At 42.7% G+C, this 57641-nt stretch overlaps 1 long non-coding RNA gene across 1 annotated transcript; it reads left to right on the top strand.

The window, feature by feature from the left end:
* The first annotated feature begins 30994 nt into the window (after positions 1-30994).
* On the top strand, positions 30995-45653 carry LOC142864336 (uncharacterized). Its single transcript, XR_012914862.1, has 2 exons — positions 30995-31235; positions 45191-45653. It is a non-coding gene; the product is annotated as an uncharacterized LOC142864336 (long non-coding RNA).
* The last annotated feature ends 11988 nt before the right edge of the window (positions 45654-57641 follow it).

Raw genomic sequence — 57641 nt, forward strand, 5'->3', positions numbered from 1 at the left:
ATGATAATGAAAATGATTTAACAGATCTTTATGCAACTTGAGTCTTTCTCTCATTTGACAATACACTACTTCTTATTGAAAACACTTTTTAATGAGCAAGGAAGTGATACCAATTAATTTAAATGTTGATTAGAAAAGAGAAACCATTTGTGCTTTTTATAAGCTTATAAATTTGACTAGAGAAATTACTTTATTTGGGTATATTCTTTATTAATTTAGTGTTAATAGCTCCATATCCTAATAGTTATGTATCCTAAACTGTAAGAAAAAGAAACAGAAAGGGTGTTATTAGGTCTTTAACCTTGAGTTTTCAAATGCCCAATAAGTGACACAATCAAGTGATTAAAGAAGGTTATTGAGTTAGAGAAGGGCTAAATAAGGAAATATTCAGAATTCATATGGAATTGTGACAATTAGTTTTTATGAGCGCTCAGATAGGCCAAATGTAAAGGATTGCTTCTAGGAGTGAGTTGAAGAATCAGAAAGCTGCCTAACAAAAATTTTTAGATCTTAATCACAGGCTTGTATTTCAGTCAATTAAACACCCTCCATGTAAAGAAAAGATGTACAGAAGTCATTATATAATTACACTAATTTGTCATATGCCTGAACTGAAAAATCCCACTGTGGAATTTATTTCCAACAACTAGGATTCCATGGTATTTTTTAAAAGTTTGACATGGTTGTTTAGTTTTGTTTTTGAGCAATGCATTCGGTCTTATAAGTTGGAGAATTCGCCTTCCCAAACTTACCAGAAATTGCCTTTCCAAGGAGGCTTTCTTGAAACAAACAAAATGAAATTAAAGCACCTGCGTATTAGAACCACATCACTTATCCTACTCGGTAACATCAAACATGAATAAGCAAGCGAGTCCTTTCTTTTTCTCCCTGTGGGCTTAGAAGTGAAATTCTGCATTTGTGCTCATACATGTCCTGTAAACACGGGACCAAAAGCACAGACCTACTCCACAGGTGCGCCGTGGAAGCCGCTAGTAAAAATGACTTTAAAGTATTTGTAGACTGCCAAGCTCTGAGAAAATACTTATTAAAGACCAATAAAGTTGGGGAAATTGAGGAGGAAACATACAGTAAACTTTCTCGTGCGTGCATTAAGGAAGTCGGTGTAGTCTCTGGCCACGTGGGCTTGGCTGCGGTAAACTCGGGCAAGAAAAACAAGCTTGGTCATTATCTCATAATGAAGTGCTGAGGAGAGGCTGGAACAGCAGTGCCATGTTCACGAAGTCACCCATGCAGGCTCGGTCGCCCATGCAGGCTCGGTCGCTCGTAGTCATTTTACCCTTGGCCTCGATAAGCCACGATTCCAGAAGTGATTTAAAATTCTGCAAACAAAACCCCCAGAGCGTGTCTGTATTCTTAATAATAAACTAAGCATGAGTACTAGTAGATGAAATTCCAGACGGTCATTGGGTCTATTTCTGCCAGACGTCTGGACCATGAGGCAAGTGACAAAGTGAATTTGGTCATTTTGACAACCTGTCTTGAGATTGTTCCATCAATAGCAACTCTAAGGAGAGTCAAAGTTGCATGGGGAAGGTATGGTTTTGCAAGACCAAAGGAAAGATGACTTTCCCCCCAGTGTTGTGGCATTTGTGTAGAATATTTAATTCTTTATCTAAAAAATTATTTTAGGCTAACTAAATTCATTGGTTAATTCTGCATTATTAGCTCATTTCCAAGAATGTCTCAGTAGCACTGTTTTCAAATCTATTCAATCCTAAGAATCCTCCTGAGTCTTGCCCTAGACTTAAGTGACCAAAATCTCTAAATAAGATCCTTAAAAAACAGACATTATTTAAGCATTCCATTTTTTTAGGTACCCCAAGTGGTATTTATGATCAAAAAAGTTTGGGAAATCCAGCTTAAGTTTGCAAATTCCAGTTTAATTTGAATAGATTCAATACCGAAAAAAACAAAGTGCCCCAGAAGAAAAGAGAGAGAAATCCTTATTATATAGCCCCCAAAAGCATGGTGATCTTTTTTCTCAAAGACTTTCTGAATTTTGTTTTATAGATTTAGAGATAACACAATAACCAGTAGTTGGTGTCCAATTTGAACACACACAAGCACACACACAAAATATTTTTAAAAGCTATTTCAAAAGTTTTAGGTAATTATTTAGGTCAAAAATTGTAACCAAAGAACCTCAAACATAGCAGTCAATAAATTATTAAATAATGCTGAATTAAAGAAAAAAATTATTCAATCACCTAATGATATCTCATTATCCAATAGCTACTTGGCATTTCATTAAAATCAATCCCAGGGTAGTAAATTTATATGTCATATAGATTTGAGCCTATGCAAAATGTATATCTGGGCAGAATAACCTTCCAAAGGATGTGACTTCCAAAGATAAAAGTTTATAACATAATATGTTGTTTTGAGTGAGATGGAGTAAAGTCACAAAATACAGTGCTTTGTTTCTGAAATTAGTACTTCTGTATGGAAAATAATATTCATCATAAATCTGGGAAATGTCAGTAAAAACAGCATATAAAAATTATTTTTGTTTTACCTTTTGATTAAGAAAACTGCACCCAACTATACCACACACCACTGGTAATTAATAACTCTGATTTTTTTTATAGAGACCATGAAGTCATCCGGTCCTCCCATGCACTAGTTTGCATAGCATCAGTTCAGGAAGGTCAGTCCATAAAATCTCTATGATTAAACCTTCTGTAGCCTAATCGGTCTTACTGGTCAAATGCCCCCTCGCATTCTCCCTCTCCACCAAATACCCATACATTGAAGTAGTAGGGTGGAGGTGAACAGGTTTTCATCTCAACATGGAATTAACACTCTGGATCTTTTGCCCATAGAACTCTTCTGAATAAATTATTACTGCCATTCACTGCAGTAACGCTGTTTTTATGAATCATAACGATAGTAGTATTTACTTTAATAAACCAATAGCTTCCTATCACCTTACTACAAACACAGAAACTGAGGCAGAGGGCACTGACCACAGTCACAGGAGCCAGAAGGTGTTTTTGGATGACTGTGTCTGGTCAATATCCCAGGAAGACCCAGTAACTATTATGGAGAGGACAGTAATTACCGTAATTATTAGTTTTATCTACAGATCCAATTAAATTCCCAAGGGAAAAAAAACCACTATGGATAATTTAATGCAGAAGTCACAAAATGAAATTTTTACCTCCAGAAATCTTAGTGACTTCGACTGGCAGTGGCAATCTGAGCAAGAGATCCTTGCTTGCCCTTTCACTTAGCTTCAGTGCCTCAGGGGGATCCTACTAGCTATGTGATATTTTACTTTGGAATCAGATCTATTAGCTTTGGAATCAGATACCTGGAACGGTTAGCACATGACCTGAGAATTCAGTGATAAATTCAACCTTGGCCGTTCGCTCATTTGTCACCTCCGTGTCATCTGAGATTGAACATTCCCGCTCAAATATTGGCTTTAAAATTAAAAGCAAGAGTCTAGAAAACTGTACAGATGATATTCGTAGGTTGACGTCAATGGTAGCATCTTAACTCTTCATCTCCAAATAAAGAATAGAAAAAAAGATGTAGCTGCCTCTCCATTTTTTCCCCTTTCCTAATAGATGGGGAAAATGTTTTTAGACCTCCAGAGAGCCTCACCTACCACCATAAAAATAAAAGTTTTACCCTCAAGCAATGTCTGCTTCTTTCTCATTTCCCTGCATTTGGCTGAAGGACAGTGGAAAGGGAGACCAGATAACAACCTAAGAAGCTTATTCTTTGTCCTCATCTATCATATCCTATCCTATCCTTGCCCCTACTGTGCCTCAGTGTGAACAAGCAGGGTTGCAAACCCAGTGAGAATGTGTAGGCGTGAGCGTGATTTCTCCCCGGCTCCCCCGTAAAACAAACCTGGAATTGCCCCAGATGGGAATGGCTTGGTAAATGGGACCCTGCATCTCCTCCTTTTGTTGACAGAAAAAAAAAGCCCAGTTACTGGCAGCCACGCAGCCCCTGCAAAAGAGCAACTCCCCTTCTGTTGCTGAGGACAAACCCAGGTGAGCAAAAGGCTCAAAACATACCATCCATCAGGCAACAAATACCTGTTGAGAACCTATTATTATATGTGGGAGACTGCCACGAGGAGAAATATCAGTGTAAGATACAGTCCAGCCTTCAAGGAGTTTATAATCTCCATGAGTAAATGAGATGTAAACATGAGAAAGCCTTTGCCCAAAAAGGAAAAAAAAACCTGACCCACGAGAGGTAAAAAAAACCTAAGTAATAACTATAGCAATAAATACACCGGACAGGATTTCTGCAAAAAGTAAGATCACAGGCTCATGAAAGGACTGGGATAGAAATAAATCATAGATGTTGAGTTCCAGATCTGAGGGAGTTTGGAGGCGAGTCAATTATTATTTCTGATGTCAGAATTTGCCCCGACATCTTATATTGTTCCTGACTCTCTTTCATTCATTTAAAATACTTTCTAAATGAAGAAAAACCAAGAGGTGAGGTCATCATGGTAGAGGAAGGGGCAACAGAAACAAACATTAAAAGATGCTGTTATTTTGTTTCCTTTGATTTATTCCTTCCCTGTCGGAATGTCTGGTGCTGAATTTGCTGACTTCTACAGGAAAAATGAGGCAGGACGTCTCAGAAATCTCTGAGCGAGGTGAATAATTAGGCTTTGTTTTTCTTTGTGTACCATTCTGATATTGCAGTCGTGGTAGTTCTAACAAGTCGGTGCAGATTCATAAAAACAAAGTTAATGAAGAAGTGAAGATTACATTCAACTTGTCATTTAAAAAAAAAGTTCCTTTGTTATGTGTAGCCATTTTAGCCCGAACATCCTCCACAATTCTCTGCCTGTTACTTACGTTGCTTTAATGAGTTCAGACAATTTATCCACCATATATTTTTTACAATTCAGCTCTGGCAGGAATGTCTCTTTAATCCCCGTGGCAGATGGAAACCTACACTCTTGTCACTGCCCACAGTGCATCATGGGTTACCAAGGTCGCTGCTGCAATCAGGCTATTAGAAAGGAAAAACTGATTTCCCAAAATAAGAAAAAGGAGTAGGGGGAAGGAAAAAGGGAAGATAAAAGGGAGGAAAAAAAGAGGGAAGGGAGAAGGTAGGTGAGGTGGGGAGGGAGGGAGAGAGGTAGAAATGAAAAGAGAGAGAAAGGAAGGAAGAAAGGGAGAGAAAGAGAGGGAGAGAGAGAAAGGAAAGAAAGAAAGAAAGAAAGAAAGAAAGAAAGAAAGAAAGAAAGAAAGAAAGAAAGAAAGAAAGAAAGAAAGAAAGAAAGAAAGAAAGAAAGAAAGAAAGAAAGAAAGAGAAAGAAAGAAAGAAAGAAGAAAGAAAGAAAGAAAGAAAGAAAGAAAGAAAGAAAGAAAGAAAGAAAGAAAGAAAGAAAGAGAGGAGGGAGAGAAGAAAGAAAGAGAAAGGAGGGAGGGAAGAAAGAAAGGAAGGAAGAGAGAGAGAGGGAGGAAGGAAGGAGGGGAGGGAGGGAGGAAGGAGGAAGGAAGGAAGGAAGGAAGGAAGGAAGGAAGGAAGGAAGGAAGGAAGGAAGGAAGGAAGGAAGGAAAGAAAGAAAGAAAGAAAGAAAGAAAGAAAGAAAGAAAGAAAGAAGAAAGAAAGAAAGAAAGAAAGAAAGAAAGAAAGGAAGGAGGGAGGGAGGGAGAGAGGGAAGGAGGGAGGGAGAGAGGGAGAGAGGAAGGAAGGGAGGAAGGGAGGGGGAGAGAGGGAAAGGAAGGAAGGAAGGAAGGAAGGAAGGAAGGAAGGAAGGAAGGAAGGAAGGAAGGAAGGAAGGAAGGAAGGAAGGAAGGAAGGAAGGAAGGAAAGAAGGAAAGAAGGAAAGAGTAGCCATGTATTGTTTCAGAGCTGTCTTGGCTTGTCATAGAATATTTCACTTGCCTGAAATGATAGTGCAATAAAGTTATAACATCATTTACCTCAACAACAAGCCTGCCACCCACACAACCTCGCCATTCAAATGTCTTGCTCGTTTTTCTCGTTACATTATTATGATCAGCCTCTTAGTCAAGTCTCAGTTTGACTAACCTATTGCCATAGGCTGTTAGTTGGTCAACTTTCATCCTATTTAGCAAAAGCAACAAAATGGCCCTGGCCACTCCTGTTGCTTCCACGATTCTCACAGCCTCTACCCGATAATCCAGCTAATCAGCTGTGTCTGGGATTAAGGGGGGCCCTTTAGGACCCCAAGCTCTTTTTCTTTAGTCTTTCCTTTTATAATGAAGAGGTATGTTCTCAATAGCGACTGAGCATTCAATCCAATGAGGCATGTATGAAAGATATTTTTTTTCCTTCTTCACATTTACATTTGGAAGAGGGACATCTGAGTAGCTTGTAAGGAAATGAGGAACTAAAAACTAGGAGTAGAAGTAAAAGTAATAACAACAGACCTAATGTGTTGCTTACCATATGCCAAGCAAAGTTCCGAGAATGCTGCCTGTGTTGACTCACTTAATCTTCATCACGGTCCAGTGAGGTGGGTGCTATACATAATTACCCATTTTATAGACTAGACCATGAAAGCACAGAAAAGGTCATTGATTTGCCAAAGGCCACAGAGCAGGTAAGTGGCGTGGTTAGAATTGAGATCTCGGCAGTTTGGCTCCAAATCTACACTCTTAGCCCCTGAGTTCCACGGCAAGCTACAAAGGGGACATTGCTTAGTAAAAGTTCTGTTGCAATCAGCATGTTTATAAAATCTAACCCAGAAAAACTCTAAATACAAAAGAGCTGTGGTAAAAAATGAGGTTGAGGGATGATTCTCCCAAATCCACATTAAATTCTAAGAATCTGAATTCCTGTTATCAAATTTTCTATGGCTAAAGCCTCATTTGAAAACATAAGTTTCATATCCAAGAAGGACTGGGTCCCGGTTTCCTCATCCACATAATGGAAGTAACACAGCCCTGCCTTATAGAGTTGTCGGGAGGATTTGGATGATGTATGCAAAGTCCAGGGCATGCAGTTTCATGTAGGGTAGATGATCAATAAACGGTAGCTACTATTTATAACCGTTATTGGATTTTCTCCATGTGTTTCTCACTATCAGATCTGTCTTGCACCTAGGTGTCTCCTCTCACTTCAGAAACGTTCCCACTCTCCCTTCAAAACAAACCACAATGCTGTGAAATGATATCTCGAACAGAACTCCAGTTGGGAAAGAGCAAATACATAAGCTCGTACTCCCTGGCCTTAATGATCAGGTTTCAAAGGAAGCCCTTGTGTGTGATGGTGAAAGTTATTTTAGAAAGATCTGTTAGAGCAGATATGGAGATGGAAACTTGGATAGACACACTGACTGAAAGAAGAAAGTTACGGCCATGTAGTTATAATTAGATAAGATGCATCCAAATACATTTATGAACCAGCAACTGTAACTCCGTATATTTGCAAACCATTGGAGCATATTTCTACTGAGGATTCTCCTCTGCCAGACCAATTTTCTCTCTCTCTCTGACCTCCCCTCTCCCTCCTTTAGAGAACTGGACAGCAGGTAGTCAGAGCATGTGAAGGAATGTGGTTCCTGGATTTGCAAAGGAAGAGGCCAGGTCTTCGTCCCATTGCCCCACAGTGACTTCCTGTTCTGCTTCTGAAACGGAGCTGGAGCCCCACTGTCAGTGGTCACAGAGCAGAGGCCTTGGGTTCCAGGGACAGTCGGAGAGGGTGTTCTACATTCTATTGATGATGCATAGAATATAAAATTAATTACAGTGCAAAAGGCGAACGGTTACACATAACCTAATTCACACATCCTGATTTCTGTCTACCACTACCATTTCCCACAACCGAGACAGAGAAAATTTTCATTTGAATAGTCAGTGACCAACACAGTGGGCACACACATGCCTGTGTGTCTTCTTCTTTATGTGTGTATTATTTGTGTGTGTGCCTGAATTTGCATGTGTCTGCATACATCTGTGTCCAAACGTATGTGCATCCATCTGTGTGTCTTTGTGTGTGTGCGCGTGTGTCTATTTACCAATATCTGTGTGTTTCTGCGTATCTCTGTGTAATTTGTGTCTGCGTGTGTTTGCGTCTGTCCAATGTGGATCTCTGTATATGCTGTAAGTTTGCATGCGCATTTACGTCTATGTGTTCATGCAGAAGAGCTATGAAGAAATAAATGCAAATACATTCTAGGGCAGTATGCTTCTGTTTAAGGGTTCGGCCCCTAAAGCACACCTGAACTGTGTATGGATGTAAATGTGCCCTGGGCAAGGTAGAAAAGGAGGGAAAAGGGGAAAGAGGCACGCATGATCCACAAGTGAAACAGCCAAGGACCTGTTCTCTATTGGGTTAGCTGCCATGCAGAAATCTATGCGAGAGCCAGCCATGGTGAAAGTGTGCACTGTCTTGCACACTTTTGAACTGATATATGAAAGCACATTGCTGGGAGCCACAGGAGTTCCTGCTTGACAAACACAGCACTCAAAGAGGACAGAAAAAAATCTGTCTCCCTCCCCTAGCACATAGTATATGAAAGCCCATACGCTCAAGAGAAGAACTCTATCCATTCCTTTATGAGGTGACTTAATCAGAGGTTTTACTAGCCTTCTTTACCCCAAAGCCAGTATCGTTTCTTTCATCAAGCTAGCATTTTCTGATATAAGCAATAATATTTTGGTGCACATCCTAAATGTGAACAAATAAACATTCTACTGGAAATCTTTGCAAAACTCTAACACGAGTCAATAATGGGCGAAGAAGTCTGCATGAGACAAATGCAAAATATTGACTGGACAAAATGAAACCTTGCAGAGCTGCAAACTTCAGTTGTAATTTTCACCAGAAAATTCTAAACAGCCCAAATCCCCATCCCAGCCCTACACCTGCTGGTATCAAAAAGTATTATAAGGTGATAGGAGAGAGAAGGGGAGGGAGGGGACGCTGCGGGATATAAAAACAAGTAATTTCAAAGACGACTTCAGAAAAGTTTGTAAGCCAGCATGACTCTGTGTGTGTGTGTGTGTGTGTGTGTGTGTGTGTGTGTGTGTGGTTACACTTGATTTAGATATCAGGACACAGTTGACAACAACACCTAGGCTGATAATCAGATGGCCTGAATTTGCATCTGTACCCTTCCCTGATTTCTGATTTCCCGGCTGGCCCCAGGCAAGTCCCTTCCAGTTGCCGAGGGCGGCTACAGGGACCGGACTCTGCCAGGCTGGGTTGATATGAACCCTTTCTCAACCACGCCACAGCCACGCAACTTTGGACGAGTCCTTTAACCTTCTTGGACCTCAGTTTTCTCGTCTGTAAAATGAGGATAATAACGGTGTCTGGTCCATAAAGCCGTGGGGAGGGGCGAATGAGACAACGTGCGTAAAGCATGGTTTGGGCGGTCGCAAGTGCTCAGGGACTGTCAGCCATTGTTATGAGCTGTGAGTCACCGTTTCCTCATCTGGGGGCACGAGAGGGTCAGACCGGTGACCTAATGAATTCTTCAGGTCAGTGTTCAGGAAAGCTCCATGACATGGAATGCAGCTGACAGCCCAACCTGCCCAGATCTCGGCCGCGCTCAGCCCTCGTCAGCTCTCATTTAGCGACCCTCACCCACCGCCCTGCGGGCTGCACGGGCTTTACTGATCCCCACTTCACATGCGGTTCTAACGACCGTGTTTAACCGATTTCTCAGACTGCGGCAAATTAGCCACCCACATTAGGAAGGAAAAAGAATGTGGGAAGAAAAACACCTTGTGAGCCAGAGTGATTGCAAACAGTCTGACATTAGGGAAAGAGAGAGGAAACCATTGCTGTCCCGGAATAACATACGTGTGCACAAACACGACTCTGGGTCATCAAAACCTTTGGAATTGCATTTAGTAAAACTACTTCTACCAAAAACTTATGAGCATTTCACAGGCGCAGGGATTATCGGTTTCTGATTATTTTTGTAAGGGGCAAAAGGGCAGTGGGTATGGTTGAGGTCTGTCCCCAGACGTCCCCTGGCCTGGCCTGTCTGGCCATGCTGAACAGGATAAGGCTGCCCAGGATGGTTCTTGTCTCCTGAGAGGGAGGCCAACACAGAGAGAGTTTCAAGCCAGGTGGCCAAGAGGGACTGCAGTGAAGTCGTCCTGTACAAACTTGACTTCAACATCTGGCCACACTCAAGACTACCCTCCAATAAAAGTGATTTCTTTCTTTGGCACTCACAGCACCTGCTTCTCGTCCACCCTAAAAGATAATCCGTTCAGAAATTCAGAATCAAGGAGACCTATGATAATCTTTGAATCCTGCCTCAGCCACGCTTGCAACGCTGGGCCAGGCATCTGAACATCTGCGCACGCCGTTTTCGCATCTCCACCGTGCGTGATAATGCCTTACTTCCCAGGGCTGTGGAGGGGAAGGAAGGAGACCGTGGGAGCAGAGCACAGTGCCGGGAGAGAGGAATGTTCGAGGTGCAGTAGCCATTCCTGGTGGCTGCCCTCATTGCATCCAGGAATTTGACAAGTCTTCCCGACCATAGCTCAACACACCACAAAGTTAATGGTAAATGATGCATACTGGGCAAAGAATAGGTTTGGAGTCAGAAGACCCAGATTGGAACTCCCTTTCTGTCATCTACCATCTGGGTGGTCTCAGGGGCCCATTATTTAGGCATTCTGAGGCTCACCTTCCTCCACCTGTTTATTGAGAGTACAACAACTTGCCTATAAGATTTCCCATGAGGGTTTAGTTAAGACACATATTTAAAGATAATGCCTTGGCCGGGCGCGGTGGCTCACACCTGTCATCCTAGCACTCTGGGAGGCCGAGGCGGGAGGATCACTCGAGGTCAGGAGTTTGAAACCAGCCTGAGCAAGAAAGAGCCAGACCCTGTCTCTACTATAAATAGAAAGAAATTAATTGGCCAACTAATATATATAGAAAAAATTAGCCGGGCATGGTGGCGCATGCCTGTAGTCCCAGTTACTCGGGAGGCTGAGGCAGGAGGATTGCTTGAGCCCAGGAGTGTGAGGTTGCTGTGAGCTAGGCTGACGCCACGACACTCACTCTAGCCTGGGCAACAGAGTGAGACTCTGTCTCAAAAAAAACAAAAATAAAAAAACAAAGAGAATGCCTTGTAGAAATAGGTAACAAACACTTTTATACTTTATACCTTATACTGGGCCTGTAGTCTTCAAAGCAGATTCTCTTAAATGATCCTATTTTGTTCTTACAGGACCGCTATTAACGAAGTTGGCTCTGACTCGAGGGGGGAGGGGAGGCAAGGGCAATGCACGTCACCTTAACGTTTGTACCCCTATAATATGCTGAAATAAAATAAAAAAAAACCAAAGATGGGCAGGTATTGTTATACCCATTTCAAAGAGAGATGGAGAAGCTGGCGCTGTTAAGTGGTTCATATAGTGTCGCCCAGCCCATAAATACATCGGACGGGAATCCAGACTTCTGCCACCTTGACCAGCGCTTTGCCACTCTACTATTTCTATTACGACAATTTGTTTACGCTCTTTCCTGCACTGCAGATTTCCACTAGAAACACAGAGGAGAAGAGAAAACAAGTGAGCACACCTTTCCTCACACTCCACTAGCAGCTTTGGAATATCTGCCGTGGCATTTGCAGTGGCAGGTGACGGAAAGCACCCCCCCACCCCCAGAAACTTGCTCAAATGACAAGGAAAGTCACTGGGTCACATTAGCTGCAAGTCCAAACGCAGAAGGAGGAGGAGGAGCCATTTGTCTGGACGGATGCTTCTGTAACTCAGTTTACTTGCAAAAGAGCCCCTGACTCAGTTTGCCCAAGTAAGAGTGGAACCTTTGTCCACTTGGGAAGTAAACTCCCCTCAAAGAAGAGCCACAGAGCTCCCGTGAGCCCACGGCACGTGTTTCCCGGTGCGTGTCTCAGAGTCTATGCCAGCGCTGGGAGCTTATCTTCCCTCTCGCTGCTCAGAACTCATTCATCCTGATTAGGAGTTTTTGGCACGCCTTGAATATTACATAATCATGTGTCAGTACAGAAGCTTTTAGCTTCTTGTCACTGTTCAGACTAAGCCATCTCCAGTGTTGTAATATCATTGATATCTCTCGGAGATAACCCAAAGTTGTCTACTGGCTACATAATTTGTCAAACATTAATAGAGACTAAAGCTATCAGTAAACATACAGTATTTTTTGTCGTCTTTTCCTGATAGTGGTTTTGATAAGATTTAAAGCAGCTTCACCTTTAGCTTCCTTAAGTGCTTGTGTGTGTGTGTGTGTGTGTGTGTGTGTGTGTGTTTTAAACAAGTGAATTTAAGTGTCGATGTGATAATCTTCCGTAACTATAAGCCAAAGACGTGCCAAGCTGATTTTTTTGTCAGCTTTTGACATTGGCTTTCCCTTGTTGGGAAAAGTTGCCTTTTTCAATGTGTGAGTGCTCGATCCAGTGAATGTGATGAGATGTGACCTCAAGGAAATTCTCAGAGAAGTCCCAGAAGAAGTCTGGAGGGTGTGTCTCCAGTAGCTGGTAAAACATTTTCCAGAGGTCCTTCAGCAAATCGCTCTCTGAAAACCTTAGCAATTTAGTAGAAAATAGAAACACCAATTCTGTATTAAGCTTTTATTACTGAAATTCAGTTGATCTCTGACAGAGCAGGAAGATTTTCCCTAAATGTTGTTAAGAAGCTGAACAACAACAAAAAAATTTACCCATTTTTAACAAATTAGTCAGTATGATGAAATTTCAGAAATCTTCCACTGAATTAACCATGTGATTTAAAAAAAGAAAAAAAAACCAATGGGATAAAATAATTCAGGTAAAAAAAAGAAGTTACTAACTCCCTTAGATGGGTATTTCAAAGCTCTTCAACATCTGCCCACTTTACAGCATTTTCAAGATGGCATTCATTGCTGCATACGCCGATATTCCAGCCAACCTGGTCTACTCACTGCCAAGCATATCTTGACCTTCTCTTCTCTTTGCCATTGTCTACTGCGTGTCCCGGCCTGAACTGCTTTGATTTTTTTTTTGTCTGTGGTTATCTCCTGGGCTAAATTCACATCATGCCTCTTCCCTGAAGTTTTTGCAAATGACTTCCTCTCTGAATCCCACGTTGCCAGTTGTAGTTGAAAGTTCCCCATGTTGTAAGACCTCTTGGATTGTTTCCATCATTTTATATCTTTATTACTGTTTTTAAATGACCATGCACTTCTATTCTATATGCCTCAAGGAGATTTTCAGTTCCAACAATGTCATATATCTGTCTTTATATCTCTCCTGTGGATCTCTGATGTATTCGCTGAATAGTCTAACTGATCTAGTTCCATCATTTAGTCTGAATCCAAAGATAAAGGGATGAACTGTTGTGAAATTCTTGTAAAAATTTTAACCATATTTGTGGTCCAAATGCCTGAAATAGGCTTCTAAATCTGCCTCTTACTAGAAAGTGATTTATTAATATCTTGGACAAATCATTTCACCTCCTGTGGCTTCGGTTCTTTCATCTGTAAAATTGAAAGAATAATGATGACTCCCTTACCTATTTCACTAGGTTACTGTGAGAATGAAATGATGTAATGTCTTTGGAGATCTTACAAATAGGAATGGTCACAGTTGAGTAATAGAAACACTACTTTCAGAAATCCCAAATCAAATGAGGTGAAGAACTCCCAAAATTATCAATACCGGTGATAGTTTTAAGGCATATTATGATCCATTTTAAGCAGTGCTGTGAGTCAGATCCTTGTTATCCTCACCTTATAGATGAAGAGTTTAAAGTTACCTAGAAGCTGATGGTTGAAGTAAAATTAGTGACAGCACAAAAACAAGATGCCTTCACTGTCCTCGTTGGTGGCTTTGAGGCTAACAGCACCACTGCTTCTTCCTAAGCTCTTCTTTAAGCCTCATTAAAGTCCTGATTCTGAGGAACTAATACAAAGCAAGGCGCGGATAATATCAATCTCTCTTCCCTAGAATTCCAGGAACCTTACATTCACATAAATCACATCCCTGAATCCAGAATCGGGCTCCGTATCTCTTCAAAGTCTTCCCTTAGACTTGTTTATGCCACGTTGAATTCATGGCCCCCTTTTGGGGAGCTCAGCTCTCTGCCATTTCTTCACTGCTAACTTCCTTTGAGACATCTCCACGCAGATGTCTCCCAAGAATCTCCAATTTAGGAAAACCAGAACCAAACATATTAACTCTCCCCCTCTCACCCCTCCTATCCTGAAACCCGCGATTCTTTCTGTGTTGTCCAGCTCAGGCTGTGCGGGGCCCATCTACCCAGCAGCCAAAACCAGAAACCCGGGAGTCAGCCTTGGCCTCACTCTTCCTCAAGCCCTACTAATCCCCACCAATTCTGTCTCCTGTCCGACTCGCCAATTCACACGCATCCCTGCATCTCCATGTGGGAAACCTCCGTGTAGCCCACTGACTGCTCAGATCACAGCAACGGTCTTCTAACGACACTCCCCACCTTGGATGGCCTCTCTGAGGTCCGATGTCTCCTTTCTCTGTAACCAGAGTAACCCCTTGAAGATGCGAACACTTAATCCTATAAAGCCTTGGCTTACAATCCTTCATTGACTCCCCCTTTCCCTCTGCAAGGGGGATGTAAGATGAAATGTGCATCCACACTCGTCCACACAGCAGCCAGATCATCCCCTACACAGATCGTCTCTCTCCTTCCTCCAAGCCTCAACTTAGTTGTCAACGTCTTTGAACCCACTCCCAGTAATCTACTGGTTAGCACCTTGCACTTAGCCCGGATGAACATTCTCCACTCTCTTGGAATCGCCTTCTACTTGCCTGTGCACTCAGGGACTTGAAATATCCTTCAAGACCGGACCATTTTTCACCAACTTGCCTGTTACCTTCGTCCCTTGAGTGCTGTGCATGGTGTCTGGCACATAATACACTCTCAATAAATTAAAAAAAAAAAGACACCTTACTCTCCCTTCCTCTATGCATACTTTCTTTCATCCAAAAATATTCTACCTCTTCTGCTCCATGAGATACCATGAATCATGTCTATTTCAGGAGATCTTCCTACATCAGTCTGCTCTGGTCCGTCCTTTGTCTGCATCACTTTTGAATGAATTTATCATGTGATTGTATATCCTCTGGCACTAGTGGGGGTGTTGTAGGTAAATATTGTGCGGTTGAGGAATGTGTACATAGTGTCTCCTAACACATACCTCAGACTCCATGGGTATGTGATACACTTCCTAACTCTTCAGTTACCCCGGATTTCCTGCCCTCGCTAACAGTCACATCATGCTTGTTAAAGGCTATTTAGGATGCGCCATTCTCCCTCCCTCCCCATGTTCACATCCCAACCCTCTGTGAGCCACGGTTCATCACACGTCTTTGTCTCTTCACTGTCGCACAACACTAACAGGGTGTCCGTTACGTTGCCGCCTAGCAAGGAGCCAGCGTGATTACTGACAGCAGGGCACAGTGGAATATGCCCTGTTGAAACCCAACCAGGGACTTTAGGAGCAAAGATGTGCTTCCCCTCCATCTAGGGCTCCTTTTGATGCTGGACAAGTTGTTTTCAACGCTTTATAGTTTTTTCGTCTGTTAGGAGAAGAACTATGAGGTTCATACTAGCTCTATGCAAAGATATATCACAAAAGTGATCCTCATTGAAACAAATGGCTGATCTGGCCTTCAATGCATGAGAGTCATAACTGACTTATCATAATAGAGAAAAAAAATCTCCTGAATATGGTTGAAACATGTTTTTTAAAGAAAGAGGACAGAGAAGATGGAGCCCGAGTACCAAATATCTTAGTTTCACTTTCTTTCTTTGTTTTTACTTTAGCATATTATGGGGGTACAAGTGTTAAGGGTACATATATTGCCCATGCCCCCTCCCTCCTCGAGTAAGAGCTTCAAGCATGTCCATCCCCCAAACGTTGCACATCTCACTTGTTGTGGTTGTATATACCCATCCCCTCCTCCCCCCTCCCACCCGCCTGACACCCAATAAATGTTACTCCTATATGTCCACTTAGGTGTTGATCCGTTAATACCAATTTGCTGGTGAGTACATGTGGTGCTGGTTTTTCCATTCTTGAGATACTTCACTTAGTAGAATGGGTTCCAGCTGTATCCAGGAATATACAAGAGGTGCCATATCACCATTGTTTCTTAATGCTGAGTAGTACTCCATGGTATACATATACCACATGTTATTAATCCACTCATGAATTGATGGGCACTTGGGTTGTTTCCACAGCTTTCCAATTGTGAATTGTGCTGCTATAAACATTCGAGTGCAGGTGTCTTCCTTAGTTTCACTTTCACGCAGCCTAGGAAATGGCATTTCAGTGCTCCCTACGGAGAAGAAATTTGAACTGATAAATACTCACCAAACTAGCTTACTCTCCCCGAAACGTGGAAGACCTAAAACCAAATAGAAAACAAATATTCAGCCAAGCACGAAACCATTCAAAGAAAGCACACTGCATCTATTCCTAATGCTTTCTTTGTTTATTTGTGGATTTTTTTTAAAAAAGCATATTTAATTAAATTCATTCAAACAATTCTACACAACACGCCCAGTAACTGAAGCAAACATACATATGGGAATATGGGGCGTGAGCCGATAAGGAGGTTGAACTGAAAAATCTGTGACGTTGATTACATTTTATTTTGATTGTACACAGATAGTCACTGCCTCAGCCATGACATCAGATGGTGTGGTTCGTGTTCCAAATGTTCTCTCGTTCCAACACCACTACCTACCTAATATCAGAACTATCACTTGATAGAGTAACTACAGCTACCAACAAGAGATTTCTTTTTATCTTTCTTTACTGACAGTATTTAAGTAACAACGAAGCTGATAAAAATGTGTGTGCGAAGGTTTGGGGAAATAACTTTTGAAGATATATTTTTAAATAACAAGCTAAAGCACTCACAGATTTTAAAGGGTAACAGAAACTTACCAATCCTAAATCACTTTGATCTCCCTTGGTTTTCATATATTTGTACAACAGTCATATTATCCTCGTTCTTAATCTACGTGGTATTCATTTGTGCTGTAATACTGTAGCTAGCTTATATATTTCCTAATTTGGAAGTATTCGAACAGCTTAAAACACAAGGGCCTTACAGGTGGTTCTGCTGTGGATAACTTTACTTGAATCTCTCTTTTGAGCACATGCCTAACGATTGAATGAACGGATCCAGGTCTAGAAAAATGTATTCCTCTTGTTCCATCATTCCAGGTTTGTGGATGGCAAAGTTAAACCAATTAATAAGTTCCACCAATGGCACCATCTATAAATGTGCATTCTCCTGTATCCTGGCCTTCAGTGATTTTTAAAAATTATGTCCCTTTGCTTTGCTAGGTTAATTGTCACATGGAGATACCTGAAATTTGACTAATTTTAATTTATTTCACTATTGATGAGACTGTGTATTGTTCATCACAATGCTTTACTACTTCATTCCTGTGTTGAAAACCTGTAGAAGGCAACTGTGCACCAAGTGCTGTGTGAAGGCAATTATTGTGATATCATTATAAGTGAGAAAAAAGTGGCAACTCCCTAAATATCCCTAAATATTAGGGAAAAGATTGAATAAATTTATACATACATACATATATATATATATACATATACACACACACTATTTTGTACCTGTGTGCGGGGATTATTGAATGGGCATAAGAAGACAGAAAACCAAACAAAACGAAACTTTTTGATAGGGTCTCCTGCCTCCTGAAGAAAAATAGAAGTTTCTGAGGTTGGGAAAATGGGGACTTTCATCCCAGGAAGAGGAGGGTTTTGTGCACAGAGACTAAAAGCCTAAGGATCCTCATGGTGGCCTGGGAAGGTCACCTATCCCAGTGTGGTTAGAGTATAGAGCGCCCAGGAAGAAGTGATAAGACACAAAGTGAAAAACTAGCCATCACCATGCTGTAAAAGATTCTGTACATCATACTAATACATCTGGACTTTTTTCACAAACCATGGGAGCTTGTAAGAAAAGTCCTAACACGGTGGTTTTGCTTTAGAAAGGCACCTCCAGCAGGTAGGACCACCCGGTTTTCCTCTTCTGGACATTCGCCAGATGAAATTAGATATAGAAAAAAAAAATCAGCATGAAAATCAATAGCAGAGGCTGTCTCCCCCAAGCTCGGTGCGCGGAGTGGTCGCAAGTACAGCAAGAGGCACAGTGACTTTAACACACCTCGTCGTGAACTCTCCAATGTTTGTTAAATCCGTCATCTTCATCGAAAGGCAACTCCACGATTGCCAACACCCAGGTTTTGTTGTTTGGTTTGGATGATTTTCTAACGAAGGCTTGTTTTCCCTACTTTGATCTGTTTCTCTACCTTCTGGGCTGTTTCGCCCTGCTTTTAGAACACAGTTTAGCCTCTGGTATTCTTTTCAATCATTTTTTTTTTTTTACTCTTGATGGGTTAATCATCTAGCACCTGGGCCACGTGGAATCCTACACCAGCAACCCAGTTAAGGTGAGGCCTTTCCCCTTTACTTTCCAACCTTTGAATCATCGCTTTGCAAAATGGCAGTCACTGCTTCCAAATGGTAATCAAAGCTCGGGGTGGTTACACCCTGGGCAAAACACGGTCTCCTCGGCCAAACGTTTATCAGAAGGCGTTGCAGAAACTCATTAAGTCACTTGAGTCAAAGATTCAGGTGAATCATTCTAAACCTCCACCCAGTTCAACTTTTCCCTCTGGTAACAATTAATTATATTTTCCCCTTTTTCCCACTCCCACCCCCAGCAGTACACGATCACAAGTTCCACGTGGCCGCACACTCACTCTGAGTTACGAGCTCATGGGAGGCTCACTCGCTTGGCACTCACAGGCGAGAGATAAGAAAGAAAAATCTCCATAGCTTTTCAACTGAGTGCCTGGCAGTAAGAGGAAAAAAAAAAAACAACAAACCTCAAAACCTCGTCCTAAGAGTCGTAGTAGCTTGATCTCAAACACGTATGCTACTTGACTTCGCATTTTCACTCTTTAATAAGAAGAAGGTGAAGGAAATACTCTAGCTGAAAATATTCAAGTGGCAGTGGCCTACCTTATTAATTATTCAAATAATTAACCTACCTTGCATCCTTAGACCCAGTCTGAGTACAGAATTCATGAGTCTTAGAAGCGAAAGGGTATTCCCAGCAAGTGCATGGGCCTCTACAGTTAACAAGACAGGGTTTGAACACCTGCCCTCCCGCCTATCAGCTGTGACCTTGAGCAAGTCGTTCAACCTCCTAGGGCCAGGAGTCCGCCTGTTGGGATAATACCCATCTCAGAGGGCTTCCAAGGGAATTCATTCTAATAACATGTTCAATGCCAAGCAGAATGATCTTGTGTAATAATGACAGTCGCACACAGCCTGACAGTACCTGCCATTCTAAACAGTCTACTTAAATTAGTTAGTTCACTTAACCCCCTCAACTACCTTATATGGGTGAGATAACCAATATGCCCATTTTACAGATGGGGAAACTGAGACACAGAAAGCTGAATTTCTTGATTCAAGACCCTAAGGCTATATGCATTGAAGAAGCTGGATTTGAATCCATGCATTTAACCACAGTGCCTCCGAATGTATTTCTTCCTCTCCTTAAAGAATAAAAAGAGGGGAACTGGCAGGCTCAGAAACTGAAAGTCGCACTGAAGGTCAGGCACCGAACGAGAAGCGAGGACCCGCCGACCCAAGTCTGCCTTGTTCTGCTCCAGTGTGAAGCAAACAAGAACGACAACATAAAAGATGGAATAAAGCGCGGAATAAATGGAGACGGCAGGTTTTGAATGATGAATCCGAATGGTTCACTACTGCTTTGGGACCCTGAGCAGCCCGGTCACGCTGACCAGTTAGCTGCTCCACCGCTGATTTTGAAACGGTCACGGCAAGTGCTTCCCCTGCTCACGGATCAGACTCAGAACACTCTAGAAAGATCCTGTCTCGGGAGCTCTAAGGAAGAGGAATTCCTCTTCAGTGCACACACCAGGCCCACGTGTTCTTCCCGCCATGGTGACGCTGTGACTGGACTTGGCCCCTGCAACACTCTACCGTAGGCACCGTTGGATTTTGGCGCCATGTCCAGCTCTTCTTCTGGCTATTCCTTCCTGCTATCCCCACTCCTGTCGTGCTGATGAAGTAAGGAGCCCCTGAAGGTAGAATGACGGTCAACAGCGTCGCCATGGCTTAGCCGGTGACCAAGCCCCACCACGTCAAGGGACAGCTGCCCACGCCGCTCTGTCACAAGGCAGCTCTTTGCCTTCGGGATTGTTTGTAGAGCCCGAGCTAAGTCTTCTAAGGCTTCCAGACTTTGGAGGTCATGACCACATTTACCAAGTCACGCTTCCGTCTCCAAGTCCGCAGGGCTTTTCCCGCACCCACCAAATAGCTCCACCGGCCATGGGAGCCCATGAGGGTAGAGCCAAATGCAATTGTGGAGATGGGCAGGGGGCCTCCTTGCGTGTGCCCTGCCTGCTGCCCACCTGGGGCAGGAGAAGCCAGGGAAACCACTCCAGCTCTGAGAAGGGAAAAGCAAAGGCGGCCAAGAAGAGACTCGCCTGCCTTAGTTTAACTAATCAATGAGGGAGCTACAAGATGTTAACAGGTGCAATGAGCACCTATCCTAGGAAAAAACTTACTCGCATCATAAGGACGGTATATCTGAGCACTAACCACATGTGAGGTGTTGTTCTAAACTCCTCATGTGGATTGTCCCATTTAACATCTTTACTACAATTCTTTGGTGCTGCTATCACCATTTTACAGATGTGGGAACCGAAGTGTAGAAAGGTTCAACAACTTTTCCCAAGTTTACATAGCAAGGGAAGGAGACAAAATCCCAGCAGTCTGACTTCAAAGCCTTTGTTCTCAACCACTTTATTATGAATGATGAAAAACAGAGAAGAGCACGCTTTTTCTGTAAAGAGATAGATAATGGATGTCTCAGGTCTTGCAGGCCATATAGTTCCCATCACAACTAACTCTTGTAGCCCAGAAGCAGCTATTGTTAGTCCTTACGAGGCTTCGCTGTGTGCCAATAAAACTGGGCTTATGGACAACTGAAATTTGAAATCTCATACCATTTTTGTGTGTCTACATATATTCTTTTGATTTTTTTTTCCCCAACCATTTAAAAATGCACAGACGGTTCTTAGCTCCCGGTCCCCATGAAAACAGCCAGACGTAAGCCACAGGCCATAGTTTGCTGACCCTCGATAAAAAGGATTGAAAGAAAATTAAAGCAAAGACATTTGGAGAGAAATGTGATTTGCCTTGTCTTTCCGCCGTTTTCACGTTGTATTTATTTCGACCTGAACATTAAACTGTCTTGATATCATCTGAACCCACACAGTCCAACTCCAGAATCTGGTTCAAATCCCCGTGTCGAACAAGCTGCGCGGCCTTGGGCAGTTTTCCCAAGCCGCAGCTTCCTCGTTGTAATAATAGCAGCTACCTGATGGGCTTGGCTGTTGTAAGCATTAAATGAAATAATACACGTGAAGCAATGTTCACAGCTCCCCAGCACGTTTCGAACTCTTGATACACATTAACACTTATTACAAGTACTATTATTGTTACTACCAGTACTATTATCAACATCATCACCCCAGATAAGAAAATCAAAATAGCACACCCCCTGAAGTTCACTTCTGCAATTCCCTACCTAGTACCGGATCCTCTGCCTAGAAGGTGGGTTTAAAAAAATCCTTTAAGTCTCCTTTCCTGGCCGGGCGCGGTAATCCTAGCACTCTGGGAGGCCGGGGTGGGCGGATTGCTCGAGGTCAGGAGTTCGAAACCAGCCTGAGCAAGAGCGAGACCCCCGTCTCTACTATAAATAGAAAGAAATTAATTGGCCAACTAATATATATAGAAAAAATTAGCCAGGCATGGTGGCACAGGTAGCATGTAGTCCCAGCTACTCGGGAGGCTGAGGCAGCAGGATCGATTGAGCCCAGGAGTTTGAGGTTGCTGTGAGCTAGGCTGATGCCACGGCACTCTAGCCCGGGCAACAAAGCAAGACTCTGTCTCAAAAAAAAGAAAAAAATCTCCTTTCCAGGGTTTCTGCTCTACTGTCACTCTAGCACACCTCGAACGGCCATTCTAGAAAAAAACATCTCCTAGGCACAGCACCTAACAGAATGCTTGCTACTTGCTTGAAGACCACTGTCCTATAGAAACCAACCACATGCTAGTCTGCAAGAGTTGTCAACACGTCACTCCCCTTTCTTTAGCTCGTTTAGTGTTTCCTTGCAATGCTCCTGGGTCACAGTAAGAACAATGAGGTACAAAACCTTCATGGTGAAGGCTCCCTGAACCACCACGCTGTTATCTGATTTAATCAGGCTATCCGTGTGTGTTAACACGATGCTACTCTGGGTTGACGGCAAAGGCCACACGTGTGCGGAAGCAGGTTGCTTAAACCACCGTGCAAAGCCCTGGAGATCACTGTTTGCCTCACGCTGTCGTATTTGTTGGACATTCACCGTGTCGCTGGCACCGAGGTGTCCTGCCACCGTCTCTGGCATAGCCGCATTGGCTGCTATGGACGAAATGTACAAATAGATTGCTGAGGAAGACGGAAATGACGGCGATGGCTTGTGTGGGCCGAGGAAACCATGACTATGCTAAAAGTCACAAAGTCACAAATTATCTCACACGCTGGCCGTTTTCATCTCAGAAGACTTGTGGGCAGGTAGCCTCGATAAAGTTCACGGTTATCGGCTGGCAGATCAGCTGAGCATGACTTGGTTATCTGATCCTCTGTTTCGGAGGACTGACGGGTGGTGTTCTCAGAAGGGCATGACAATTCATCAGGAAGAGCAGCTCGAGATACAGTTCCCGGAAAATGCCTGACTTGTCCTCGTGAGGTTTCCGCACCGCTGGAGCCAGAGGTTGGCTCTGGTGGTCTCCGGCAGCGAGGGGGATCCTGGCCCCTTTTCGAGAAAGAAATGGGTTCTTTTGGAAGTCTGAAAGTGTGTGGATACGAAATCAAGTGATCCCCACCGAGAGGATCGTGACAATGAAGTGTCTCAGGTGGAAGCGTTTGGAGCCAGCCCAGGTTATTCCGAACGTATTTGCAGACCGACACCCAGCTTCCCTGCTCTAGGGTCGACCCCATCATTTCAAGTGTCTTCTCTACGTTTTGCTGAGTGGTTAGCTAGGTAAGAGCTTTCCCTGCTTCCCAAACCAATTACTATATAGAGCACTACTCTGGTGATCAAATATTTGATTTAATTTTTTTCCTAGAACTGCAAAGTTATTCAATGAATTGAAGATCTAAGGAACCTGAACCTTATCAGGCCCCGTTAATCTCTTGATTTGATTGTAAAGTTAAGAACCCTAATGAGTGAACAGAGAGATCATCGGACACAGAATTCTGTCTCTCTGTTTCCCCAGGAGATCAATCTTAGGCAAAAATATGAAATAGGCAGAGTCTACCTCTAATGCACCCCTGCCTCTAAGTTTCCAAGCGTACTGTTCCCTTTCCTCCCCTTTCCTCACAGTTACTTTCTTGGGAGAGCTCTCCTGTTTCCACAGTTCTCTTAGTTAACACAAATAAGATAATGCTGAAGTGTGCACTCTCTCTTCCAGTGCAATCTGGTGTTTTATTTAAAAAAAAAATAGTGCTTGACACAAAGCAATAACTATGTAATAGCAGCATCTCACACATTGATAACACAACACTAGAGATAAAATGTCTTAGTAGAACTCTTCCAAGGATCTCTCACCTCAAACCAACAGGCCACCTCCTGATCAGCTCTATCTACTTGCATCCAGCCACTTGGTTCACGGACATTTCTCAACTTTGGGGGTGTCATAAGAGAGATTAGTGACTAGTGCAAACACAAGCTTCTGAAATCTTCCAAGGAATTAACAGATCATTGAAATGCAATTCGCCATTCCCTATTAGAAGATAGAAAAGATTTGTGGGATAGTTTTCTCTCACTCTCTCTCTCCCAAAAAGATGTTAATAGGCATGAGTACAAAAAGGTTCTACAAATGAGCAGGTTTGGGAAATGCCATCTCCTACAACTGCTCCTTGAGATTCTCAATGCATTTTAAAAGCTGTAAGTTCTAAGACTCTCCCATATCTAACAAACTTACTTGAGCACAGAAATCTTCTTCAAGCAACATCACTTACCATCTTGCAGAACACTAGCCTTCACGAGGCTCATCCTTACTACTCTTATGTAGCACAATGCTACTCTTCAGTTACCACCGCCCTCTTGTCATTGGTCTCAGTCTAGGAACCTGGAAGGGGGCTTGGGCCTCTCTGAGATTTGATGTTGGACCAGAGTAGTCTGAGATGGGGTCAGTTGACTATGGCTGGCAGGCCCCATCCGGGACACCTCCTGTCGTTATAAATAAAGTTTTATTGGAACACAGCCATGTCCAGTCATTTGCATGTTGACAATGTCTACAATGGCAGAGTTGAGTAGTTTAAGGCCTGCAAAGCCTAAAAAAAAAAAATTAATATCTAGCCCTTTGCAGAAAATGTTTGCCTACCCCAATCTAGATCATCTCATTTCTACTTAACCGTGTTTTACAAAAAATATGAATTTTAAAAGCCATTCTGTCAACACCTTTTATCTTCCCTCTGTCTTTCTTAAGTCCAAACTCTCAAACATATGTATTGCCTTGACGTATCTCCAGCGTGAGACCCAACACCCAGGGACTCACAAATTCAGCCTGAATGAATGAACCAATTCATATTGTCATCTTCTCTCTTTTCCCATTTTTCTGCTTTAGTTGAGGTCTTTATTCCCTTTAGTTCTAGTTCCACTCTTTACCTTCTCAGGCTTTCGGTTCAAAGGCATATGCTAAAGGAACCTAGCGATTTCCACCAGTCCTGACACAGACAACACCCTGTGCAGTGCCCTCCACAGTCGTGAAATATGCCCTGCAGAGCCACTTTCTTTGCACAGGGAGAGAGTAGCACAATGGTGTCAGCACCGTGCTACCACTACTCATGTAAATGTGCTAAATGGGGCAAGACTCCAGCAAAATAAACAAAAGTTGATTCCCAAGGATGCTTTTTGCAGTGAGATCTCTTGGGACCATCTTTCTATAGAAAAAAAAAACAAAAAGAGTCCCGGAACAAGACTGTTCCTTTAAGGAAGTCCACGTATTGTACACTTTTCTTTTCCCAACATTCAAAATTAAGCCCCTCCAAATGGCTTACACACCGAAGTTTATAACCTCAGCCTACACAAGTCCAGTGCAAAAAGATCTACAGCCTGCAGGCAGAGCGAGGAAGCTCTTTAAAGATGAATCATTTTCATAAATGAGTGCAGAGGGAGGTCAGGCCAGGGGACAGCGAAGGTTACGTGTGTGCCCGAGATAAGGCCTCATCCATCCTCCTCTTACTGTCAGGCCTTGATGGGTGAACATTGCCTTGAGCTCCCATAAAACATGCTGTTTGCAGAAAACTTGCAGGTGGTTCATAAAAAAGTCCAAACTGTTACCATGAAATTTATCTCCCACTGCGGGATCTGTTTATAATAGAAAGGAAGGATCTCAAATAGAAATTAAGTATCTCAGACTGACTTATATTGGCTAGGAGGATTGAAAAATTCAACCTGCTTCCCAATCGTTGCACTAAAAACGTCAAAGTATTTGTATTGATGACATCTTGACAAGATACGAGTATGTTCAAAAGAAAAATAATGTCCATTGTGTGCGTGGTCCTTATCCCTGGGGGAAGGATAGACTGGGTGAGATTTTATTGGGAGAATTTAATCAGACAACTGAACTCTTCATCACATTTTATTTCTGAAGAGTGTCAAGGATCTGTTATTTACAATTTTTCCATCCGTATGGTCAAAGTGAAAAGGGCATCTCAATTTTTTTTTTAAGTTGTTAGGAGATGTTTATTATCTTGAAGCCAAAAAGAGATTGGGGGCGGCGGTAATATTGGCCATAATTTGAGTTATCTGCGTGTAGAAATTGAAGGGGGATGGTGAGACAATGCATGTAGATAATTCAGACCCTAAAGCCTCTGGGACTTGAAATGAAAAGATAAGTGAGGCAGAAGCGCTAAATTTTGCTGGTATTTGTTTTTCCAGAGTTGTGTTTATAATTGACTCAATTTATCACACCACATACACATACACCTGTATGGTGATTTTAAGCTGCAAGAAAGAGTCGTGGTTATAAATTTCAAATTCATGAACTTAGCACATCTACATGGGAGACTATCATACAGAAAACAATTTATAGAATCTAAGTGTGTTCTGGCTAGAGGGAGCTTGGATGGTACGTAGGCTAGGATTTCAACCCCAACCACAGACAAGGAAGGCAAAAGTCTGCAAAAATGAGAAGGACAGATGAGTGCATGCTCTACTTTGACAGTGGCTGGGATCCAGGTCTTCATGCCACCCACAAGCACACCCAAACCTCTCTTCTCCATTCCTGCTCACCTGGGTGGAGGTGCTGGATCAGAGTATCAAGTGGACTGAAAAGGACTGTATCTAATCCAACACCTTCCATTTAAATGAGGCTTGGTTTTAAGAAATAGCAAGAAGGCAGAGATGTCTCACTTCAGGACCTTCTCGGTCCTCCTGACTCTACCCTCACCTGCCTCCAACCCTGCACCCTGGCCATCCAAGCCACTTGGAAGAATCCTTGTGTCCCCCTCCCCCATAAAAGGTCCTGTGTTCTCTACCCAAATAGTATGTGGCTCCTTTTTATTTAATGTAAAATTAGCACTTCATCCATGCTCTGTTCTCCTCTCTTCCTGTCAAGAACATGTGTCTAAGGTCTGAATTAATTCTAAGACTTAATGGTGCCCTCTTTGTGATAATAGCAAGTGAAGGTGTATAGATAACCCCAGTCAAATGTGTCATCCCAAGAGAATGAATTTATAATGATGAAGTTTCAGGCATTGTCGCAACCAGAAGAAGAGTCTATAAAAGAGTGGTGGGAGAGAAGAAAACTATTTGAAGAAATAATGCCTGAAACTTTTGCGCATTTAATGAAAATTATAAATCTGTAGATCCGAGAAGCTCAACAAATCTCAAGCACTAAGAACATGTAGAAAACTACAGCAAGGTATATATAATCAAATTGTTCAAAACTCGTGACAAACAGAAAACTTAAAAAGCAGCCAGAGAAAAACAACACATCATGACGTACAACGAAACACAGATACAGGTGGTAGCAGATTCCCTCTCTGAAACAGTCCAAGTAAGACAGAAGAGAACATCTTTGAAATATTGAAAGGGAAAAAAAATATGCCAAGGTAGAATTCTATATCAAACAAAAAATATCTCTCAAAAATAAAGGTGAAATAAATACTTTTTGGACATATAAAATCTGTGTGAATTCATCCACAACAAGCCTATATGACATGAAATGTTACAGGATGTCCTTCAGACAGGAAGAAAACAACACAAGATGGAAATATGACTCTAGAAAAGAGAATGTAGAGCACTAGAAAGGTAATCATGGGGTAAATATATTAATATAAGACATTTTTCTTACTATTTAAATGTCTATAAATTTAATCAACTAGTTAGACAAAATAATATCAATGTGTATAGAGTTTATAATCTCTATAAACTATAAAATTTATTTATATCTCTATAAACATAAAATTTATTACAACAATAACATAAAGATGGGAGAGGGAAATATAGAAGCTTACTATTGTTGCATTCTTATACTATATGTGGAATAGAGCATGATCACTTGAAAATAGATTGTAATAAAATAAAGATGTATGCTATAAATCCTAAAGCAACTACTAAGCAAACACAACAAAGATGTATACTTACAGGCAAGCCTACAAAGAAGAGAAAATAGAATGAAAAAAATTTAATTAATCTAAACAAAGGAAAACAATATTTAATTAATTCAAAGGTAAAGGAGAGAGAGAGAGAGAACAAAGAAAAGATGGGACAAATAGGAGACAAATTGCAAGGTCATGTATTTAAACCTAATCATTTCAATAATCCCATTCAATGCAAATAGTTTAAATGCCCAATCAAAAGCCAAATATTATAAGATTGGATAAAAATAAGACCCAACTATATGCTGCCTACTTTAAACATAAAGACACAAATAGGTGAAAAGTAAAAACATGGAAAAAAATATTTCATGCTAACACTAATGAAAAGAAATCTGGAATGTCTATATTAATATCAGGCAAAGTAGATTTCAGAGAAAAGGATATTACCATGGATAAAGAATGTAATTTCATAGTGATAAAGGGATCAATTCATTAAGATGACATAAAAATCTTACATGTTTTTACACCTAAAAACAGACCTTTAGAATGCATGAAGCAAAAACTGATAGAATTGGAAAGAGAAACAGACAAATCTATAAGACAATCACTAATTGTTAGCAACATTCATCCAGCAAAAACATACTAAATACTCTAAATACAAGGCATTGTGTTGGCAGCAAAGGAGACTACAGATGACTTTAGACTCCTCAGGTTCATAATAAAAGGTTTGTGTAATAACTGCTACTTACTTAGTCTTTCAATTCTTTTATGATTTTAATTTTTACTAGTTCACAAACTCTTATTTAAGCAATAACAATAATTAATAATACCTCTCTAATTTGACATGACCTAGGTGACCAAGTGTGATGGTTAATTATATGTGTCATCTTGCCTGGGCTACAGGGTGCCCAGATTGGTGGTTAAACAACATTATTTCTCAGTGGGTCTACAGAGATATTTCCAAGAGATATCAACATTTTAATTAGTGCATTGGGTAAAGCAGAACCCCCTCACCAATGTGGGTGGGCCTCATCTAATTGATTTAGGACCTGAACAGAACAAAATGATGGAGGAAAGAAGAACGCTCGTGTTCTCACTCTCTCTCTCTCTCTCTCTCTCTGTCTCTCTCTCTCTCTCACTCTCTCTCTCTCTCTCTCTCTCTCTCTCTCTCTCTCTCTCTCCCTTTCTTTCTCTCTCTCTCTCCCTGATTGCTTGAGGTGAGACCTTGATCTTCTCCTGCCCTTGGCATGCCTGGTTCTTCAACCTTCAGACCCAGACTGGAATCTACACCATCTGCTCTCCAGCTCTCAGGCCTTCATACTGTACCACCAGCTGTCCTGGGTCTCTGTCTTGTAGACTGGGACTTGCCAACCTCCATAGTCATGTGAACTAATATCTCATAATAAATATGTCTCCCTCCTCCTGGTTCTGTTTCTCTGGAGAACCTGACTAATACACCAGGATATAAAATTCAAAGTACCAGGACTGGGCTTGGAAACATCTAAAAATTTGCCTTAAGTCTTTTTTGTATCTAGGCAGCTATAAGTAAATAACAGTAAACAATACAGGATCACATGGTAAGTGCTCTAACAAAGGCATATTAAAAGATCCAACTATGAGTTGGATCAGGTAAAACTACCCATAGGAGGTACCATGATCTGAGTGTGAAGTTTGCAGGGAACTGGCTGAAAAGGAGACTGTCAGGGATGGAGATGGCACATGCAAAGCACCAAAGGACATTCATTTCACAAACACAATGCAAACATCAGCGGTCCAAGTACATCCTGAAGATGAGTACACAAAGAAGTTTGAATGTCCAACAGGATCGCCTGTTCAGTCATAAAGGGACTTCCATGTCATGTGAAGCCACTGGTTTCTAATCTGCAGGTAGTAAGGGACAAAGAAAAGATTTATCTGTATTATAAAAAGAATTTGTGCATTCATGAAAAATATTAAGTATAAAGCAATATGTTCCTCTCACCCATCTACCCAAACTTCCTCCTCTCACGACAGGATTTTAAGTAGACGAACAAGGAGTGATTATAATGTTAGCATTTTAAGCATATCACCAGGGTAGCCACATGTGTGGGTGACTGGTGGAAGATGAGAGATGAGGAACTCCATCTGCATTATTACAGACAAGAAGTCTTTCCCTAAGGGAGAGTGATGGCAGTGAATGTGTCAAGGAGGGTCCACCTTGGAGAGACACTCGGGGTTGTAAAATCAAGACAGTCCCGGATTACAACAGGATTGCAATCAATTATGGGATATTAGGGCCTATTTGAGGTGACTCATTTTGGGGGAAATCAAACATTTTTTTTTTTCATATCAGAAAGGACATTCAAGACAGGCTCCAATGCTGAGATGAGAGAAAGAGTATTTTTGTTAGGAGGACTAGCCTACAAAATGGAGCAGAACAAGGAAGGTGCCACGAATATCTCGAAAACAGCAGCCACTGCAGTGACACTAAGTGCACTGGCCAGGCCATAGTGACAAAACAGGCAGGAAAGGGAGCTAGAAGGAAGCCCACAGAGGGCTTTGAACAGCAGGCTAAGCTGTAGAAAGCCACCAAAAGCATCTGACCAGGAGATGGGCTGTGTGGTTTAGGACAGTTTACAAGGAAGGCAAGGAAACCTGGTTACAAAACTCTTAGTTAATAAAGAACTGAGCTAGTTTGGTAGCAGTAGGAGCAGACAGATGCAGGAGACATCACAGGAGCAACGTGACCCAGTGGAGGGGGAATGTTTCAGGATTTCTGCAAAGCGAGAGAGCCTGGGGCTCTAAACTATTTAGGCCCTTTTTCCTCTAAATAGTTTCCTCTTGTTAACCATGAACTCCAGGCTGGAGTTAGTAATCTGAGCCTCTTCATGCCAACATGCCCCATAAAGATATAAAAGGAGATACACAGTTCACAAATAGACATATACATAGATGTAAAGATACGCAGATAGACTGATACCAGCGTACATGGACTCAAAGATCCAAGTACAATGTATAATTGGAAGGATACCTGTTTGTTATTCCAGAAGTCAAATGTGCATTACAAGGAGGGGGAAGAGGGTCCAAACTTGGGCTCCAGACATTTCTAAAAAACTGGGTGATAGGTCAGAGAGGGAGTGGGAAAAAAACAAGAGTGTTCTCACTTTTTCCAAACCAGTTCTTCTATTTCTTCACTACGTAACATTACCAGTATAACAGGCTTGCCTGTTGATTGAACGTAAATATACTCGTACCTTTTCCCAGAATGCCCCGGGTCCACTGAGATGCACACGGAATTCCAGTTCTAAGTTCTCTTCATAAACACACCCAATCGGTGCAGCGAGAGACATTACACTGGTTGAGTCAACCACCATGCTAGGGCTCTGAGCCTAGGTGAAGTCCCAGGTATTTCAAAACCTCAGGCTCAGGCCACTAAGCCAGCCCCAAGGCTTTTATGAGAACTGTAACCCCCAGGTTAGCACGAGCAACACCAACTTGATGGGTTTCCACCCTGCACGTTTCATGAATGCTGATCCCAACTTAAGCTGCCAGGTTCTACGTTACGCAATGACTCTTGAATTACCGGGTAGGTGTGTGCTGGGTTTGTTAGTTGATGCTCGATAACACAGTCATAACAATTAACTTTATCGCATTCTAGAGGAAGTGCCATAAGAATCCTACACTGTGGTTTAGAAAGCAGAGGTAATTATAGCTCTACCCTATAATTTTATGGTTTATCTATCTCTATAAGCATGCCACTTGACGATAACAAAGGAGGTGCTATGTAACTTTCATTGAGAAACCAGGGAGCCATGTGAAACTTTGAAGAGGTTTACCCGTAAAAAAAAAAAAAAAAAAAAAATCTGAATTTTTACTTGAAACGTGAAAGTGAAGATCTTATCCATCCAGCGTTAACTAGAGAGATAAAAGGATTTGAAAGGAAGAGGAATAGTGCAGTAGGCAATTGGATCTCATCTATGAATAAAATTCTTTGTTCTCCGCATTTGATTTGGAAGTGAGTGAACAGCTTCCTGGGTAGTGATTCCTGTACTGAAAGGCAGGAAAATGCCTCGTGCTCTAGTGGCGTCTGGTCCCCGGTATCTGGCTATCTGCCAAAATAACTCGACATCCCCGTTTGGCAGTTCTCGTACAAGGAGGAAAGCTCTGGACTCCGGACTTACAACCTGGGTTGGAATTCTGCCTCCTTGCTAGTTCTATCATAGTAAATAAATTGCTTGCCCCATAAATCTCAGCTTTCTCATCTGTGAATTGGGACTAATCATTCGCTTGCATCACTATTGAAAAGAGCCTTTAAAAATGCTTTGCCAGCTCTACATACTGAAAAAAGTCGTTATCATTATACAGTGGTTTTGTCACCTGATGCACTATGATTGTGGAAATGCGATACATGAGAGACACTGAAACGGAAAGCAGTATGTAAGACTTTCAAAACCAGCCTATTTTTAAAGTGTGCTGTCATCGTTGCTAAAGTAGCACCATTTCGGTTGGATGGATAGTGCAGATTCTATTAAGCAAGGCCATGTGAAGAAAGAGGCCCAGAGCTAAATACAAAAATATTATGTAGTCAACCATGGTTACTGCATAGATGATGAAACAAAATGTGCCTGGACTGAAATAAAAACATTGCCGGCTTTGCATTCCATAATAACCTTTCACACGTCCCAGGAGAAGGGGTTAAATAGGACTCTCTCACTGGTCTTAAAATATTTGCCTCTCAGTTTGGAGTATTTGTAATAATGTACGGGATGGCCTTACAAATGTCATTTTCTGTTCTGAAGAGACAAAACTAAGTCTTGATGTCCATTTTCCCCAAGTAGCTAACAACAAAAAAAAATTGTTTTAAGTTAATTAAAGGGGACATAAGATGAAAACTGGCAATAAAGAAAATAATGACGGCTATCTGGGGTTAAGACCCTTTAGAAATTCTCTTAGGGCCTTGGGAAGGGTACCACGTTCTGCTCAACCCTGACTCCAGACCTAACCTCTCCCACTCTGAAGCCAACCTGGATGGAAACCAGCTCCACAGCAGGCTTACCCGTGTAAGAACCTGTATTGTCATTTCCCAAGCACCTTTAAGCCCTTTTAATAGATTAGGTCAGGATGGGATCCTCATAATTTAGTGTTGTGAATGGTAGGAATACAGGCTTCAATGACATCTAATCAGAACATTTTCTTTTCTCATCTCTGAGACCATTATTCCATAGAGGACCAGGTGTCCCCAGCCTGTCAGTCATTACAGCGACAAGCCACCCTCACGCATTTGAAAGCCATCGGGAAGCTAATTTGCCGATATAGATTTAAAAGAGATGAGACAGCCTGTCGCTGTGGTCTCCCTGGCTTCTCCCACACAAAGAAGCCGGAAGCACACGGGGAATGTCTTTTGTTGATGATGAACTATTGTTTAAACATCCATTGCCTCGTGTTTTTTGTTTTTTCTTCTACCATTCACTTTTTTTTCTCTTTTCCCGTCCACGGACACCACAAATCACAGACGTCATTCAGAGCCCATCAGCTGAAAGTTACCAGCTCCACACACTGATGAAAGAGCCATTTACAGGTCAGAGCTAGGGGAGAAGAAAAAAACAAAATAACACTCACAGATATTAACTAAGCCTTGAGTGAATTCTTCTGATCTACTCAAGAGACTTACATGCTTTCTATGCCAATGAACTCCAGCATACACAACAGAAAATGAACGAACTCATGGTAAAGTAATTTCATAATAAAAAAAAAAAGGACTATACAAATGCAAGGTATTTGAGAAATATATGGCATATCTCATTTGGGACTAAAGAGACCCTGGGACATTTTCCCCCATCCTGCTACACACAGAGCAATGCATAGTGATTGCGGTGCAGGGGACGAGGAGAGATTTAGGATCAGACCTGGGGCGAATCCTGAGTTGGTCACATATCAACAACCACAGACAACTTACCGTGTTTCCCCGAAAATAAGCCCTCCTCATAAAATAAGCCCTAGCAGGATTTCTAAGCATGTGCGCATTAGAAGCCCCACCCTGAAAATAAGCCCTAGTGACGGGCGTGGCTGCGCAGCGCGTCTGCACAACCCGTGCGTGTCGTCGCGGAGCGGGAAAGAAGACGAGCAGCCCTTCTCATCTGCCCCGTGAGAACTCCATGGCTCGACATGAGAGATTGGGGCCAGTGGTTCTAAAGGAAATAGAGTCACAAGGAATTCAGGATGGAATTCAGGGTTTGGAGAGTGATGATGATGTTCCAGAAGAAGACGACTTAACTCTATTTGAATCAATGTAGATTGTTGTACCATACTTAAAAAAAAAAACATCCCTTGAAAATAAGCCCTAGGGTGTCTTCTTGTGGAAAAATAAATACAAGATCCTGTCTTATTTTCAGGGAAACACGGTACTTAATTTCTCTGGACCTTAATTCTTTCCGTGTGAATTGAGATAATGGTATTTAGCTCACAGGGTTGTCGGGAGTAATAGTGAATTCAACTTAGATACAATGTTTAACAATCTCGGCATATAGCAAACTATCAATAAATAGTAGCTATTATGATCATTAATAATATTAGACCATTTGTATCCTGTGAAGATCAGAAGCAGAGGCTGTTTTTTTCATAGTAGACAACACAGAAAAAGCAATAATAATATTTAACAGGCTGACCAATGAATGAGCTAGAAGGAAGTGTTTTGTGGGTTTCCAGGAAGCTGTCCAAAGCCAGCCGACTGTAGGTGCGTCCTGTGGCCCACGTATCTTTCCTCCCCAGCCTACGACGTGGGCATTCGGCTCACGTTCCAGGAGCCTCTTTAGGAAGTGGAAGCTCTCTGCTGTGGGTGATTTCAAGGGGGGAAAAAAAGGGCAGAAGTAGCCTGAGTCTCAGAAACCTACAGAACCTCCGTACAGTTCCAGACCACCTGCCTCCAGACCTCTATTTTGTGAGACAGAAACCTCCGTCTTGCTTACACCACTGTTATTTCAGGTTATTTGTTTCAGAATATAATACTAACCGGCTGTTTGCAACGGCGTGGATGAACCTGGAAGACATGATGCTAAGTAAAATAAGCTGGGCACAGAAGGAAAAAAACGCCACGTGATCTCGCATATGTGCGAAATCTAAAAAAGTCAAACTCCAAACTCGAAGAAACAGAGTAGAACAGTGGTTATCCGGGGTGGGAGGAGAGGGAAATGAGAAGGAGTCAAAGGGTATAAACTCGCAGTCATGGAGGATGAATAAGTCGAGGGCTCAGTCTGAGGACTATAGTTAATAACATTGTGTTATATTCTGAAAATTTCCTGAGAGAGTAGACTTTAGGCGCTCTTACCACACAAAAAAGGGAAACTGTGGAAGGTGGCAGGTAAGATAATTTGCTTGACTGCAGCAGTCACTACACCATGTGGGTGTATATCAAAAATATTGTGTTATACACTTTAAATATATATATATAATCCTAATTGATGTGATGAATCAGGAAGTCCTGGATTAACATCAAATAATTTAAAATATTAGAGACGAATGCATTAATCAAAAAAGAATGGGTAAGTGCAAGGAAAATATAAAAGAAGGCGAGATACATAGGATATTTGCAATTAGAATTAACCTTACTGAAGATCAGAACTGTGTACTACAGCAGACTGGCCTGGTTAGGGGAGAACTCAGGAAAAAGATGTCTTTGACTTTTTCCCTCATGCATGTGACAGTGCTCTACGATACCTTTTCGTCATAGGATTTCTTAATTTTATTAAAAAAAAAAAAATTTAAGTAGGTGAACTCACATCGACCATGAAAAAAGCTCAGCATGCAGAAGAGTGATTCTGGAAATCACTGTAAACGTCACTAGTGAAAGAGAAGGACCGAGAAGAACTGACCAAATCCTACACTGGAGTCCACAAAGCTCTTGCTCTTGAAGAACAAACAGAACATCAAGCAAATCCCTATGTCCAGAATTTAGGGTGTATCCAGAAAAGTAGCAACAGGGCCAAGCACCAAAAACAACAGCATGACAGAGGAGAGCCAAGGAACAGGGCTATGCAGAGGACATTGCGGCAAAGCTAAGCTACGCCAGGCCGGCAGCCCGCCAAGGGAGTCTGATCACCTCTGCTTGAACCATCATGAGACCTGTCAAAAGGACCTTCGAAGTAAAGATCTTGTATTTGCATACGTGGGCTTATAGCATTTAAATTTTAAGTGTCTCTAGGTAGTTTATCCTAACTTCTCTAAGATAAATTAGAAGTATTTGCCTTTTGTGGTTAGCATTTATTTTTTTTTTATTTTTTTTACTTGGTATCTTACTATGTTTTGGGATGTGCTTTTTGTTTCTTTCTCTATTTTTTTTTTTTTTTTGGTTTTTTTGTTTCGTTTTGCACTTGATTTTGATAATATTCTGATCATCGAATGGGCAAGCCGTGGTCTGCCCAGGGGATTGGGGATTCTTCAGGAAGGGAACAAGATCCAAGACGGACTTCCGGATTTGGGTGTGGCTTTATTTCCTCGCCGACGGAAAGCAGAGCGATTGGAAATTTGGCCCCTTGGTCCACTCCCCAAAATAAACCCATTAATTCTCTCTCTCTCTCTCTCTCTCTCTCTCTCTCTCTCTCTCCCCTTGGTCCACTCCCCGAAATAAAACCATTCTCTCTCTCTCTCTCTTTTTAATCCACCTGGCATGGTAGCTTTCACCAAATAGTTAGCTACATATATGTAGAAAACGAATACCAGTGCTTACATTGTTTCTTTTGCTTATGTTAGTCCCCTAAATATTACATGCTGTATAGTAAGCATAGTTTCATGCCCTGGACTTTGTAAGACACATAAAATTAGCACCTTTTATGTAAATAGCGTGTTCTGTAGCCATAGGAAAACGTTCACCCCGGGCCGCCAATGCTTCATGTGGCTCAGGCCATCTCCTTAACTTTCTCCCTGATCTGACACCTCCCTGGAACCAATCGACTTCCCCCCAACCATGAAAAGAGCCCACCTAGCAATCGTCCCTGCTTTAGATCTCAATCAGCTGAAATAGCTATCACTCCTGGTAGCAGAGATTACACATAAAACAGGCAGATAGGAGGTTTACTTTCCCAGCTTGTAAAGTGCCACACTGCCGCCGATCTTTCTGCCCGTTAAGTGGCCCTCCTGAGTTTGATCCCTCCCCATTGTAGAGTCATTCTGGCAGTAAAAGTCTCCCCTCCCCTCCCAGCTGCCATTCGGTGGGGCCTGTTGGTCGCTGGAGGTTTTATCTGCTCACTGTTACATTGAGGATCTTGTCTGAAAGGGTGTTGGTCCCTGTACTGACCATTAACTAGCACCATGAGTCTTCTCACCTCTTTCCTGAAGCGTAATACCAAGTCCGGCCTCCTACTTCTACCTGCAGGTGTGAAGCTACAGGTGTTTATCTGCATGGGGGTTTACAAATCCTCTGTTTTGGAGGAACTGTTGCCAGTTCCTCTAGCAACAGAAATTAATATGTGGGCAAGTTCCAGGCTCGAGCAATGTTTCTTTCCAATTATATCTACTCATTCTCACGAGGTGTTATTTAATTCCCTGGGTTTCATGATAAACTGCACCAATGCCGCTCGGTTTTCAAACGCAATTTGTGATTCAGTTATGTGAAAAGACACTATATTAAATAAAAATTAGTCTTAATATTAGGTCCCTCTGTTCTCTAAGCAGGAAACTCATTGCCGAGCAATTCTCATTTACGGTAATACATCTTTGCTTTGAAAACCGTGATAGCAGAAAAGTGTGCAAAGGAGAAGGAAACTGCGCTTCAAAATGTCAAACAACATCTGTTTCCCATTTCTGAGAATTACGGAGCTTTCTGCAGCCCTTTAACCCTTTAGCCCACATTGCAACTCTGCCTTCATAGTTTATGAGCTTTATCTTCAGAAGCCTTTCAGTAAATGAAACCTGATATAGAAAGTGAATCTCTTCTTTAGGCCCTCTCCGAGGATTAGGGACGAGATTTATTGGAACAACACTGTTCACGTTGGGATGCTTTAAGGTTGTGTCAACATTTCAATTATAAGCCCGAGCTTCCAGGGGTGTGTGTACAATCTGTTAAAAAAAAAAATAACAATAATTATCTAGCTTCAAATTTGGAAAGTGGGGTAGTGATTTGAGGATCCACCTTCGGTTTCTTGGAATGTTTTTAAAGATGCACGCCAATGACCTTCCTAGATATAGCGAATTATATCCCAGAGCCTTTATATTTTGCGCTTCGAGACTGTATCCCACGGCCCAAGTGAACATGAAATGCTGAGATTGTAAGGCAAATCGTTGGAGCCAAAAATCTAAGTACGACTGTGCTTAGAAACTGCAAAATGGGTCAATACTTTCACATTTATTTTGAGAACAGGGCAGAAGCGATTTCCTCACCGGCAGCTATAGGTCTGTCACATGGTGCTTCCAACTATAACTTGAGATTGACCTATTTCTTCTAAATTACCTGCAGCAAACCTCCCTGCCACCTACACAAACAGTGGCTGAGAGGTTTGACGGAAAAGAACTGGGACATCACTGAACGAGGACAAAGTTTACCTTGGCTGCCCTCCACTACACATCCCATCTCCCCTCTCCCTCCACTCGGTGACTTCTGGCTCCTTCTGCTCATACTGTCCCCTAGTCTGTCATCCCTCGTCATTGTTCTGGCTCTAAGAATCCGTTCCTCCCCCATCCCCGCCACCTGGCATCACCCTTCCATCCCGCACACCTGACTGGTCCAGAGCCTACCAGGTTCTTACTGATTTCCCCCAATCCGCGAAGTCCTGAGTGGTTGTCTGTCTCAAAGACGCTCATATCTCTCAAAGGAGTAAAGCTGGTGGAATCTGGGGTGCCCTACAGATGGAACGAGGAGGTGTTTTTAAGGGAGGGTCCTGAAAGTACTCTTCCAAGAACATGACATAGGAACAGTACACCACTTCCCTTAAGTAGGAGGTTTAAATAACTTCTCAATTGTCCTACACCCATTCGGAGAATCATTAATCAAATAGAAGCTCCACAAGAGCAGGGGCTTTGTTGTTTTATTCCCTATTAAATACCTGGCACTTAAAACGTTGTAGACACTCAATAAATAGCCAGCGAATGAAAGAATAAATAAATTAACAAACCTATCAAATACATCTGTATCAATTCTCAAAGCCTTAATAATAACTGACCTATAATCACATTTCTTCAATGCAAAAAAAAAAAAAAATCTAATGTAGCAAAGAAATGACTGTCTATATGTTGCTATCTCCAGTGAGGTGGTGTGGAATAGAATCTCATAAGAAATAAGTGAGTAACTGAAAGAAATTGCAATTCCCAGTGTGAAGGGGAATGCCAGAGCAATATTTATTCTTTACTCGGACTCTTAAAGACCACTTGAACCTTTGCTACATAGAATCTGAGACCGAAAGAAAGCTTCACTCAGCGTCTTCTGTTTCTCAAACATGAAAAACATCTCAAATAAGTATTGATTTGCTATACAGTGCTCTGCCCATTTAGCCAAATAGATAAGTGCCGTGAAGGCAACCAGGCACAATTTCTTATTCTTTCTTCTCATGCCGGATGGCGAGCTGCACATGGAACGTGGGACCATGGAGGCGTGTGATGCCGGATTGCCCTCTCTCCACCCCTCCCCTGCAGCCAACATTTCATCTAATATGCTAATGATTCATCTAATCTGCTAATGACAGGCTCACGCCTGTCATCCTAGCACTCTGGGAGGCCAAGGCAGGAGGATCGCTCAAGGTCAGGAGTTTGAAACCAGCCCAAGCAAGAGCGAGATCCCCGTCTCTACTAAAAAATAGAAAGAAATTAATTGGCCAACTAAAAAATATATATAGAGAGAAAAAATTAGCCAGGCATGGTGGCGCATGCCTGTAGTCCCAGCCACTTCACTCCGGAGGCTGAGGCAGGAGGATCGCTTGAGCCCAGGAGTTGGAGGTTGCTGTGAGCTAGGCTGACGCCACAGCACTCACTCTAGCCTGGGCAACAGAGTGAGGCTCTGTCTCAAAAAAAAAAAAAAAAAAAAAAATTAAATAAATAACAAAATAAAATAAAACAAACTGCTAACGACCATCAGAGTCTGCTTTTGTTTTCATCTACACTCTCTCTTCCTCTGCCAGGGTGCAGCAAAAGCAAGAAAAGGAGATAAAAAGAAAACGAGACAAAAAGAGAAATATTCCAACAGTGAGATCTTCTAGGTATTTACATGATGTAACAGGAGTGTTTGGAGGATCTTCGTGTATTGTTTATCTGCATTTTCTAACCTTTCTACAATAAACAGGTATTACCTTTACGAAGAAAATGGTATTTTTGTTTGTTAATAAAATGTCACGCCACTGCTAGCTGAGGAACTAACTCACCTTGGCCGCTTACCACTCTTGGTCTGACGCTTCGTTCCATTGTCCCTTTAAACAGCTGGACCAGATAGTCTCAACGGTATTTCTGGGGCTGATATTTGGTGCTGCCGCAACTATCTTTTGTTATGTCTATATGGCCTTTCTGGAGAGCTCAAAATACACTCGAGTTCCCCATCCGTCCTCTAGTCCTATTTCAATTAGCCTGCACAGTTCCGGTCCTTTCCAGGGAACCCAAGGATCTCATCTCTTGGAAGTTGCATTCTTTCTTGCCCAATTGCAAAGAAGGAAACCCTCCACACAGTAGGGGAAAAAAATGCATTGTGCTTCTAAGTGTTTATGGCGTTAGTCTTGATAGCAGTTTGTTCGTAAGAACAAGAAAAAAACATCTCTACGCACTGGCACAATCGTAGTCTGATTTCATTCCAGTAACTAACAACGACAACAGCAACAACAAAAGCAAAGGCTTTTGTTTGTTTGTTTGTTTGTTTAATTAAATTCTTTCAAGCCATGAGGAGCAATACTGCTGGGTAGATCTTGTAAGAAGAGATAATTAAAACACAAACAAACTAGTTCTTTCATTTGGAATAGCAGCTACTGCACATGCTCCGGACAGCTAGCCCTAACCAAATCCCAAAGGATTCTTAGCATGCACACAGACTGGGCTTTGGAAAGAGACGCAGCAGTTTGTTTGAGAGCTATACACCCCTTCTCACTGGGAATCGGGCAGGATATCTCCGGGAAGTCAGACTTTTTCTGAGACACCGCCAAGAAGCTGGGCAAATGAAACGATGCCTTTGGCAACAGGCTCTCGGTGGACTTGTGGATCTTAGAAAAAGAGCTCTCTCACTCCGCAGTCCTGGGCTGGCGCGAGGCGATGGGGAGTCTCCAGGCCATTCAGAGCAGAAAAAAAGTGAAAGAAGGAGAGAAAAATATTTTCCTACTCATCAATGTTTTTCTCCCCCCAGTGCTAGGAGATCCTGTTTTCAGATTCCACATGTTTTATGCTCTGATTGGAAGTGATATATAAATCCTGCCCCCCTAGCTATGATGTTTTCAGGGGACTGTCAGCACAGTTGACAACCTTATTAGATGCAGTAAAGAACACTGGCCTTGTGGATTCTCCATGATGGTTTTGAGACAATACAGAGCTTGGAGTGAGAGCCACCAAAATTTGCACCCTGCCTTCCTGCGTGAGCTTGACCAAGTTCGTGATCCTTTCTGAACACGAGTCTCCTTATCCTGATGGTGAGGACTGGCCTTGGAGAACATGCTTGTCACCCCACATTCCCGAGGTCCATCAGATCTCAGTGCAGCTGTGAGGGACAGTTCTGGACACGTTTAAAGGTGACCCACTTTGGACATAAGCCCTGGTATCTGGGGCTTCTCTGCCTCTTGTCTTTCTATGAAGGTCTTGGAAGCTACTGAGTTCACGTGCCAGCACAGCCTAAAAGTGCAGGGAAATAATGTCCTCTCCCTGGATGCCCCTGAACCGATGGGAGACAGAAGTCACAGGATACATGTCCTTCCTCCCCGTTCTCTGGGAGGGCAAGTCTGGGTTTTACGTGGCCTTTCTCTTGCCCCTCCCCACCATTCTATGCTCCCTCACTTCCGATCGCTGGGATCAACTCCCGAATAAACCACTGGCCCCCAAGTTCTTGCTTCAAGTTCTGCTTTAGAGGAACCCAAACTGAGATGTCTCTTATTGGTCTCTGCATTTTTTCTTGCATGAGTTTAAATAAGAGAACACACAGAAAGACTCCTTTGTAGACCCTAAAAGGGCGGGCGAGTGACGGTGACAGATATTATAATGTTTCTAGCTACCGTTTGGATCTAAGGTTGCGCTGAAAATGTTGAACTTATGTCATTATGTTGTGTGTTATTTCCATCACAGACATCTCATACTTGGTAGGTGTACAACAGACATGTTCAGGGAACCAAAATATATGTGGCACTAGGAAAACAAAATGAGAAAAGCACTTGAATGGATGAAATGACCCACCTCCTATCATGCCTCTGTAACTCTATGCTTGTGTGTTTCTCCCTAGAAAGTCTGTCTCTGCTTCATTCTCCCATCGAATTCCCACTAATCCTCCAATTCTCAGCTCCATTTATCCAAGAACTCATTCATTCTCCAGGGTTTATTGAACATCCTGTACGCCACATTTAAGGATGCTCTAGCATCTTTCACCTCCAAAACACAAAAGTCCACCCTGGATCCCATCTTCTTCATAAGCTGCCTCCCCTTTTCCAGCCAAGGATCTCGAAACACTTTCTTTACTTGCTCATCTGCCACCCTGTCCTGCTCAGTGGCAGATTTTCTCCTACTGAAGTCATGAATTATTTCACTATTAACAAATAAATCCCAATGGACAGTGGTCTTTACGTCACTTGAGTTCCCAGTGCCATTTCTCACTGTTGACCACTCGCTGTTTGGTTTATGGGATACCTGGCTTCGTGGTTCCCACCTCTATTTCTAGCCACTTCCTTTCCATCCCTTGTGAGTGTCTCCTCCTCTTAAATCAGTGAGGATTCTCAGCTGCAAGCAATAGTAACCAGTGATGGTCACATATCCACACACACACTGGACAGCTACGTGTGGACGTCTTGTAGATATTTCAGACGTCAGGAGTCTACATCTCAACTCTGGTTCTTCATGCTCAAGCTGCCTGTCTTCTCCATCTAAGTAATCAGCAGTTCCGCCCACTCAGTTCCTCTGGCCACAAACCCGGGAGTCATTCCTGATGTCCACTGCCTTTTAACATCTTCAGGCAATTCATTACCAACTCCTGACAATGCTGTCTCCAAAATACATTTCTAATCTGTCCTCCGTCTCTGCCACTGTTGGCATCCTGCACTGACGCACCATCACCTCCACCTGGGCTATTTCAGGAGCTCCTTGTCTTCTTGTTTTCATGCCTCTATTCTTGACCAGAGTCGATCCATTCTCCACGTACTAACCAGCATAATCTCATAAAGCATAAATTGGATGATGTTGCTTCTTTGGTCAGAAACCTAGAAGAGCTTTTCATTTGGAAAAAAAAAAAAAGAGTTAAAATTAATTTTCAACCTGGCCCTCGTGACCTGGTACCTGCTAACTTCCCCCAGCTAACCTTAAGTCATTATTCTTCCATGATCATTATGTGAACTGCTCTAAGCTAAGCTTTTCATACACTAACCTCGTGTTCTTTTCCCAAATAGCAGAAGACACTCAAAATGTTCAAGGTCATTTTAGCTCCTACCCACGTCACTACTAGACTCTAACGAACATTAAGTGCAAAGCCACAATCTGCCCTGTATACAGTTATCCATTACATAATTTTTATTAGCAACTATATTAGTTTGCTCAGACCTGTCATAACAAAATACCCTCAGCTGAGTGGCTTAAACAACAGAAATTTATTTTCTCATGGTTGTGGAGTCTAGAATCTGAGTCCAAGGTGTCACCGGGGTTGGATTCATTCTGGGGCCTCTCTCCTTAGCTTGAAGATGCCCATCTTCTCCCTGTGTCCCTGTGTGGTTGTCCCTCAGTCTGTATGTTGTCTGTATCCTAATCTCCTCTCACAAGGACACCAGTGACATCAGTTATTTGGGCATGACCTTGTTTTGCCTCAATTGCCTCTTTGAAAGCCCCATCTCCAAAGACAGATGTACTCTGATGTACCAGAAGTCAGGACTTCAGCATATCAATTTAGGGATGGGGAGAACGTAATTCAGCCCATAACAGCAAACAAGGGAACAGTGTGTACCTTCTGCAATAGCTCATTGGGGACTCAGCTCTCTGTCTTTTTAGATACTCTGATCTCACTGCTTGCACAGTCCGCTGAGGCCAACTCAGCATTTCAGAGGCATCATTCTTTTACCTTTATCCTTGGCACCAGATAACCAGAAATCCTCTTAAGAAATGGACCCATGATTAGGATGATTTAGGAACTCAAGCCTTAGAGAGCATCCCTAATGCTAAAGGGTAGACTTTTTTGGATTCTATAACCCACGTAAGTGTGAAGGGTGCCTGATGGATTTTAGCCAAGCTGCATAACTTTAATTTCACCAGTGAGCCCTAGAGAAAGAAAGAAAGAAAGAAAGAAAGAAAGAAAGAAAGAAAGAAAGAAAGAAAGAAAGAAAGAAAGAAAGGAAGGAAGGAAGGAAGGAAGGAAGGAAGGAAGGAAGGAAGGAAGGAAGGAAGGAAGGAGAGAGAGAAAGAGAGAGGGAGGGAGGGAGGGAAAGAAGAAAGGAAGAAAGGAGAGGAAAGAAAGGATATGAGAGTTGGGCCCATATGGAAGAAAAGGGTCTAGAAGAAAAATACGGGGATTCTAAATCAATGGAAAGACACTTTTTTCCTAAACTTTGCCCTGGAAAGAGATCTGGAACCCTGGGGAATGGGGCTGTGCAAAGCAATCTGACTGGACCTGCATGGGGAGAAAAAGAAAATCCACAAGGAAGTTTCTCTCATTACTTTCCCGATTATAATAAACAGCCGATAATCTCAAAGTCAACTGCTGCTGCTGTCCGCTGCTTAACACTAAGCTGCTATATTTAGTATTACCAGATAAATAAATTTGTTCCCGGCCAACACCGGAATTAAAGAACCCAAAAGGGCTTTAGGAAATGCCCCTAGGTAATTGCTACTTTTAACTGAGTCAGTCCTGAATTCAGCACCCAATGATGAGACGTAGCACCTAGAGGCCCAGAACCTATGGCCAAAAAGAGAATCGGGCCTGTGATTGCCTTAGAAAAATCAACGTATTCAACAGCCTATTCAAATTGCATCTTGAGGCATGAAGAAGAAAGCTGAGGATAAATTCTCTAAGGTGATTAGGAAAGAATTTACCTGTGATGTCATTAGAGGACTTTCTCAGGATTCTATTTTTCCCCCTGGCTATAAAGTGCAAATGTGGTTTTCCCATAAATGCGTCTTTTTCTTCCCTTGCAGACCAGAGATGGCCCAAGAAGCATTATATGCTCTGCTGAAAAGGTTCAGCACCCAGACTTCTCGGGTGCTGGGGCCACATCTCAGGCTGGCTCCACACCGCACAACTGCACCGTTTGATGCCCTCCAACAGGGCAACAGTTTAGCTGAAAAGCAGGACACACAAGCTCTCAGTAGTCACTTCTGCACCCTCGGTCTCTGTTGAACAAGAAATGCTTAATATTTGTGACAGTGCCCCACAGTAAGGGGATAAAGCTTTACGTTTTCTGTTCTCAGGACAAACTGATGACTCGTATACAAGATCCAGTCTTTGAGGAAGCCGTCTGCGTGAAAATCTGCTTGCCCGTAATTTAAGGAACCAGGTTCAGAATCTATATTTCTGCATCAAAGAGCCTTGACCAAGGCCAAAGCTATTGCATAAACAAATAGCTTGGGCTCGAGAACAGAAATGTTATAAGACACATGAGTATTATTGATACACGACAATCAGAGAGAAGTTTTCACAACAGCGGAAGAATTCGATAAGATCAAAGTGATGTAATTCGCCAATTTGCTATCGTGATGCCGGAAGCATAGCAGGGCTTATGCTTCTAGGTGTGCACTGCGCAATGGGAACATTTATTTAAGCGAATCTCAAATTAGACCACTTAATTTTCTTCAGTCAGGTTTGATTTAACCCTTGCCGAATGGGAATGATCCCCATTCAACCATAATTAAATCATCTTGGTTACCAAAACCATCGAGTCTAATAAAATTCATAATTTCTTTTTTTTTTCTATACTCCATTCAGCAAATTGGTGGGAACAGCCCACTTAGAAGTGACATCATGGGATTTTTAAGGTGACAAGATCATTCTGTTCCAACAGTGGCTCTCCGGCGGGTCCCAAGAGCCTTTCCTCCTGCCCTGTAACCCGGATGAGCCTCCTCTCTAGCACTAGGGGGGGAGGGGGGCGGGAGGGAAGGGGTCCCTTCTCGCCCTCCCCCCACAGCACCGCCTCACCCCCTGGGGCATCCTAGTACCCCAGGCTCTCTGGTCAGAAGGCAAAACCTTAACAATCAGCACTATCTCAGACCAAGACTGAGGTATCTGTGCCTGGGTGTGCCACTCCCTCTAGAACATTTGGAGTTTAAGACACTCTGGCCCCCACGGACCACCTCCTGGTGAGAACCGTGAGGCCACTGGGAGACACAGGTGTCCCACCTTGTGACAGGCACGGGTAGAGGTATTTGCACAGAGATCAGTCCACCGACCCATCACAAAGACCTTCTTTGGTAATCCCGAATGTCTCTCTTCGAAGGTTAAATAAATTCCCCAGGATCGCATAGCCAATAAATGCCAATCAGAGGATTCCAACCCGAGTCTGCCTGACTTGTAGTAGGCTGTTTGTGGTCTTCCTGCTGTGCCAAACCTGACCCAAACCAACCTCTCCTGGGGGCATTTCAAGCCTGGCCCCGTGCAGGTGACGATGCCGTTGATGGAGGAAGCCCCGCGAGTTGCAGAAAGTCACCACGGGACTGTCTCCCTGAGGCCCTCTTCCCCTGCTCCTGTGTTTTGTTCCCCACATCCCAGCTTCAATGCCTTTCCCATTCCAAACTAGACTTACTTGCATTTTTTAAATCCGTCATTATTCAGTGTTTAGAGTAGAAATCCTCTCAAGACCTCTAGGCCCTGTATAGAAAAATATTGCATCGTGCACAGTAGACATTGGGATCACCAGGAGGGTGCAAATGAGAACGTCATTTTCTTTCTTCCTTCTGGTCCTGGGGGAGTGGGAAGTTTTACGAAGCTGCAATGGGCTCTTTGTCCCACAGCCCCAACCAAGAGCCTCTCACTCTTTCTGAATGTGAAGCCTCAACGTGACAGGTTTTCTTAGCCAGTCCCACTGCTGTCCTGGTAAATGTGGCCATATGGCTTCACCAACATCTACAGGGCATTCCCCTGCCCCCAACCATGATTCTTTACTGCCTCTCCAAAGTCATTTAAAACGTCAAGGAAACACACAAGGCCTCGAGGAGAAAATTAATTTGTCCAGTTAGGGGACATCTGAGGCCATCTGTCCGATTGTGCATGAGGCCTTGGTGACCATCCCTAGCTCCACTGGAGGGCCAGGGCCAAGCAAGAAGGGGCATCAGGCTAGGTGCGGTGGCTCATGCCTGTAATCCTAGCACTCTGGGAGGCCGAGGCGGGCGGATCGTTTGAGCTCAGGAGTTCGAGACCAGCCTGAGCAAGAGTGAGACCCCGTCTCTACTAAAAATAGAAAGAAATTAGCTGGACAACTAAAAATATATATACATGAAAATTAGCCGGGCATGGTGGTGCATGCCTGTAGTCCCAGCTACTCGGGAAGCTGAGGCAGGAGGATCGCTTCAGCCCAGGAGTTTGAGGTTGCTATGAGATAGGCTGATGCCAGGGGACTCTAGCCCGGGCAACAGAGTGAGACTCTGTCTCAAAAAAAAGCAGGGGGGGTGGCTGGACATCAGCGTAGTATGCACTGCAGTGCACAGAGACATAGGCATGAAGATGCATGAGGAGAAGAGGAGGGACTGCTCCTCAAAGCCTCCTTCAGTTACAGGTGTTATGGTTGCATTGTGTGCCCCTCCAAAAAAAAAAAAAAAAGCTACATTAGAGTCCTCACCCCCAGTACTGCAGAATGTGACCTTAGGTGGAGACATGGGTCTTTCCAGAAGCAATCAAGTTAAAACGTGGCCGTTAGGGGAGGCCTTAATCCAATAGGATTGATGTCCTTACAAAAAGGGGAGATTTGGACACAGAGACAGACATGCACAGAGGGAAGGTGACATGCAGGGACAAAGAGAGAAGACATTCCTTTAACAATCCGAAGACAGGGGCTTGGGCAGATCCATCCCCCACGGCCTCAGAAAGACCCAATCCCGCCGACATCTTGACCTTGGACCTCCAGGCTGTGGAACTGGGAGACGATACGTTTCTGTTGTCCAAGTCCCCCGTCTGTGGGGTCTGCGGCATTGTGCCACGCAGCCCTAGCGAACCCCTATCTGGGACGCCAACTTAACACAGCTGCACGGTCGATTGCCCTGCAAAGCCCAGAATTATTAGTATGTCATCTTCTCAGTGCAAAACGAGGAATGATGGAAGCTAAATCCGCCAGTCCATTAAGTGGTGTTCCCATACCGGGAAGAGGTGGGAAAGGAGTGTAGTTTATCCCAAGAGCACAAGTGAGATGCAAGCTCCCCTATCAGGGTTGTGTGACTATAGAGGAGAGTTCTGGAACCAAAGTGCACTTAAAATAAAAGCTTATCGTTGCAGGAAGCAGGTATATTCCCACATCAAGGCTGTGGAGTGGTTTCAGCAGGCAGTGGGGAGAAGAGGCCCAGGTGAGGGCAGGGAATAGTATCGGACGTCCTGTGGGGTCAAGAAGACAGTACCAGCTTGGTTTGCAACAGGCCTGGAAACTGGGATTCCCTCCAAAGACACCCTAATGGTTTTCTCTTCCTTTAAATTGCATCCCATTTAAATCAGTATGGAAAGTGAGCTGGCAGTAGACAGGGCCGAGAACCCAGGGGATGAATTCAGGCATCTTAGATAAATTCCTTTGCTGGGATTTTGCCTTTTACTATTTCTTCATCAGCCTCAATCACCCAAGGCCTTTTCTCTCCAGAATCATGTGACGTGGAGGAATTGACAGAAGGGAAGAAGGAACTTCTGAAAGTGCTCTGGGAAGAATTTGAAATTAACTATAAAATTTGTCTTACAGTTTTGCAAAAGGTGATATTTGGGGGAAGGATGGTTATTTGATCTAATAGTTGAATAAAGGGGAGTGTCTGGGATGGAGCATAATTTAGGATTCGTTACTAATAAATGAATACATATGTATATTTTTCCCGATAATTCAGAGAACGTTTTAAATATTCTATAGCTATGTAAATGTATTTAGAAGTATAGTTCAAGACCAAGAATCATTTGCTACACTTCAAGTAGCAAGACCTTAGAAAGTCAGCGGTGCTCAACCCGGGCTGTATATTAAAACCTTCTGAGAGCTTTTCCAAAACAAGGGGAGCCTGGGCTCTTCTTCCAAACAACCGAATTAGAATTTCCGGGGGAAGGGATGTCGTTGTTGTTGTTGTTATTTCCAAATCCCTGCGATGACTCTAGATGTAAAGAGGATGTTGAGAATCACAGATTCGATGCTCATTTTCCTGATGAGGAGATCGAAACCTGCAGAGGGAAGTGACTGGCCCTATGTTCTAGAAGCTTCTGCCTGTGATCAAGAAAACCAAAAGGAAAGGCTGTAACATAAGCGCCGAGAAATAGTAAGCGATTGAAGATAAAACTATCGTGGAGAGAAGCAAGGGAGACTGCCAGCAACGGCAGAAATCGCACGGTGGCTGCCAAGGGTGAGCATTGTGAAAATGTAAGTCGCACCTAAGTCCTTTGTCACCCGGCTGTGTACACCAGAGAGCCAGGCCCAGAAAAAAATATATCTGTGGAGCTTCTCCCTAAAAGGCTGAGGCAGGGGAGAAACAGGGAAAGGGAGCAAAGTCTGGAATTCCAGAACTGGCTGGTTAAGAAAGTATGAAAGTCAGGGAATCTCCCTAGAAAGGAGTTTCACCATGTTAACCATTTTTGGTTGACTATTTTTATTTTAGATTATATTGTAAATTGTGTATGTTCTTATCAGAGGTGGGTGGGTTGAAATAGTCATCATCCGATGGCCATTGCGACACATTCCTCGTCCGAATTTTCCATACTTTTATTGCCATCATTCTGGCAAACGAAAGAACAAGAAAAGTCAAAAAAATCATTTTAAATGGATGAATGGTGATTTTGTCTGGGGACATTTTCGCCTGTGATTTAGCCGACCAACTTGCCTATTACTGGATTCGCATCCAAACACGCTGTAACCTCCAGTTTCTGTTTCTGGGGCCGGGCTTGGTCTCGGGAACTCTTCTCCAAGGTTTTGATGTGCTAATTTTCTCATCAGTACCCAGCAGCCCTCCTCGGCTTAATTAATAAATATTCCGTGTTGACAAAGGAAGGGGAGACCCACGTCTAATTCGTGAATTTGATCATTGTGTCTCCCCTCATGGTGACCCTCACTTGAAATTGGTCCTGAGTCTTATCTGTGGCTCCGTTTTACGCCTCCTCATTTGCATATCAAATATATCGTTGGAAGCAGGCTGCTCTCCAGCCCTGGCCCCGAAGACAGTCCCAGAACGAGGTGCCTGCTGGAGGGGCAGAGGAACATCTATAAACCCCCTGCCATTGCAGGAGAAGAACGGGACAGATTACCCGACTCTCTTCCGAGTCCTCCTCCAGAAATCCAGGTCTTCTGGGCCTCCTGTTTTCACACCTCTGATGTATGCATTTGATTTTTAACCTAAGTATTTACTCTTCTGAAACGAGAATGACAGCACATAATGCTCCCCCACCTAAACTTAGAGTTTCTTTTTTGTTGAGCCAGAGTCTCACTCTGCTGCCCGGGCTAGAGTGCCGTGGCGTCAGCCTCGCTCACAGCAACCTCAGTCTCCTGGGCTCAAGCAATCCTCCTGCCTCAGCCTCCCGAGTAGCTGGGACTACAGGCATGCGCCACCATGCCCGGCTAAGTTTTTCTATATAATTTTAGTTGGCCAATTAATGTCCTTCTATTTATAATAGAGACGGGGTCTCGCTCTTGCTCTGGCTGGTTTCGAACTCCTGACCTTGAGTGATCCACCCGCCTTGGCCTCCCACAGTGCTAGGATTATAGGCCTGAGCCACGGTGCCCAGCCTAAACTGTGAGTTTCTTGTTGTCACAACCTCACCTGACCACTAGAGATGCTACAGCAGATCCTAAGGGTGGCACAACTCAAATGCATTGTGGTGACAGAGAATTAAATGACAGTGCAACAATGTATCTGACTTCAAATACATGAACTGACACCATATATTTTTACTTGAAACCATTTTTTGCCCCTAAATTAGGAACAGGTTGACAGTGGGTACTGATTCAAATCAAGTCCTTTTTTTTTCTTTTAGGACTTACTGTGTTTCCCCAAAAATGAGACCTATCCATAAAATAAGCCCTAGTAGGATTTCTAAGCATGTGCGCAATAGAAGCCCCACCCCGAAAATAAGCCCTAGTGACGGGCGTGGCTGCGCAGCGCATCTGCACAACCCATGCATTTTGTACCAGAGCGGGAAAGACAACGAGCAGCCCTTCTCATCTGCCCCATCGTGACAGCTACTATCCCAGAGGTGACCGGAAAGGTGCGGGCAGCCCCACCAACAAGGTTGGCTCCCCTGTCGGGTCCCGGCCACCCTGTGTGTGCTGCAAGCTGAGGCTTTGAGGGGAAAATAACAACACAACCCCTGAAAATCAGCCCTAGGGTGTCTTCTTGAGGAAAAATAAATCTAAGAGCCTGTCTCATTTTTGAGGAAACACGGTAGCTGGATTTACACAACTATGAGCACCACTGTAATTCTATTCACATCCTCCGTCTTTCACCTGCCCACGTTTTCCCATCTACTCTCCTCTTCCCCGAATTCACCTGTTATTATTTACATGGTGCCATATGTTTGTTAGATTACTCAGATGTAATATTCAAATCTCTGGCAAGGGTGTAAACTATTTCCCAAGATTTTAGAATTAGGTTCCAAACCTGTTTTATTCACCTGACCCACTTATCTGAAGAGTGCTTTAGAGATGTGATCTCAGACACTTGAGAGTACAATAACCAGCCAAGAGCCCGCCTTGAGGCTGGCTTTTAAGAAGCCCACACAGGCGGGGGCGGGTGGCTCTCGCCTGTAATCCTAGCACTCTGGGAGGCCAAGGCGGGCAGATAGCTCAAGGTCAGGAGTTTGAAACCAGCCTGAGCAAGAGCGAGACCCCCCCCCCCATCTCTACTAAAAATAGAAGGAAATTAGTTGGCCAACTAAAAATATATAGAAAAAATTAGCCGGGCGTGGCGGTGCATGCCTGTAGTCCCAGCTACTTGGGAGGCTGAGGCAGGAGGATCGCTTGAGCCCAGGAGTTTGAGGTTGCTGTGAGCTAGGCTGACGCCACGGCACTCTAGCCCAGGCAACAGAGTGAGACTCTGTCAAAAAAAAAAAAAAAAATGAAGTCCACACACAGTTCCAGAAGCTGGGGTAACAGGAAAATAATGCCATCGTGGACTATATTAATTATGCACTTAGAAGGAACATTGTTTCCTTTTTTAAAAAACTAAAATATTACAATACAACTGAAGACAGGTGTCAGTTCTAGTCAATGTACTAAATGAATTAGGTAAGAGCATTGAAAGAATAAGACTACAGGTTTATCTCAGCATTATTATCTAAAGCACCATGCCATGGCTAGTGGCAAGAGGGGTCCGTTTGGAGGCTGAGGGCCTGAGTCTCATCTCAGCTTTGCCACCACTAACCATCTGCCATTTGAGCAAGTTCCATTATATACGTGCACATCCATTTCGCTATCTGTAACACGAGACGCTTGATTACATGTGCATACGTTAAACTGTGCACCTCAGAAGTGGTGTGAAGTGTTCCCTAAAAAAAGAGTCATGTGACCAAAGAATTTGGGGGGATCACAATATAACGAACACATGCACGCTTTCTTGGAGATTGGCAATGAACATTAGCATGTCGGATGCTTCCTTGAGACACTCTAATAAAGTTTCACCACAAATACCAATTTAGTTGTTTAGGGTTTCCCAAACATATTCTACCAAGAATCCTTTGTGAGTTCAAAGCACTTTGGGCAGCCCTGGACAAGACTTTTTTCTAAGGGCGTTTGAACTTGGGCCCCACCCATGCTCAGGTGGGCCAGGTTTGCCTGTCATTGCTCTACAAGGTGGTAGTCGAAAATCCGACCTCTGAAACCAGACAGGCTGGGCTCAAATCTATAGTTCCTCCTACCTAACTTTGTGGCCTTAGTCACGCAATTTAACTTCTCTGCACTTTAGTGTCTTCCGTAAAACTGAGATAGTAACACCATCTATTCCGTAGGGTCAGCATGAGAACCGAATTCGTTAATAAGACACATGAGATGCTTAGCAGGTTCCCTGGCACCTCGTAAAGGCTACAAAAGTGCTGTGAACATTGCCATGTCCAGACTGGCGTCAGATGCAACAGTCTAAGAGAAGAAAGGGTAGGAGAAGTAAATCGATGTTTGCTGGGCCTCTGTTCTATGCTATGCCGGATGCTTTGCAGGCATAGGCTCATTAATGACCAAAATACGATTCTTCCATGTTGCAGGTGAGTGAAACAAAGCTCTGAGGCATTAGGGAATCTGCCTAATGTTACCCAGATAGCAAGGTGGGAAAAAAAAAAAAAAAACGAATCTCCAATTCACGTACCCCTGACGTCAAAACTCAAGTTCCTTCTATCACATAAAGTAAAAACCTCCCTACCACTTGATAGATAGAGAAATGAGCCATCCAACCTAAAATATTTCTTGGGATCACAAAGTAAGATTCAAGTTAAGAAATAATTGACATTCTGTCATTCAATTGTATTATATATTCATTACCGGACTCCAAATACAGGACATATGGAAAGGAAAAAGGAATATCTCTTCATTTTGATCGGGTTCTAACTTTTAAAATTAAGATTGTTTTGTCTTTTAATTAAATACTTCCTATATGCACGGTGTCATATTTCAGCAGAGATTTTGCGCTCCCCTACCTGACTCAGATTATGTTTTTAGAGAAGCATAGATCTGAAGTAAACATTTAAAGGCCAAATTAATTCTACTGCCTCCAGAAAGAATTGGATCAAAATAATTCTCCAGTGATAATCCCTTACCCTATTCTACTTTTAAATATTCAGAAAGGAAAAATTCTGTGACTTTGGTTTAGGAAAATTCAAATATCAATGATATATTTAAAATGTCATAGTATTCAAGGACCTTAGAGACATTTGTGAAAAATAAAAACACATTAATCAAAAAGAAAAAAAAAGAAAAACAAGGGAAAAAATAGAGTTTAAGAAGATGAATTGATTTTCCATGATGGAGTATATAGCATTGTGCATTCAGAACTGAGATTCAGGACTAAGGACTCGGGGGAGTAATTTATTGGATATTAATCTTCCCTCTTAGCAGGCAAGGCGCAACTTTACTTAGATATGTCTCCTGCATCCAAAGTTTTAAAATATGGGGTCAAAAATCTATCCTCGCCACCTACCCCACACTGCCATTCTGCTGGGTTCATCTTATCACTAAAACTGGTTTTTTACGGCAATGTCAGAGATGATAGAGCTTAGAGAGATTTCCATTTTGCAAGTAAAGAAGGGCAGCGGGGGGTACACAGCCTGCAGTGTATTCAGATGGTGCAGCCAGGTGCCTAATGCCCATCATCGGGACTTGTGCTGCCATCACGGGTCACCTGATGGAGCAGGCACCTTGCAAAGAAGCAGAGGGAGGCAGGGGAGATTTCTCTGCACCTGCCATCCTCCCTCTGGGCTAGGTGAGTGAGGGAGGAGATGGAGATAGGCACTCTGATTTGGCTGGCAGAAAACAATCTCCTTCTTAGGGAGTTTGCAATGAAGAGAAAGTCATGCAGTGACTAACAGAGGGTTCATTTTAACCTCCACGGGCAGACAAACCAGGTATCTATCTGCATAACATTAGCACCTGCGACAGCTTGAATTTGGAGCAGGGTACAGAATCCACAAGGGCCTTCCTTGTGGATTCTTGCTCCATCCTTCTTCTTGGCTTTCAGATATATATTCTATTCGTGAGGGTAGTAAGCTGTCCCTCGCAACCACAGAACACAGCGCTTAACTCAGAAACGAACTCTTTTTTTTTTTTTTGGCCAAGTTTATACTTTGGATGCTATTTCTCCATTCTCAGAGAAGCACTACCTGCTGAGGCTTTTTCCTTCAGGACCAAAAGAAACAAATGGTGAACTTGATCCCTGGGGGCATAGTAGAACCTCACTCACTAGAATGCAAAAAAAAATTTTTAAAAATGGAAAATTCCTGAGAGACTGAGATGTTTGTGATGCAAATGCCAAAGAATGTTTGGCCTTGGCAATTCCTGCCCTTCTAAGTAAGGTTATAATTAAATGCAAATGCAGAGCAAGGTGTAGTTGCTGTGAGAACAATTTACTAGAGGGACATTCTGCAATCTTGTTTACTTTATATAATGTCTGGGCCTTTCCAAAAGCTCCACTTCAAATGTCCAATTGAATGAGAGTGCAGAGAACAGGAGTCTGGTTGAATTTTTCCTAGTGCTTGTTTCTTACCCATCTTATTGATGATTGTAAAATGGGCCTATCCGTCATTGGAGAGAAAGATTCCCTATTTGCCTGAGCAAGGAGTAGCTCGTGTTTACAACTTGCCAAAGAGAAATAACCATTACGAATCTCTCACAGGCATTGAGGAAGAAGAGGAGCTGGGAGTACTGAATTCCTAGACTCTATTCTGTAAGAAAACCTACTGTGTGTTGTGTTTGTTTTCATAGTCTTAGGTCCCAAAATACCGTTTGCACCCCACTTCACTTTTTCTAACTTTGAACCCATTGTTAAGATTCCTAAGCATAAACGCTTCTACTCTTAAGATACCACTTTCGTTTATTGGGAACATTTCCTGACTCTTTTATCCAAAAAAAACCCAAAACCAAAACAAAACTTACCCATGCAGAAGCCATCCAGAGAGTGCATATCTTAAAGGAAGATTTATGGGTTAATAGAATCTTCTATTTGTGTATAAAAGGGCCCGACTTTTGAGAAATTTGTCAGTTTAATGAAGCTATTTCAGGGACACACACATATTAAAAAAAAAAAAAAAAACCTGCCCCAAAATTAATCTCTCCAGCTTCCCAAGTACTTATGCAATGGAGAAGTCTCCAAAAAGCCCCTTTAACATGCAGATATGCTTTTCCCCCCAGGGGCTGCAGTTAACCCATTACTGAGCATTAGCTCAGATTAGTTTATCAGATTAGCAAAGCTTGGCCTGGAGGAAAAGAAACAAAGGACAGGTAGATTTAACAGGGCAGGAGACTAAACTCTCCCTCTTCAGGGACTGGGGAGGGAGGGCCAGAGGAGTGCTTCCAGGCTGTGGAAACTCTCAACCCAGAAATCCAAGTCAGGCTCCTAGTCTAGTCCAACCAAGGCATGGAATGAACCCTCAGAGCCAGAGACTACTGTCTGAAGCCTCACCACACCTGGCAGGTGAGAGTAGGGCTCTGCGGTGGAATCCTGGCTCTGCTGCTTTCAAAATGAAACTTTCTGTGTGTGCCTCAGTGTTCTCATCTATTAAATGGGAATAATAAAAGCGTTACTTCCTAGGAGGACTGAGAGAATTAAATAAATTAGCCTATGGGAAGCACTTAGGTTGGTGCACCACAAACACAAAGACTAGGTGTTAGTTTTTATCAGTATCAAGAATCAATGGATAACCACATGGTCCATTCTTTTAAATCCCCACCCCACACACACCTCTATAGAAAAAGGTTGAGAGAATACATGATAAACGTTCATGACTATCTCTCAGTGGTGGAAATTATGGCTGATTCTTTTAAATGTCTTTCCCTTATGCATTTTCTAAATTTCCTACAATGAATATTAGTTTTACCAAAACAATTTATAACGGACTAATTAATACTTTGTGTAAAAAGATGATGACTTGTATTTTATTTACAATAACAAAAGAAATTGGAAACAGAAAACATTAATAGGGATCATTTAATGAAGTATGGTTCACCCATATAATAGAATTACGCACCTACAATTTAAAAATGTATTGTTGAAAAGTGTTCACTGGCATAAGAAAATACCCATGGCAGTGTATATATAAAAATTAAGTAACAATGCTGCATTAAAATTTAATTCCTAGTTTACTAAAAGTAAATGTATTTTTGTATGACTATAAATAGCAAAATGTATGTATTCCAAAAATGCTAACCATAATGATCCCTACACAACACAACTGCAGGGACTCTTAATTTCCTCTGTATATTTTTGTAATCTTTCCAAACATCTATAACTTTTAAAATGGGAAAAAAACATCAAATGTTATAAAAATAAATAAAGACTAATCACCAGCATTTTAACCAAAAAAATAGAGGGGTAGTGATTTCAGCAAGGAATTAAATATGCAGAAAAAAGCTGACTGATCTCAATGTTCTTCCTTTGCCTGTAGTTGGTACCCACCAATTTCCATAATGGATATGTAAAGACTAAGAAAGTTAAGGGAGTATAGGAACTAAGAAAGAACTAAGACAGAAGTTTCTGGAAGAAACTTCTAGATGCTTGACAAGAGATTAGAGCTGAACCATGAGTTCCAGATAAGAATTTCGCTACATCGAGCCAGGTGCAATGGTGCTCACCTGTAATCCCAGCTACTCCAGGGGGCTGAGGCAGGAGGAGAGCTTGAGCCTAGGAGTTTGAGATAAGGCTGGGCAACACAGCAAGACCAAGAAGAAGAAGTAGAAGTAGTGGAGGAAGAAGAAGAGGAGGAAGAGGAAGAGGAGGAGGAAGAAGAAGAGGAAGAAGAAGGAGAAGGAGAGGGAGAGGGAGAGGGAGAGGGAGAGGGAAAAGGAGAGGGAGAAGGAGAAGGAGAAGGAGAAGGAGAAGGAGAAGGAGAAGAAGAAGAAGAAGAAGAAGAAGAAGAAGAAGAAGAAGAAGAAGAAGAAGAAGAAGAAGAAGAAGAAGAAGAAGAAGAAGAAGAAGAAGAATTTCCCTACATCTATTATCCAGGGAAAATGTGGAAGAGCAAACACAACTCAGTCTACTACCCAATTTTACCCATAGCCAACCAAATACACAC

Source organism: Microcebus murinus, chromosome 25, assembly GCF_040939455.1.
Source record: "Microcebus murinus isolate Inina chromosome 25, M.murinus_Inina_mat1.0, whole genome shotgun sequence".
In the NCBI taxonomy this organism is placed as follows: domain Eukaryota; kingdom Metazoa; phylum Chordata; class Mammalia; order Primates; family Cheirogaleidae; genus Microcebus; species Microcebus murinus.